The following is a 72089-nucleotide window of genomic DNA, read 5'->3' as shown; positions in this document are numbered from 1 at the left end:
TAACGCAACCTTTTGGTGGTAAACAGCGTCCATGTGCATATTTTTCCTCGACCTTGGACCCAGTAGCTAGAGCATTGCCGAGTTGCTTGAGAGCAACAGCGGCAGCTGCGGTCTCTATCCGACAATCAGCAGGACTGGTCATGGATAATATGCTTACGGTGATGGTTCCGCATGCAGTCGATACTCTTTTGAATCGTACGAAAACTCAGCACTTGACGAGTGCGAGATTGTCTGGGTACGAGCTGACGTTGCTGGCAAGTCATATTCAGATAAAACGTTGTAATGTTCTGAACCCGGCAACTTTGTTACCAATTAGCACAGAGTCAGATGAAGTAGTAGAACATGATTGTTACTTGAGGACCGAAGAAGAAACAAAAGGTCGAGTGGACCTTAAAAACACTCCATTAGAAGATCCATATGGTACATTGTATGTGGATGGGTCATGTTTTAAGTTGCCGAATGGCGATGTGACTACTGCCTATGCTGTTGTAACGTTGAATACTGTTGTTGAGACTGCAAGGTTGAATCAGAATTCTGCCCAAGCTGCAGAGTTGATCGCTCTCACTAGAGCATGCGTGTTAGCAAAAGGGAAACGTGTGAATGTGTTTACCGACAGCCAATATGCATTTGGCGTCGCACATAGTTTTGGACGATTGTGGAGAGAGAGAGGTTTCTTGACGTCGCACGGTACGAAGATACAGCATGGCCAACTTGTGAATGATCTTTTGGATGCACTGACGTTGCCTAAACAAGTGGCGATTGTTAAATGTAGTGCGCATCGTAAGGTGACGGATGATATTGGTCGTGGTAATGCGTTTGCAGACGAGATTGCTAAGGAGACTGCCCGGAACCTTAGTACTCAGATGTATGTGACGAGTTCGGTTAGGTGGCCTACAGAATCGAGCATGTGTGAGGACACTATCGAAAGTGTGAAAGAAATTCAGAACGAGGCCACCGAGACTGAAAAGGTGAAATGGAAAGAAAGCACGGGAAAGTTGGATGCGAGTGGTTGTTGGATTGATTTGTCAGATCAGAAAAGATGGTTGTTGCCTGATGCGTATGTGCTGGCCGTTGTGACAATGGCGCATGGTTTAGCACATATTAGCGCGAAAGGTATTTGTAAGTTGTTGTCCCCTGTGTGGAAGAACGATGGTATTACGAAATGTGCTGAACGCCTGGTCAAAAATTGTATGGTGTGTATGATGTACAATCCTGGCAAAGGAACCCCAACTCCTCCTGGCAGTTTTGCTCCCCCTTCATGTCCCTTTGAGGTGATCCAATTGGACTTCATCCATATGGAGAGATGCAATAACCTGAAATATGTTTTAGTTGTGGTTTGCGCATTCTCCCGATGGATCGAGGCCTATCCTCTCAAAGACAATACTGCTTTGTCTACTGCGAAAATCCTACTGAAGGAATATTTTCCTCGGTACGGAATGCCTAGAGTCGTGTGGTCAGATAACGGAAGTGAGTTTGTGGGTAGTGTGATGAAGAGTGTGTGTAAGGGCCTTGGAATTAATCAGAAATTCCACAGCGCCAATCATCCCCAGTCAGCTGGTTTGGTTGAAGGGTATAACGGCACCCTTAAACTGAAACTAGCGAAGATTCAGGCTACGACTGGTCTTTCGTGGCCTGACGCTTTACCTTTAGCATTGCTGTCAACTAGGGCGACTGTACACTCCCGAGTAGGGCTTAGTCCCTATGAAATAGTGTTCGGCCGTCCTGCGAATGTGTGGGGGGTTCCTAGGCCAGGAATGTTCTGTGATCTTGAGTACCCAATGTTGATCGATTACCTTCATGACTTGACTGCTAAACTGAGGTTAATTCACCAACAGGTTCACGACGCACTGCCGACGCAGACGGAGGGTCCAGGCCACCAGCTCCAGCCTGGAGATTGGGTGGTGACGCGGAACTTTTCGCGCAAGAAAAATTTGGATCCGAGGTTCACTGGACCCTATCAGGTTCTCCTCGCCACGAGGACTGCTGTTCGTCTCGAGGGGCGTAAGAATTGGGTGCATGCCACCCATACCAAAAAGGTTTCCCTTTGCCGGCAGACCCGTGGGTGAGGAGAGGCATTGCATCAACTGAAACTGAAGGATTGCCGGCGTTTGTGCCTTTCAGCGACGCACAGCTTGTTGGAGAATCCTCAGCGCAGCAGAAAGACTCTGTTGAACAATTGTCATCAAAAGACTCAAGACCAGAACACTCAACTGATCAGCAGGACACTGTCTCTTCAACGGATCCTTTGTTTGACGAGCAGACACGTCCTGGGAAAACTCGATACTTTTTCCGATCTCGTACTAAAGACTAATAAACGATCCTGTTTTGCTGTATTGACAACTGCATTATCCCGTTTTCCGTGATCAGTTTTGAACGTTTATATTATTGCAATTATCCCTGTGTATATACATTGAGCTTCATTCCTTATACCTTTTTGCTTCCACAGCCGAGAGACATTGTTTTTGCATATATATATATTGTGCATTTAAAGGCCGTAGGGCCGCGCGCGTACTTCCTTCTGGATAGTAGGTCTTGACGCTAGGTTAAAGACCGTCGGTTCCTGGGAACTCCTAGGGATTGACTATTGCTACACAGAACGAAGTGCGTCAAGAAACGTTGCGGACGGTCGTAGGGAATGGCATTTTCAAAGCTGATGGATTCAGAAGAAGCTCAAGCTCGAAGATTCAAGCTGCAGCAACTTAGCCGTACGAAATGTTTTATATTTCAAGTGTTTATGTTATTCTTGACTGTTTCTGCATTCTTGGCGGGTGGGGTGTATTATATGATATCTGGTTTTCTGTCTCCTGTGTTACCTACTCCTACACCTGACCCTAAACTTATCTCCACTGCATCCCCCCATTCTTTTCACATCCTACCTGAACACGAGCAGGCTAGACGTGCAGAATTCCGTAATAATTCCTTTATTCAGCTCCTTCATCAGCATCAGTTAGTGGTTAACACTACTAATTGTTGGGTATGTGGGTTGATGCCGCATACTACGGATAAGGGAATTCCATATCTGGTGTTACCATATAGTTCCCAAGGGTCTGCTCGAGCATTTCAAACAATGTTTCGAAGCGCACTGGGTTTCCACCCCATTCGAGAACCACGTTCCCCCTACTCTGGTCCTACCTCGTATCAAAAACCTTTGTCGATAGCAATAGAGGACTTAGACAGCGATATCTATGATCCCTCGCTTATTCCTGAAGAAGAGGTGCAAGCTTATAGGGTCCTGAGTAGAGGCGAGTATAGTGTGTTCACGAGTGAAAAGCAGCTTAAAAGCTCACCTCCGATATGGGTCGTACCCCACATTGGTAATTATTGTCTTATGGGTCGTGGCCGAAGATCGCAGGCCCGACTTGGAGCGAGTGCTTGCATTGAAAATTACATTCTGCCGATGTTCTCGTCCCCTGTGTTTCTGGCTGCCAAGGGTACATACTTCATCTGTCATGATCGTGCATATGCATGGTTGCCCGCTGACTTCATGGGCTCATGCTTCATTGCAAATTTGTTGCCTCCGACGTTTACTGTAGATGCCGATTATCACAAGACTAGAGTTGTGAGAGGCGTAATTAGCGAAGAGGATACTGCCGGTCAAGAGGCAGGAGACTTTTTCAAGGGTTTCCTCCCGTTTTGGGGACCTATGGTTAATAGTAGGAACCTGAGACAGTTGACTCGAGTGGTAGAATCGACAGCTAATATTACTGCCAGTGCCCTTGGTAATATCACCACAGAACTTCAGGCGGATAGACTTATGACGTTACAAAACCGTATGGTTTTAGATGTCATTTTAGCAGATCGAGGTGGGGTATGTAAGGTGATCCATTCGAGCTGCTGCATTTTCATTCCAGATAATGCTCCAACTGTTTATCAAGCCATCTCTAAGTTGCATAAGATCTCTGAATCCATACACGTGGATGTAGGGGATTGGACGCTGCTTGGATGGTTTTGGGGCCTGATGTCGACTTGGGGTTGGAAGATTCTGATGATTATCGGAGTTATTGTGGCGTTCCTGTTCACGTGTTGCCTTTGTGTGCAGTGCGGTCCTGCCTTATGTGGCCTCTGTGCTACAACGTGTATGAGACAGCCGCCTGTTACCAATGGGACTCGATTGGACAGAGCTATGCTACAACAACATCTAGATGGTCTGATGAATATCGAGTATGATTCCGACTAGTGCTTGCCTACATGAGGGCAAAAGGAGCGTCTGAGGTTCCGTGACAATTGTAAGTGGTGTTCTCGACTCGTACGAATATGGTCGAGTCTGGTATCTATGAACCGCAAATGACGAGTTTAGTAAGTGTGCGCAGTTTCGCTGTGCTAACCTAAACGATTCGTCTGTTACGTGGGTATTTTTATCTGTACCCACGGGTTCCATCTTAGATACGGCATCCATTTTGTCTCTTGCCCTCAAGTAGCCAGCGAACGGACGTTGTCCGCTTCACGACCCTGGGACTCCCAAGATATTTACGGAAGACACAAGTTCTTTGTAAGTGTCTTTATGATGAGGGAGATGCTACTGTAAAGCAGATGGCGCCGCTCGAGGCTCATTTTGCTGCACGGACTTATTGTCTCAGCCGTGCATCTCATTAGGCACGTCCCTTTGATGCCCGTATCTCGTGTTTCCTGATACCTCCCCTTTTACACCCTTTCCGATCTCCCCACTGTCTCCGTCTTCCTCTACACCTGTTCCTGTTCCTATTTCGATCTGTTTATTACCGATTGGAATGCACTAATGTTGGGAAGATGGGTTTTTACAGTTGGGAACCGCCAAATGTTTCCGCACTTATGTTCCGGACCTTATGTGTATCAAAGTGACCAAAGCGACCCCTCTGGGGGATGATTGTGGGAACCGGGTCATAAACTTTTGTGTTCAATGTAACCCTATGGGGAAATTGTGTATAAAAGGAGCGATTCACAGAACCAATTTGAAGCAGTCTCCCCAAGTTGCACGTGTGTTGCTTGTCGTGACTACTGTATTCCCTGCAGTAAATAAACCTTGAATCTTTGACGCCGAAGGAAGTGTCCCGTGTCTCTGTGATTCGTACGCCGGAGCAGGTTACCCACGAAGGTTTCAGGTGTTGTTCCCTGGCACCGCTGGGTCTTAAAGAACCCAGTCCTTCAGTATTGTCCATTTCAAACATTACTTATGGGGTTCAAAATTCACAGTGAGCGTGGATAACAAGTCTTTAGTTCATCTTTTTAACACAAAAGGCGGTAATAAGGCGACCCCCAGACGGATGAGGAAATCAAGAAAGTGATGAACCTGGTGCACGTCGGTTGGTCTGGAAGTCATTCAAGTGACAACTCTCTCAGTCGGTTCAAACACGTTTTTTTATGAGTTATCCATTGTTAATGGATTATTGTATCAAACTTATTTGCTTGTGGTCCCTGAAGCCATGTGCAATAACGTTCTTGCATTAGCTCACAAGGGTCACATTGGCATGTATGCCATGAAAAAGAGAATCAGGAAAAACGTCTGGTGGCCTGGTTGAGACCGGGAGGTAGACTACTTTGTGAGGGATTGCATGCCTTGTGATATTAGTGATAAGTCACAGGTAACAGTGCCCAGTTCTGAAGAAGCACTTGAGGTGCCCGCTAAAGCTCACTTTATTTTGTTGAAAGGATGCATTCCCTCTTCCAAAATGTTGAGGAGGTGGATGGGAGAGTTTAAATTACCTGAAGAAAAAAATAAAGGAGGTAGTTAGTAAGAGGGTTGAATCTCAGGACAAATATATTCAACCAAGAATCAGAGAGTTAAGGGTATGTGTTGGTGACCGAGTGAGAGTAAAATGTCCTAGGATTCCTCTACACCTGTTCCTGTTCCTATTTCGATCTGTTTATTACCGATTGGAATGCACTAATGTTGGGAAGATGGGTTTTTACAGTTGGGAACCGCCAAATGTTTCCGCACTTATGTTCCGGACCTTATGTGTATCAAAGTGACCAAAGCGACCCCTCTGGGGGATGATTGTGGGAACCGGGTCATAAACTTTTGTGTTCAATGTAACCCTATGGGGAAATTGTGTATAAAAGGAGCGATTCACAGAACCAATTTGAAGCAGTCTCCCCAAGTTGCACGTGTGTTGCTTGTCGTGACTACTGTATTCCCTGCAGTAAATAAACCTTGAATCTTTGACGCCGAAGGAAGTGTCCCGTGTCTCTGTGATTCGTACGCCGGAGCAGGTTACCCACGAAGGTTTCAGGTGTTGTTCCCTGGCACCGCTGGGTCTTAAAGAACCCAGTCCTTCAGTATTGTCCATTTCAAACATTACTTATGGGGTTCAAAATTCACAGTGAGCGTGGATAACAAGTCTTTAGTTCATCTTTTTAACACAAAAGGCGGTAATAAGGCGACCCCCAGACGGATGAGGAAATCAAGAAAGTGATGAACCTGGTGCACGTCGGTTGGTCTGGAAGTCATTCAAGTGACAACTCTCTCAGTCGGTTCAAACACGTTTTTTTATGAGTTATCCATTGTTAATGGATTATTGTATCAAACTTATTTGCTTGTGGTCCCTGAAGCCATGTGCAATAACGTTCTTGCATTAGCTCACAAGGGTCACATTGGCATGTATGCCATGAAAAAGAGAATCAGGAAAAACGTCTGGTGGCCTGGTTGAGACCGGGAGGTAGACTACTTTGTGAGGGATTGCATGCCTTGTGATATTAGTGATAAGTCACAGGTAACAGTGCCCAGTTCTGAAGAAGCACTTGAGGTGCCCGCTAAAGCTCACTTTATTTTGTTGAAAGGATGCATTCCCTCTTCCAAAATGTTGAGGAGGTGGATGGGAGAGTTTAAATTACCTGAAGAAAAAAATAAAGGAGGTAGTTAGTAAGAGGGTTGAATCTCAGGACAAATATATTCAACCAAGAATCAGAGAGTTAAGGGTATGTGTTGGTGACCGAGTGAGAGTAAAATGTCCTAGGATTCTTCCCGAGGTAGAATCTAAATTCGCTGAACTTAAGACTGTGGTGAGAACCAATAAAGGTGCAGTGAAATTAGAGGATGGCAGATGGTGGAACAAGAGTAAGATCTTGGTCCTATGTCACGTCAAAACAAGGTGTCCGGGGAGGAAGATGAGGCTCAGGGGGCTCAGGACGCTCAGGGGTCTCATGCCCGTGTACCTTCTTCCTGTGCCTGTGTACCTTCTTGAGGAACGGACCCTCAGAGGAAATGTCATCACAAACAACTGATGTTTAAGATATTCCAGTAGTGAATTGTTCTCTCTTTAGGCATTTGTAGGACCCCTCATAGGGTTGAATCTCTTCTTCTTTTAACTATGAATGAGAGTGTATGAGAGTACTGTCACTGGTGAGCGTAATTCTGTTGACATTTTTTTGTGGGGTGATACATATGTTTTCGTTAATGAATTATATACTGTAATATGCAAAAAAGCTTAAGCAATCAAATGTACAGATAATGCCATATGTATATATGTATGTATTTTCATAGTAAATATTTACACAAAAAAGAGAGAAAAATAACATATCAAAAAAGATATATATTTTTTATGTATATATGAAAGAAAAATTGATAAAAATGCAATAAAATGAATATTTGACAGAGATGCAATATAATGAATAATACAAGTTTCTCTGGTAATTCTCCATTTTTCGTATTGTCATGTTGGGTTGTTGGCATGTCAGAACCTAAGAGGTCATATTTAAGAAATATAGGTCAGATAAGAGGTTTTGTTGTTTGTTAGCTCTGGTTGTCCTCTTTCCTCTTGGACCTATAAGCAATTTAGGGGGGGGGGGGGTCCTTTTTGTCTCTTTAGAATTTACACTCTACAATGCCATGCTGAAGAGTTGTTATGTATTGACTCTGCAATGGTGTCAGTGTATGCTTCATTTTAACTTTACGATTTCCATTTTCGTTCTTGTAGTTCTACTTGTGATTTCCAACTTTTGTTGACCATTCATATATTTTGTAAATTTGAACTAGAACAGTTTTGTTTTTATGTTCTTTTGTCATTGTATGGAAGGAAGATGTGTTGCGTCATTGTCGCGTGCAGGTGCTCGAGGGGAATGTGTTGTGGGGGTTCTAGAATGGAGGTTGAGAGGGAGACGGTTGGCAGAGAGAGAGAGAGAGAAGGTGGCCACGCCGCTCCGGCTGGCACTAATAGAGGAAACTTTTTCTTCACCTTACCTGTGGAGTCCTTCTTTTCAGTACGCTCTTCCGCTCTAATGGAGGAGCCACTCCTGCTCCAAGTCCAGGTGAATATACATGAATATTTGAGGCTTGAACTCCTCTCAAGTATTTACTTGATCTCAGTAGAACATTGCGAGGATGTTGTGTTCAAGGCAGTATAAGGCCATAGTAGAGAAGACGAAATCCAGAGAAAAGGGATTTCTTTCAATTTTGATGAGAAGTACAATAAACCCACGAAGGGCAGGCAGGAGCCACTGGAGACACTGCTGACCAGTTAGAAATCCAGGTAAGAATGTCCAGCTGGACAACAGTGAACACCAAGGAAACAGAACGAGAACACTCAAGAGATCCAATAATATACACACATTTTATTAAAGGGATACAACAGAGGAGGTAGTCAGAATACATGGAAGCCGGTGTTCTGAGAATCATTGGGTCCCCGTGAGTGGCTGCCCCCCCCTACGTCACAGGGTACAATGATTCTCAGAACCAAGCTATTATCCGTCGCTCCCCCATGGCGGTTTGCCCCCCCTACGTCACGGGGGGCGGAGCCGTTCTGGCGCTTTAGTGTAGGGCGGAGCGGCCCCCGCGCGGTGTACTCCGCAGAGCGTTGCCTACATTGACTCCCCCCATGGCCTGCTTGCGTGGTGGAGTGCTCCGGGGAAGCGGCGTACTGGTGTTGCGCCTTCTCCCGCTGCAGTCTGTGGAAGGCTCGGTGCACGAGGCTTCATGGCGGAGCCAGACAAGTGCAGGCGTGAGTCGGCTTAATTCATGCACGCTTCAATAGCTCAGTCGGGAGAGCGTCTGACTGCAGAGCTGGAGGACCCGGGTTCAATCCCGGGTTCGGCATAGTTGCAATTTCCGCTTTTATTTTATTTTTTTTATTTTTATTTTATTTATGTATGTATTTAATTATTTATGCGATTTTATATAGCGCGGACTTTACCCGAAGGTGTCAGAGCGCTTCACTTTAGGACCAGTAATGATACAAGAGGAAACAATTGCAAATTAACAAATTACAAAAGCAAACGTTAACTTACATGATAAAAAATGACAATAGTGAGCAACCAAAATACATGAGGTAGCAATCGGTACATTACAGGAGAAACAAGCACTGGCGTTGCCAATAGGTTTCGCCTTTGGAAAGTTGGAGCTATTGGTTTTGTAAATGACATTTTATATTTATATATTGTTATTGACAATGCCAATAACGATATATAAATATAAAATGTCATTTACAAAACCAATAGCTCCAAATTTCCAAATGCGAAACCTATTGGCAACGCCAGCGCTTGTTTTAAATGACGCGGCATGGCACAGCTAAATTGGCCGCAACACCCCGCTGCGCCATTTCCTTGTAATTATAGCCCCCTGTTCCTTCCTTCCCTCCCAGGTGAGGGTCGTCCCCTGCTGATCCTGGCGAGTGCGCGGGGTCAAAGGTTGCGTTTCACTCAGTGAAAGGCAGTAAATAAACTGGAACAGCCTCTAAATCAGCTCCCACCAAGAGGTGAGTGACGGGGGGGAGGGGCTCAGAAGGAGGAGGCCAGCCCCGGCAGGGGGCCCACGGAGCGTGCAGGACAGGCCTTCCGGATGGAGGCCGGAGCCAGGTGAGCAGGGCGAAGATCGTGGTGTCAAGGTGCATTATGGTATATTTAGTGGATTGCATTGTTTGGTTCATATTTTGTAAACGGCCCGTGAGATCCCCGGGGCCAGTGTGGCGGGAGGAAGCCAGGCAGGACTTGCAGTTAAAGTTCACCATCAGGCATCCGATCTCTAAACAGAAACAGCAGGAAAGCCCGTCGGCATAGCTCAGTGGGTTAATGCGCCTGAAAGTGAGATGTATCTGCAACCTGCAGCTTACACGCTGGAGGAGCCACTTGGGCCTTTCATCCTTCTGAGGCTAATAAAATGCTGCGCTCCAAGTTTGTATTATAAGATGACTCGCTCTTTGCAGCATTTCAAAGATAAAACTTGTAGCTGCGAGCACTACATACAAAACCTTCCATGCTGCACCCAATTACCCCACAGAGGCCAATGTACAAGCAACAGGCTACGAATCCTGCACCACGAAAAGCGCCCAGGGGGTCAGTGAAAACGGTAGCGCTTCCGTGACCAGGACAGGGCCAGGAAGCGCTAGACATACACAGAGTAGCCACTTAAGAAGTGAGGAAGCGCTTCAGGCCACAAGGGGGTACGGGTAGCGCTATGTAAATAATATTAAAAATGCATCTGATGCTCTGACGAACGGGGCAGACTTGGGGGGCAGGTGGGGGATGACTCCGCCTCCTTAACGTGGCACTGGGGGCAGTCGGTAGGTAGGCGCCAAGGGATGTGCTGAGAGCCTCCCGGGCACTGTGGCCCTCACGTGGGCACCGGCTGCTGCATGGTGTTCGGGCACAACAGAACGGAAGCCACGCCAGTGCAGAGTCGACTCTAGTCTATTGTAGGCAGAAGGGGAGACTGGCCCTGCAGAGGGGGAGTGGGGGTACAGACAGGAGGATGCTCATGTACCGGCATGATGGGGGCGGGGTAAGAAGAGGGGTGACGGGCACGAGAGATGCAGGATAATCAAAATCAAAAGGAGCACCGCCAGCTGGACACAGGAGGAGAGGGTGACAACACCTGCAGACAGACAGCGGGACAGCCAGAGATAGGTGGGGTGAGAAGGGCACAGAGTAAAGCAGAGGGGTGAGAGGCACGGGCGCCCTCAGGGACCCAATCACTCACCACGTAGGAGGACCCGCCCTCCCCGCTGTGGGTCTCGGTCTCTGGGATGGAGAAGTGCATGTCCCCCGGTCTCGCGCACCACGCTCCTCTCTCCAGGCACGGCACGCGCCGTCTCGCGCCTGCCCCTCCCACACACCTTCCCCTCTCCTCACAGCATCACAGACAGTGGGTGGGAGGGCGGGAGGTGGCACGGACAGTGGGTGGGCGGGGGGTGGCACGGACAGCGGGCGGGAGGGAGAAGGCAGGACAACAGGAGGGAGGGGGATCTTATTTATGAAGGCATCGGAAACGGACAGTGGGCGGGCGGGAGGGAGGAGGCACGGACAGTGGGCGGGCGGGAGGGAGAAGGCAGGACAACGGGAGGGAGGGGGATTTTATTTATTTCTTTTATTTATGAAGGCATCGAACACGGACAGTGGGCGGGCGGGAGGGAGGAGGCACGGACAGTGGGCGGGCGGGAGAGAGACGGCTAAAAAAACAAGGCCAAGGGAGAGAGGAAAATCCCTGAACATCGTGAAAGAAACAGGAGCCAGTAGTTGATGTATCTAGGATGTTTCTGTTTTGCATGTACTACACTAAGGGGATACTCTCATCCATCACTCTGCCAGGTTTGTAGGAGGATATTGGGTGGTGGTGTATAAAACAACTGAGAGGGATAGGGAAGGTTCAAGGTTCTATAGATGAGTTATAGGGCCGAAGGGAATGGGATAATATGACTGGGAAACTACACAAAAAGTGCCTTTGAAAAATCATGTGCTGACTGGCTCAAAGTAGCGGGCAGAGCGGAGCAACAACGTGAGTGTGTACAGGAAACAATTCTCCAAAACGTAGTGTGCTGGCCGGCTCAGCTTGAGTACGTGAGCGGAGCAGCAAAACATACGATAAAAAGTAATGATGTGAACTCTGAGGAGTGACACCTATGACACGGCGTGCTGACCGGCTCAGGAATTAGGAGCGTAGCAGCAATGCGCGTGCAGGCAGAGCTCACGAGCAAAGAAATATGAGGCTGGGGGGGGTCGCGTGCTGGCCGGCTCCAAGTTCACAGGAGCGGAGCAGCAACTCGAATAAAGGCGAAAGGGAGATGCCAAAATTAAAGGTGTGGTGCACTGACCGGCTTAGAAGCGGGCGGAGCGGAACAGCGACGTGCACGCCAACAGGAATGTACCTCTCTTGAAAGGGGGCCAAGGAGGTCCGCAGGAGTCCGGGGCCAAGGCTGGATAAACCCATAATTAAAGACGGGACGGAGAGCTGGACAATACACCAAACGCGCAGCAACCAGGAACCAAAATGAAACAAGGGGGGCGTGGTCACGTGTCAAGAACAGTAAGCCAAGCAATGGCTTACGTAGGAGATGGCCTGTTACGAGCCTCAGGGACCATCTCAAAAGTACTCGCATCAGTGGATTTCACAATCCCTGGCCATGCATTAATGTTCTACCAGTTTGTAGTCCTCTGGAGGCATGGCGCTAAACCTAGTACCTAACACACTAGAGATGTGTCATAAGTGTAAGGTGGTCCTGCTTTGGTGAGGGGGCGAGATAATAAAACAAGTCAGGTCCCGGGCCGTGCTGTGATTGGCTGACGTCACGGGGGTGTCCCGGACCGGCAGCCAATCACAGCGCTGCCCGGGAAATGACGTCACGGGGGTGTCCCGGGCCGGCAGCCAATCACAGCGCGGCCCGGGACAAAGGGGCGGGACTTAAAAAAAGCCCGAGAAACGCCCCCGAATCGCGTTTTCCCGAGAAAGCGTGATTGACAGCCTCTGTCTCCCAATGGCTAGCCTCCATTTATGGAGCTAGCCAATGGGAAACAGAGGCGGTCCGAACATCCCTACTGTAGACAAAAGTTTTCGATCTGGGAGGGGCACTGTGTGCCCCTCGCCAGGTCAAGTCAAGTCAAGTCATAAAATTTGTATAGCGCACTACATACCCAGAGGGTTTCAAGGCGCTTAGGGAGGGGAGGATGATTATTTGTCAAATATCCACGTTTTAAGCTGCTTTCTGAACGCTAGGTGATTCTGGGTGAGGCGAAGGTAAGCGGGGAGTGAGTTCCATGTTTTGGCAGCCAGGTATGAAAAGGATCTGCCTCCCATGGTGGTCTTGTTGATGCGAGGTACAGTGGCAAAGGCTTGGCTGGAAGAGCGAAGTTGGCGGGAGGGGGTGTAGAAGGACAGACGAGAGTTGAGGCAATCTGGTCCGATGTCGTAGAGTGATTTGTGTGCGTGGGTAAGCAGTCGGAAAGTGATCCTCTTATTGACGGGTAGCCAGTGGAGGTCTTTAAGGTGACCAGAGATGTGTTCGTTGCGTGGGATGTCTAATATGAGCCTTGCTGAGGCGTTTTGGATTCGTTGTAGTTTCTTCTGGAGTTTAGCGGTGGTACCTGCATAGAGGGTGTTTCCGTAGTCCAGTCGGCTCGTGACTAGAGCGTGGGTGACTGTTTTCCTTGTTTCGGATGGGATCCAGCGAAATGTTTTTCTGAGCATGCGAAGAATGTTGAAGCAGGAAGAGGATACGGCGTTGACTTGTCTGGTCATTGAGAGTGAGGAGTCCAGGATGACGCCCAGGTTCCGTGCGTGGTCTGTCGGGATGGGTGCTTTTCCGAGGGCTTCCGGCCACCAGGAGTCGTCCCATGCAGAGGGGGATGTACCTAAGATGAGGACTTCTGTTTTGTCTGAGTTCAGTTTCAGACGGCTTTGTTTCATCCATTCGGCGACTTCTTTCATTCCTTCGTGTAAGTTAGTTTTGGCGGTGCTGGGGTCCTTGGTGAGAGAAAGGATCAGTTGAGTGTCATCCGCGTAAGAGATGATGTTGAGGTTGTGTTGGCGGGCGATGGCCGCGAGGGGGCTCATGTATACGTTGAAGAGGGTGGGACTGAGTGAGGATCCTTGAGGTACGCCGCAGATGATTTCAGAGGCCTCGGACTTGAATGGTGGGAGGCGGACTCTCTGGGTTCTTCCGGTGAGGAATGAGGTGATACATTCCAGTGCTTTTCCTTGGATTCCGATGTTTCTGAGGCGTTGTAAAAGGGTGCTGTGGCAGACTGTGTCGAAGGCTGCAGAGAGGTCGAGGAGGATGAGGGCGACTGTGTCTCCATTGTCCAGTAGAGTTCGAATGTCGTCTGTTGCTGCGATGAGGGCGGTCTCAGTGCTGTGTTTGGCTCGGAAGCCAGATTGTGAGGGGTCGAGTGATTTGTTGGCTTCGAGGAAGGCGGCGAGCTGGTTGTTGACGGCTTTCTCGATGACTTTGGCCGGGAATGGAAGAAGCGAGATGGGGCGGTAATTTTTGAGTTCGGTGGGGTCTGCTGTTGGTTTTTTCAGAAGGGCGGTGAGTTCAGCGTGTTTCCAGTCTTCTGGGAAGGTAGCGGAGTTGAAGGAGCAGTTGATGACGTCTCGGAGGTGCGGTGCTATGACGGAGTCTGCTTTGTTGAAGATGTGGTGAGGGCATGGGTCCGTGGGGGATCCAGAGTGGATGGAATTCATCAGGCGGATGGTGTCCTCAGTGGAGATTGGGTTCCAGACGTTAAGGGTGTTTACGGGGGGAAGATGGTCAGCAGATGGTAGGGTGGGTTGGCTTCCGGGTTGGTTGTCAAAGCTGTTGTGGATGTCAGCAATCTTGTTGTGGAAAAAAGAGGCTAGGGAGTCGCAGAGGGTTTGAGAGGGGGTGATGTCGTTGGAGTTGGCCGATGGGTTGGAAAATTCCTTGACGATGTTGAAAAGTTCCTTGCTGTTGTGGGCGTTGTTGTCAAGTCGATCCTTGAATGCTGTTTTCTTGGCTTTTCGGATCAGTTGGTGGTGAGTACGGGTGGCACTTTTGAAGGCGTCCTTGTTGCTGGTGGATGGGTCTTTTTTCCAGGCCTTTTCAAGGGAGCGGCACAGTTTCTTGGACTTCTTGAGATCATCGTTGAACCATGAGGCCTTCTTGTTGCCAAGTTTGTGTTGACGTTTTTTCAGTGGTGCTAAGGTGTTGGCGGTGTTGGATAACCAAAGGGTGAGGTTTGAGGCGGCTTCGTTGGCGTTAGAAGAGAGGGCTGGGGAGGTTCGAAGGAGCGATGTGGAGATCTGATCCGTGGTGATTTTGTTCCAGTTTCTTTGTAGAGTTGGTTGGAGGTGGATGATGGGTTTCGGCTTGTTGTAGGTGAAGTGAACGCAGCTGTGGTCAGTCCAGAGGAGATCCGTAGTGTGGCTGAAGGAGACGTGATTGCTGGAGGTGAAGATGGGGTCGAGTGTGTGACCTGCGATGTGGGTGGGGGAAGTGACCAGTTGTTTAAGTCCGAGGTTGGCGAGGTTGTCTAAGAGGGTGGCGGTGTTGCGGTCGTTGATCTTTTCAAGGTGAAAGTTGAGGTCTCCCAGAAGGATGTAGTCTTTGGAGGGGAGTGCGTGTGGAGTGATGAAGTCCGTAATGTCTTCACTGAATTTTGCGCGGGGTCCTGGTGGTCTGTAGAGGAGGGTGCCTCTAAGGGTTGTCTTGGGGTCGATGTGGATCTGGAAGTGAAGGTGTTCGGAGTTAGCGAGGTTGGCGTCGGAGCTGGTAGAGATGCGGATGGATTTCTTATGGACGATGGCGATTCCTCCTCCTGTGTGGTCGGTGCGGTCCTTGCGTGTGATCTTATAGTCATCAGGGATAGCGATGGCGGTGTCAGGGGCGGAGGAAGCGTTCATCCAAGTTTCCGTTAGGAAGGCGACGTCTGGAGAGATGGTGTCTAGTAGATTCCATAGGTCAATGGCGTGTCTGTGGATCGAGCGGGTGTTGAGGAGGATGCATTGTAGGAGGTTGGGGTCGGGAATCTGTGGTGTGGTCGTGGCGGAGATGTTGTCGGTGCCGCTAAATTTGCAGGAGAAGCAGGAGAACGGTCCATGAGTGCGTCCAGGAGCGGCTAGGACGCAGTTGGGGGCGCGACCGGGGTTAAGGGCTAGGAGGGTGGCGGCATCGTAAGTAATGCGGGAGGAGTGGGAGGGACGGGGGCCAGGGGGTCTGGCGCTGGGCGCGGTCCAGGCGCGGACGGGCGTAGACGGGCTTACCTTTGGCGCACCTTCGGCGCAAATGGGGCGCGATCGCTGCGCGTAAACGCTGCGCGCGGGAACTCCTGTCATAAATGGATGGTGGAGGGGGAGGGGCGAGGGCGCTTCAGCTGGGAGGCGGGGCGGGCTAAGGAGGACGACAACAACACCAAAATGGAGGTGGAGGGGTCAGGGCGGCAGGAGAGCTTGGGGGGGGAAACGCAAGTACTGCAACAGGGTCGCGCTGGTCAACAGAATGCAAATTAGCAAAAGCGGCGATATATAAATAAATTAAACAGCAGAGTCACGCTGGCAGTAACACACTGCGAGTGGGCAGATCGGCAAATTCAGCAGATAAAATAGGCAAAGCAGCAAACAGAATGGTCAGAGCGGCAGTTCCAACACGCAATTATTTCCAGCCAAGATTTGAGCAAAAGCGCTGCACAGACGATACCTTAGCAGCAGGGGAGCGACCACTCAGCTCGGAAGCGTAGAGCGAGTCACGGCGCTTCTAGGTGTGTGAGCGCTGTTTGTTGTCTGTGGGAGGGCGCTTCAGCTGGGAGGCGGGGCGGGCTAAGGAGGACGACAACAACACCAAAAGTGATATGTGTGCAGGCTACAAAAGCATACAAAGTACAAGTAGAGGTATAATACTGCAATAAATGGCAGACACTCCAGCACAAGAACAAACGTTACGTAGGCAATGGTGGCACTTGTGCAAGTATCTAAAGCATACAAAATGTGAGAGGTAGCAAACAGTGTGTTACAAGAGAAAAGTGACATGTGCAAGTTACAAAAGGGTACCATACACCGGTACAAGGATAATACTGGAAAAAATGGTAAACATTCAAACTACCAGAACACACTCGGAAGGAACTTCCATAGTCCAGGACAATAGACTTTTCGATAATGGGAGGTCTTCCTTCAGAAGATAGCGAGGGTGTGAATTAGATTTAGAGGTGTCTTTGGAGGAGCAGTCAGTCTTAAGTCAAAATCAAAATCAAATTAAGATCAAAATACGGCGGTCTATCCTCAACGCGGGTGGCCTTATTAGACTTAGTTTTTATACCCGTTTTACACCCCTTTTACAATAAAGGCCTGACGGATCTCTGTTTTATGTGTTCATATGTATTTCCACCTGTAATAGAAGGGACCATGCAGCTTTTCTGTGTTATTTACTGTCCCTTGGTTTCTCACGCTTACTAAGTGTTCCCGACAGGAATTGTTTTCGCCCACGGGCGGGATACTTGAAATGTTCCTTGACCGGTGGGGTTTTACCAATGTGCGCTTCTAGTTGCAATGCCTGTGCAATTTGCATTATAAGCTTCATGCCTCAACTGCCTAGACGATGTCTTTGTGTCATAACACGAAATGGTTAACACTTCCAGTCACGCAGCCTTAAGACGCTCACGTTGGTGTGGAGATGGCGTGCTCTCATGTTATAGATTGACTCTACATACGATGGCCCAACTGGACGCTAAATCCAGACGGGGCTGGGAGAGCTTGGCCCCGCTCTGGGGTTCCAGCGTTACTACTACACCACTGTCGGGTGATGGTAAGGTATCTTACTAATGCCAAGGGTTACGTATTCAGTGCAGGTAGGTACTATATATTGTCCCAAACTAGTACCTTCACAATGTACTTCCATGAGTACATCGGGGACTACTTCCTATCATGGCGCAGTTTCTCGCTTATCCGCGACAGGCCTTCCCAAGTGGCTGAGTGCGGATTAGAGACGATTACGAGCCGGGGGGCGTAACCCAATCAGGTTCCACTTATACCAGTTTGGATTACGCCCTTCGCTCGTGTTCCCAAATTGCTCCTAGGCTCCTAATGCTTCAAGTTCAGACGGAGCAATTTTTTGACTTACGCCTTACCGGCTGTAACAACAGGAGGGCCCTCGGAGTGCGCACACGCTCCTTATAACTAGACATGGCTCTTACGCCCTTGTGGGCTGCAATGATTTCGACTACAGCTCTGCTGAGGAGCCGGTTATATTATTAATTTCACTTCTGGTGTGCAAAGGGTTGTCTCCCCCTCTTACTCCTCCGTGATTGGTGCCTTGCACTACAATATTACATTCTGACACCCTTACACGGGCGTGATTGGTGCTTGGCACTACAATATTACATTCGGACACCCTTACAAGGCTGGGTGAGTTACAAGGAGGATGAAACGTACATTAAAGGAGCATTCGCCCCAGAATGCACTTGGTGCCAATCGGGATTTTTCCATCCCAGTGTCGGTCACCAGGGCCCCAGGTATACAGTCCTCAACACGGTGTGGTAAGCCCTATGACCGCCCATCATTATTATTTACGCATATCCTTTGGGCGTTGTTGTTTTGTCTTGTTTCTTATCCTTTTTCTTTTTTCCTATTTCATTTCTCCTACCGCCAAGGTCGGTCTTCTTCCTACCATTGACATCCACTCCCGCCTGATTCTAGATCTTAAATACGATGGATTTATCCAGCACTGTCGTACTAGATAGTTCGGTCTCTCTGGGGACTCCGCGGGTTGCAGGGTCCACGATACGGTTTTGGGTACGTTTTTCACCCCTTCTCCTCCAAGAGATGTAAATCCCTTTTCTGGGAAATGGATGATTTATCCATGCCACATGGGGGGTCGTTCACCATTAACTTTGTGGCAAGGTATCTGGAGTTTTTGGGGCAAGTTTAGCCTTCCCCTAGACCCCCGGGGATACGTCATAATAACGGTCCTTTATGTTTGCACCTTCTTATCGCCATTTTCGCCTATAACCCCTTATGCTTCAGGGTTTCTGCTTCCGGTCCCTTTTCGGGAATACACAATATCAGGGCCGGTTCCAGCTGCACTTCCGTTCCCCTATGCCTCAGGGGGTTCATCCATTATCTCGTTCTCTGGCATTGTCTGAGGGTGCAATCCTTCACATACTTCCCCTTGAAGCTCACTCTGGAGCTCTCCATGCAAGGGTTCCTTCAGGCGCTTTGGTGTGCTGGTATTATTACCTTCGTTCCCATTAGCCTCTTTGGCTCTTTCCAATATATTGTAAACGGAGCTACCGCCAACTTAGGAGGTTCCTGTTCCTCCTACTAAAGGAGGGGTTGACTCCTTTTCCCTTAGACACCCTTCTAAGGCCTTATATTGGAAAGGGGTGTGGCGTTAAGGCGACTGACGCTGGAATCTGGGGATCACGGTTCGATCCTCGGCGCCAGATTAGCCTGGCACCATGTGACTCTGGCAATAGCTTGCTTAATCTTCCTGACGACCCCTACAGTGGAGGGGTGGAGTGGAGAAGCGTGGCTCAGTGGTTAGAGGCAGCAGACCTAGAAGCTGAGATCAGCCGTGGACCAGGGTTCGATTCCCCGCCTCGGCGGGTCTCGGGCTCAAAAAAAAAAATTCCACGGAGTCGACAATTCTCTAAGCATGGGCGGAAAATCCGTTTCGCTCGCGGATTTTGTGGATTTTCGGTAAATTCGCAATCCGCGAGATTCGCGAATCTCCCGTAAAATCCGCGAGCAGCGGATTTTGCTCGCACTGTTCGCGTGAGTTCGCGGCTTCCCAGTACAACTTCGCGCCCCGCGAATAAGCGCTAAATTGCAGAAATACGATCTTAGCAAAACTGAAACTACTTACCAGGTTCAAAAGTTCAGGCTCATCATTAGTAGCCATTTCCTGTATTGCTTCCTGAGGGGCCCCTCCAGAGTTCAGTTGCCTACTTGCAACTATTATGTGACCCTGCTCTGAACCTCAGAATAGTTACACATATGCCACAAAGGTCCTAAATTACAGCTAAGGGAGACAAGCAGGAGCCAGGCTGGAAGTTCAAATCCATTAATCAGCCCCTAATTCATTATTGTCAGTTGTGGCAGGGCAGGTGTTGTAACTAATTTTGCAACAATGAAAGCACTTAGCAAGTGCAAAAGATCACTAATCAGGAAGCACTAAGGAAGCAGGTGCCAGCTAAAAAAATATTCTGTGACACATTAATCAGCCCCAAATTAATTCAGGTCACTTGAGGCAGGGAAGGTGTGCTTTGCTTTGCCACTATAATGTACACTGACTGGACAACCAGAGGGTGCTGTGATGAAACCGAGGGTGGCATGGGTGGGCCAGAGGGTGGCATGAGTAGTCAGAGAGTGGCAGTGGTGACAGAGAGTGGCAGTGATGAAGAAGAGTGTCCCAAACAGGCTGGACACGTAGAAACAACAAGTTCGCAAAACTTGCGAGCCGACAGGTAAGTTCGCGTTTGCGAAATTGTACAAAACCCTCACGAACTGGCAGAAACCCGCGCGAACACACAAAAAAAAATCCGCAAATTCGCGAGAATTCGCAGATTTTGCGAATTGCGAGTTCGCAAATCCGCAAAATTCGCCAACGCGAGATTCGCAAAATTCGCCCGTGCTTACAATTCTCGCTCTGGTGCCTACTCGACTCACGGGGTCACACTCTGCGACTCTGGGTAATAGCTTGCTTAATCTCCACTACGGCCCCTCGCGGCGGGATGCCTGGCTTTCACCTTGTGGATACCCGGCTGGGGTATCTCACAGGGGAATACCAGGACGGGTTCCCTAAGCAAGCGCCTTGAGGCCCCTGGGTTAAAGTGCGCTATATAAATCGAAACACATTTACATTTACATTTACAGCTCGAGACCCTTACGGGTGATCGTTTGCGCTTTGCCAATGTGAATTATTATTAAACCTTCACTGTCAGCAGAAACAGATCCTAGCATTTCTGATGTATGAAGACCTCCATGCCGACTTCAACACCCATGGCCAAGGGTTGTGTCCTGATTACCAAGGTTTCTGGCATGTCCGCCGTCAAGTAAGCAATCACCTTTTTTGGGTTCAGGGTTTCCGATAACAACTGAAAATTGTCAGGCGCTTAACTGCGTTGCTGGCGCTCCCCTATAACTCCAGGTTCTTCAGTCCCTTGCGATTCATTCAACGTGGGAGGGTCAGGTTAGCTGGTGGATATATGACACGGGACTCTGCTGTGGGGTTAATTTTCCCCACATGGCGGGCGCTCTTATACCAAATGTGTGCATATTGATTTTTCGCTCGGTTTTTCCAATGGACCGGGTTTTAGACTATTATTTTCCAACAGAGGGTGAATGGATAGGCTTGAGCCAATATTTCTCGTTAGGTATTCCGTTCACTCCCTCCCAAATCAGAATATTCCTCAGGGGAAGGCTTTTTCCCTACTTTCCCTTATTGATAATGGCCTTTTCATACATACTATCCAGTGATGATAGGCCTAATCTACTTTGCCAGTGTGCGTTGTGTACGGTTTGGCTGGCGTGGATGGGGAGCAGGTAGTATTTATGCTCCCCGTGGTTTTCTGTACCCCCTAAGTCAAAAGGGAGTTTATACATGCCTGTTTAAGTTGTTTGTTGTGCGTTGGCTAGGGTTCGGCTGGCGTTGATGGGGAGCAGGTAGTATTTCTGCTCCCCGTGGTTTTGTGTACCCCCTAACTCAAAAGGGAGCTTATACAGGCCTAATCTACTTTGCCAGTGTGTGTTGTCTAGGGTTTGGCTGGCGTAGTATTTCTGCTCACTGTTGTTTCCTGTACCCCCTAACTCAAAAGGGAGCTTATACAGGCCTGTTCTAGTTTGCCAGTGTGCGTTGACTAGGGTTTTGCTGGCGTTGATGGGTAGCAGGTAGTATTTCTGCTCCCCGTTGTTTTGTGTACTCCCTAAGTCAAAAGGGAACTTATACAGGCCTAATCTTGGTTGACAGTGTGTGTTGACTAGGGTGATGGTGTTTGTATACCCTCTTTGCAGCTCCTTAATCATTCTAACATATAATTTCTGCACTATCTTTTCAGTTTTGGACAAAAGAGTGTTACCCCAGTGTCTTCTCATCAGGTACGATATCTTTTTCACCTTTTTAGGGCTTGCAAGCGAAGCGAGCGAAAAGCACTTTTACTAGGGTTTCAAAAATGGACCTTGAAATTCCACATAGGTCGTGCATGTGCATTTCAAGGTCCATTGTGATTGGGCTTTGCATGCGTGCTGTTATATAACAAAACACGCAATAGGCCATAGGCGGTCGCTTAACTCCGCCTACGGCCTATTGGTGTTTGTTATGCGCACCAAAGCCCATGTGTCTTCAATTATGGCAGCCAGACACGGCGCCACTCAGGAGCTTATTTGTTTTGTTTGGGATCCATTTCACTGTCGAAGCAACTAAACGCTGGATGGTGCCTGGTTGCCCAGGGTGGTCACTCCTTGGCCACAAGGGAGAGTCTTCAGTCTTCAGCTCAGGTGAATGTCGAAGGGCAAGGGACTGAAGGGCAAGGGACTGTGGGAAGTAGTGCTGTCAGAACCATTCGGGAACATGAAATGCCCCGTGTAGATAATCCAACCCTCTACAGTGCGTGGGCACAAGATAACATTTTACCTGGTAGTACTCATGCCCACGCTCTGATACCCACAGATCAGCCTGATCCGATTTCAATATCTTCTGCCTCACATAATCAGGAACTAACACAATCACAAGGCTCCTCTGTTGCGCAAGTGGTCACTCATCACGCTAAAATTAGGTCATTGGCCTCCAAATCTAAAACTCTACCCCTGCCCCCACCACATCTTCAACAGAGCCGCCAACACCATCGCACCCATGCTCCGCCAAACCATCAACCGCTCCCTGGCGATCGTCTCGTTCCCCGACGACTGGAAACACGCCGAGGTCAACCCCCTCCTAAAGAAACCCTCAGCGGACCCCTCCGACCTCAAAAACTACAGACCCATCTCCCTGCTCCCGTTCCCAGCGAAAGTCATCGAGAAAGCCATCAACAGCCAACTTGCCACATTCATTGAAGAACACAACATCCTCGACTCCTCCCAATCCGGCTTCAGAAAAAACCACAGTACGGAAACCGCCCTCCTCGCCGCAACAGACGACATCCGCACCTTACTGGACAAAGGAGAAACAGTAGCCCTCATCCTCCTCGACCTATCAGCGGCGTTCGACACAGTCTCCCACCGCACCCTAATACGCAGACTCTACGTTGCAGGAATCCAGGACAAGGCCCTCGACTGGATCTGCTCCTTCCTCTCCGGCAGGACGCAGCGGGTCAGACTCCCCCCTTTCCTCTCGGACCCCACACCGATCACCTGCGGAGTCCCCCAGGGCTCCTCCCTCAGCCCGACGCTCTTCAACGTCTACATGGCTCCACTTGCTCCCATCATCAGAACCTACGGACTCAACATCGTGTCATATGCAGACTACACCCAGCTCATCCTCTCCCTATCCAACGAGCCCAACACCGCCAGACGCAACTTTCGAGAAGGCATGGAAGCCGTCGCCAAATGGATGAAAAACAGCTGCCTTCAACTAAACACCAACAAAACAGAAGTACTCATCATGGGCCCAAACCCCGACGCCTGGAGCGACACCTGGTGGCCCACCGCCCTCGGAAACCCGCCAACCCCCACAGACCACGCACGCAACCTGGGAATCATCCTGGACTCCGAGCTCAAAATGGACCGCCAGATCAACTTTGTCTCATCTTCCTGCTTCCACACCCTCCGTAAGACCTTCAAATGGATCCCCCTCGAACACCGAAAGACAGTCACTCACGCCCTGGTCACCAGCAGACTCGACTATGGAAACGCACTCTACGCCGGAATAAACAAAAACCTCATCCGCAAGCTACAGAACATCCAGAACGCCGCCGCAAGACTGGTCCTCAACCTGCCAAAACACTGCCACATCTCCCAGCACCTGCGCACACTCCACTGGCTCCCCGTTGAGGCGAGAATCACCTTTAAGATGCTCACCCACGCACACAAGGCCCTCCACGGCACCGGACCAGCATACCTGAACAGCAGACTCAAATTCCACGCACCACAAAGGACCCTACGATCAGCCCAGCTTTCCTACGCCGTGGTCCCCCGCACCAGAAAGACCAGATCGGGAGGCCGCTCCTTCTCCTTCCTCGCGGCCAAAGCATGGAACGCCCTTCCGCTCCACCTCAGACAGACAACATCGCTCCCCATCTTCGCAAGAAACCTCAAAACCTGGCTCTTCGACAGACCCCCTCCTTGATGGAATGGAACCTGCACCCCCCCCACCCACCCCTAGCGCCTTGAGACCCTTACGGGTGAGTAGTCGCGCTTTAACAAACTCCTGATTGATTGATATGGGTGGGACCAGGAAGGGCGGTGGTTACACCCCCTTTCCTTCGTCCAGTTTTGGCGCCAGAGCTGGGGCTATGCATGGAGCACCTAGTTTGCTCCAGGCAGTGTCTGTTTCTTGTCAACCCTCCTTGTCCCAATACAGAAAGTCCAGTCTGGGGTGGTGCTCCCACCTCTCCAGGCAGGAATCCTATTGTCCAGGCCTCCCTTGCACTCACCCCCTCACTTTGTTTCTCTCTGCCTCTCCCTAACGCTCATCTCTCTTGCTCTACTCCACTTTTCAGTTTCTCTGTCTTTGCTTATCTGGCTGTCTCTCTGCCTTCTCTCATGTTCTTGTTCTTTCTCTGCCCCTATCCCTCTACCTCGGTTATTGGCTACTTGACTTGATTTGTTCTGTATTGCAGAATTAATGTAGCACTTTATACCACTAGCGATGATGTAAGATGCCCTCTGATTGCCAACACGGTCTAGGGAGGCTCTTTCTGTGTGCATGGCTGAAAGAATGTGGGATGTAATCTGGCTTTTACGGGAAGTACTGAGCGTGATTTGTGTGAGAATCAGAGACATTGTAAAATCATTGTGCGGCAAATATGTACCTGCCCTTAAATCTGAAATTCTGGAGAAAGATGTGAGTACAGATAGGGTCGTGCATGCAACTGCACAGGGACGTACCTTCAGGAGGAGGGGTGTTTGTGGTGCTACAGCTCCCTAATAAATGCATTTTCTGGTAAATAGTTGGGTACAGATGCTTTAAGTCTGGTATGGTGAGGTGTCGGTCGGATTTCACCAGGAATGTTTGCATACATGCAGACAAACAATACACTGTCTCCCTCTCTGTTTTAAAAGTCTTCATAAATGTTGGTTATTTTACAAAATATTGTGTTTTCTCTCCCTTAGTACCGCTACCCATCCTCATTTGTCTCCCTTTCCACTGCCACTTTAGCCCCTCTCATGCACCCTGCTTGTTGTATAATGTATTATAACATTAAATGCCAGCGCAATTGTTGGGAAATCTGAAGCTCACACCCCCAATCTTACTGACCAAACTACACCTCTGTGACTGAAAACCCGTGCCCCCTGTGCTTCAGCAGCATGCTGTCTCACAGCTTCAAGGAACTTTAACACCATCGATGCTAGTGTTATTTTCCTCCTGTGCTGAGTTATATTGGATCCCATTGTTCATGACGAGCTCAGCTCGTCATGAGTGTATGGAGGTGTACACCATGACGAGCTGAGCTCGTCATGAGCGTCGAAGGAGATAAACAGCCAGGTTTGAAGGCTTTCACAATTTGAGGTGGTTGTCAATTCTTCTTGCAAGAATTGAGTTTCAGAGGTGCCGCCCTGGACTGAGGAGCTTGCAGCAGTGCAGGACATCCTGAAGGAAGTCATCCTGTGTGAAGTTTATACATTTGTGGGTGGGGGGTGTGAACTAGACCTGAAGGCATCAGAGCGCTTTACATGAGCACCAGTTGTGTTACAGACGAACACATTAATTGTTAGGTCTCGCTAAACCAATGCGTAAGCATTGTTCGGCGAGATTATAGTAAGGCTTCCGAAAAGTCTCCCCAAACTGCGGATTCAATTCAGTTCATGTGAGCCAGGCGCGTGCGCATCGCCAGCCACATCCCACACCATATCTCGGCATCAGACTTGAAAGGAAGCCGCTCCCCCGCCCCACTCCGCACAATGCCAGAGCTAGTTTTTCTCGCTTTTTTTTTGGTGTTCTTTGCGGCCCATGCTTCATTCCACCTACCACTTTACACCGACTTGTTCACTTTCCTCCCATTTCTATCTCCTTCTCTCAGTCTCCTCCTTCATGTATTCCTCTGTCAATCTCCCTGTCTCCCATTCTTCATCTTCGATGCATCTCTTATTTTCTTACATGCTTTGGTGTACTTTCTCCTTTCTTCCCCTTCCTCCATATTTTCTACAACTTCATCACCTGTATTCTCATATCTTCTTTATTACTGCCTTCCGTATTTGATTTCCTCTTCTTCATTCCACCTTCCTTGTTCTCGCTCCGGTTTTCTCTTTCTTACCTCATTCCTCGTTCTTTCCAACATTGCCCCATCCTCTTCAGTCTCTTTCTCTGTCCGTCTGCCTTTCTCCATCTCTACTTCTGCTCATTATTTCTTCTGTCCCCAATGTGCAGCTTCCAGTCTTTATTCCTTCCATTCTCTTATTTCTATCCTGTTGATCTTTCCCCAATACTCCTTCCACCCTGCATGCCCGCCTCTACTGCTTCCTTCGTTTTCGCGCTTTACTTCCGTAGTCTTTATTCTGTCAATCCACTTCTGTTCTCCTCCCTCATAACCCCCTCCTCCGTTTATCCCTGTCTTCGCCCCTCTTCCTTATCATATTATTTTCTTCCTCCTCTCCTTTCCTCCCTCGTCTTCCCCGCTCTTTCTTGCTTCCTTGGTTCCTCCGTTCCTGTGTGTCCAGCCCCCTCTCCCTGGCACCTCTGACCTTTCCTGCTGCTTCCCGACCTCCCTGACAGTCGGGAGCTGGTGCCTGTGGGTGCAGAGTCTGGCTCAGCGTGATTTATGCCATTGGTATAACAGCAGACACACTGCAGTCCATCACTGCAGTCCCCCCCTGATTAAAATTCAGCTCCGGCCCCGACTGCAGCACTCCACAAATGGAATATTCTACATAATTTCCGAAAATGCTTGTTTTTCTTGTTTAAAAAGTGACCTTGTGTGATGTAAGTAGTGTTCATTTAAAGCGTTGCAATACCTTCAGATAGAGTTCGCGCTAAATAAAAGTGCAGAAAAAACACAAGACAAATCGAACGCTTTAAAGCAAGAAAGGAACACCTCGGTGGGTGAATCACCCAGCTGGTGTCACAAGGCCCCCATAGGCAGAGCGGATGTTTCTTGCCATTCCCACCTCTGCTGATTATCTAGAGGCTACCAGGCCTTACAGTGACACCTCATCACCCAGAATACCCTCGGCACCCTCTCCAATCTCACACCTCAGCAAAGAGCCTTTGATCAGCATTAAACAGGCGAGTGCTCCCCCCTGGGGCGCTACCTCCGGGCATAAAACACCACCTTGAGTGTACCCGTTCTTTGAGGTAGACAGTACCATATAGGAGAGGTGCAAAATAAGTGTATAATCTTGTTGTAAGCCTTTATTACTGCAGGACATAATCAGGGTTTCTTTGCTACAACAGCTTGAATTATATACAACACTACATTGGGCGCTAAAAACTGGAAAAATTCACATTGGAATGTTTAGAACTCCAACTGCTCAAAATTACTCAAAACGTAACCATGAACAAATCAATTTACACTGGAAGAATACTGAAGCATTTGCTGTGCGTAATATACTAAAAAAACAAAACATAAAACCGGTTTGCCCATAGGCAATTAAAACAGAAGTGGAATGCATGCAGGGTGAACGAACTGCTCAACTTTGCGGAAAATTGTTCTTTAAGTCCACCAATGCAGTGTGCTAAAGTGTTTGGTCTTTCAGGGCAGTTTCTCAACTAGTTTTCATCAGTGGTGGTTAAGTCCCCAGAGTAATCATTTGGGTCAGCAGCATCATCCGCATCTGCACTTTCTGCCTCCACATTATCTGCTCCTCATTTTCATCGTTTTCACCATCAATGTCCTCCTTTTCGTTTTGCTCATTGTCTTCATCATTCGCATCAGTTGTTTCCTCAACTACCGATTCTCCTGTTTGTTCAACGATTTCAAAGGGATTCTCACCCTAAAAGTAAACACAAGTTTTAAACCATCTTTAGCAAAATTTTGCAGAACAAATGCACACTAACTATTACAAAAGTAACAGCAAAAGTCTTGTGTACAGTGCAAGTAAAGAACTCAGATTTCATATCACAAAAAAGCAGAAAGAATGTATTATTAGAAAAGGCATCTTACAACGGGGAGAACATATGCAGGACTTCTAAATTTTAGAGTATGTCCAGACAGGCCATAGGATGGAAAAATCCATGCCAGGTCTATGAACGCCCATGAGCTCCGAGGAGTCCTTGTACAGAGGGGGCGGTGACTGGAATATTGAGGGTGGGCATCACATTTCCAAGAAATTAATTTCCTGCGAAACTACAATTTTTTTGGGTGAAACTCAGTACGGAAGAAGTGTTATTTGCAAAGCTGAGGAAGGAGTAAACAGATCTGAACATTCAATATGCAGTGTGAGCCCTGGAGGCAGGAAGGGTGGAAGTGCATCCACAGCATTACAGGCTGCAAGCTAATTGTTGATGGTCATTAACTTATCAGTTTGCAGCATGTGTACCTGTTTGATTTAATTAATGATTTTATTTAATTTGTATAGCTCTTGAATCACCCCCAGGGGGGTATCTCAGCGCTTGGAAGCACAGCATAGGTCATGGGTACTCACAAACGTTCTCTCAGGGGCCAAATTTACACTGTGGTTTGTGTCCGAGGGCCGCACCAGTGGGGGCGGGGTCAGTGGGGGAGGTGGCAGGGCTAGAGCAACAAAAAAATACACAACTGACCATGAGGTTGATCACTGGTCCCTGCAGCGGACACCTTCGTCCACTCAGCCACCAGACCCGGGATACACACATCTCTTGCTCTCTATTTGTCTCCCTCCCTCACTCTCCCTACCTCTCCCATACTCTGTTCCCCTCCCTCTGTCTTCCTCCCCCTGTCTCCCTTTCCCTCTCTCACTCCCTCCCCCCTTTCCCTCTCACTCTGTCTCCCTTTCCCTCTCTCACTCCCTCACTCTGTCTCCCTTTCCCTCACTCACTTTCCCTCCCTTCCTTTCCCTCTCACTGTCTCCCTTTCCCCCTGTCACTCCCTCACTCTGTCACTCCTTTTCCCTCCTTTCCCTCCCTTTCCCTCTCACTCCCTCACTGTCTCCCTTTCCCACTCTCACTCCCTCACTCTGTCAGGGCAGTTTTCAGGAGTCTTCCGAATTTAAGATGGTCCAGACACTGTCTTAGGGCCAGCTGTAGTTGATTCCAGATGAAGGGTGCGAGAAGGACTTGCCTCCGGGTCTAGCCTTTTTTATGTTGGGGCTTTTGAGGAGCGATTGGGAGCTGGCGCGCAGAGTCCGAGCCGGGTAATAGCGGCGAAGTTTCTCTACTACATCGGGAGGGCCATTGCTCCAGATAGCTTTGTGTGTGAGACAGCAGATCTAGAATTTCACGCGCTGTCGTATGGGCAGCCAGTGTAGCTGATGAGGGAGGGGAGAGGAAGCTGATCTGGGGGGAGCATTCAGAACCGTGCAGGCAGCTGTGTTTGGTATCATTTGCAATTGGTTTAAGGAGGACTCATTTGCTGCAATCAATAGGGCGTTGCAATAGTCCAGCTTGCTTGGTATCAGGGCCTGTGTTAGGGTTTTCCTTGTTGTGTCGGGGACATAAGTAAAAGCTTTCCTTAGTAAGCCATGGGTGTGGAAGCAGGATCAGACTGTGTGAGTAACGTGTTTCTTCATGTTTAGGGACTGTTGAAGGTGAACACAGAGGTTTTTGACTGTGGTTGCCGGGGTCGGGGGTGTGCCTAGTTCTGGGGGCCACCAGGAAGGTGACCAGAGGAGGGGGCATCTCCAAAGAGCAGAACCTCAGTTTTTGCAGCGTTCAGCTGGAGGAAATTGCTTTCCATCCAGTGAGATTTCCAGCATTCCTAAAGAGAAGGTAGATTGGGCAGATTGAGAAGTTTTATTGAAAGAGAAGGTAAGCTGTTGATGCTTTTATGCCTGTGGCTGAAGGGTTACCCATGTGCGGTGTGAAATTCGCTTTTAAGTAGAACTGCAGAATGGCCATATTTCTGGTTGAATACAAGACTGCAACAGAAATATACTTACTAGAAATACCAATAAAGAATTTGCTGGATTACATTTATATTTAAAGCAGACATCTCCAACGGATAGCTCTGAATCTACTGGCAGCTCACCAATACCCTGGAAGATTGGGGGTTTGACAGTGTGAAAACACGAGTCAGGATACAGGTATCCTGAACCTATAGGACACATGGAGGGACCCCCTCATGGGCAATTGCTTTTTTTTAAAAACCTATTAAAATTTTAAGTGCTGACTTTTCTATGGTTGTGTGGGTAAAAATGAAACTAACGCCCCTGGAACCGTTGGCATTTTCAGTGGGTTGTAAAACTTTAATTGTGACAGACATCTGAGTAGTCAGAACAATAATTCTGGAAGGCATGGTCACTCACCATTGTGGTAACTCTCATAGAAAAAGTTGGACTGCCGATTTAACTGGCCAAGCAATTATTCAACTTGAGTCAATAGGTTCTATGTCTTCAGATATGGCTCCTAAAAATCTTACCGTTGCATACTGTTCGTACCGGGACTTGACTGTTGGGTTGTTTAGGATACTTGTAGCAGTGAGTACGCTCTCCCTTTTTATTTGTTCCTTGTAATCCTGGAAGTTTTTTTAGATAAATAAACGTTAATTTATACACATACTGCTAGTTCAACTACAATAACTTGGTTGGAACCTAGAAGAGAAGGCATTCAATGTGGACAGAAACCCTTTTGAAACTACTCTGCCACCAGGGTGTGCCAGATAAGCATTTAAAAAATACCAGGGACTCTTATTAGGGAATGACCCGCAATCTCGCTCCCTCCACAAGCAAGCAATCAAACCCCACCAAGCAGGCCGTGACCTGAAACCCCCAAGGGGAAAAGAGCACAGCCAAGAGACCAGGCGAGCAGATAATGTGCTTTAATGTAAGCTGGGACTCCGATGTCTGTGCTCTTTTCAGGACATGCCCTTTGAAGGACACAGATTGGTCAATGAGAGAGCCCAAGGATTTGGAAAAAAATGAAATAGGGAGAAGAGGCCATCCAATTTCAAAGACATGCCCTTCACATTGACAAAGCCTTTATTTGAGATACCCATAATTAATATTATAACCACCACACTGCCCAATTATTTCAACTATCAAACCAATGCCAAGGTGTTGGCGATGTGAAGGTCTGTAATTGTTAATGACGTGATGGGTTGCACTGACATTCATATAGAGCCACTCTCACACAGACAGAGCCACCCACACACAGAGCCGACAAAAGAAGCTATCCACACAGAGCGCTACACACAGAGCGCTATGCGCCACACACAGACAGAGAGCCACACACAGACAGACAGAGCGCCACACACACACAGACAGACAGAGCGCCACACACACACAGACAGACAGAGCGCCACACACACACACACAGACAGAGCGCCACACACACAGACAGAGCCACACACACAGACAGAGCCACACACACAGACAGAGCCACACACACAGACAGATCTTCTCACCTGCACAAAGGAAAGGACAAAAATGCACACAGGCTTCGATCAAACACCTTCCAGATTAACTGCCAAGAATGCAGCAGCACGCACAGCTTCAGACCCAGCACTTACCCACCAAATACACTTCCGCCACAGAAGCAGCACTGGCTGGTGAGACTAGCCAGCCACCAGGGTAAAACCAGACAGAGCAGATGTTCTGAAGAGGCAGCTACCCACAAGACAAGGGCGCCACCAATTTCCAGGACATGGCTCACCAAGACTAACTATTAGTCAGTCAAAGCTCTAGCCTGTAGAATGGGCAATCCAAAAACCACTTGTAACCCAACCATGTCCCCGTCCTCCCTCGCCCCAAAAGAATGTACAGTTAAATGAGATTGATAGGACACTTTGTAAGGCTGAAACAGGGCACATTAACTGTAATATCCAGACGCGGGTAGAAATCTAAGCTCGGAATCAGAAAAGGGGGCCCTGAATACTGCAGGGGGGCTGGGGAGTTCAGCAGTCAATTACTCTCTGCCTTGAAAATAGTACTGTGCCAAAATGGCCTCTTACCCAGAGTGACTAGTACATGTCGCAGCTCAGCGCCCATCACAGAGCCATTGGCTTCTTTGTCGAAGACCCTCAGCCCCTCCACAAAGTCATCGTAGGTACCCTGGTCCTTGTTCTTCGCAATTGTCTGCAGCATGGGCAAGAACTCGTCAAAGCCAAGCTTCTTGGTGTTAAGCTCTGGGAAGGAGAGAAGAGTTCAGAGGAGCAGTCACCGGCTGCAGCAGCGTGCCAGGCTGGAGAGTACACATTAACAGTGACAATGTGATCGTCCAAGTTCCCCAAAAAACCCCAACCACCTCCAGTCAGGTTTTTGTCCCATCCCAGACTGCCAATGAATATTACTGATATGGTCCATCTAGCAACTGTGAACGAGGCAGAGATCTCCAATTCAATGTGTGGCACAGGGCAGGGTCAGAGCTGAGGGCACAGGTGTAAGAGCTGAGGGCACAGGTGTAAGAGCTAAGGGCACAGGGGTAAGAGCTGAGGGCACAGGGGTAAGAGCTGAGGGCACAGGGGTAAGAGCTGAGGGCAAAGGGGTAAGAGCTGAGGGCAAAGGGGTAAGAGCTGAGGGTGAAAGGTGAGTAGAAATCTGGCGTGTTGGGAATGAGTAGAGCACAGGATACAGATTGCTTAGTGGGTGTGTGTGTGTATTCAAAGGATAAGAAGTATGTGCGGACTTCTGTGAGTTCCCCATTCCTATCGCAATACATAATGCCTTACATACTAGAGTCACATTTTCTACAGCGTGTTCCTCCTGTCACAAATCAATATTTCAACTATTTATTAAACAATTATTGCTTGAAATAGCCTGGAGGTAGGACAGCAAACGCGCATATATACCTAATTTACGAGACGGTTTCCAGTTTCCCTTTGTTGCTGGGGGGAAGAGTTGCATCATAAATACCAGAAATCATGTTTCCACAATTTAATCGCCAGTAACTCCTGAAATATTTAACAATGTTAATACCAGATCTGCCACGATTGTCACATTTTATGTAATATCCTAAATCAGATACAAGCAACCCGTCGCGTCCAAGTGAAAGAGGCCCATTAGACTCTAATGCAAGCCTAAGGTTTAGTAATAATAGCCAACGAGGATATAGTGAGCACTTCTGACTTGCCCCCTAGGTTCAATGCACCACAGACATAATGAGCCCCTGGGTCTCATCGTAACAGACTGTGCACTCTGAAATACACCTTAAAATGTAGCTCCTTCAGATTCACCCAAGTTAATTTTCAACTGGGGGTTGCTCTGGTCCACGGATGAGTGGCGTATGCTCAGATCCAGGGGTGAGTGGCGGGTGCTCTGGTCCAGGGGTGAGTAGCGGGTGCTCAGATCTAGGGGTGAGTAGGGGTGCTCTGGTCCAGGGGTGAGAGGCAGTTGCTCTGGTTTAGGGGTGAGTGGCGGGTGCTCTGGTCCAGGGGTGAGTAGCGGGTGCTCAGATCTAGGGGTGAGTAGGGGTACTCTGGTCCAGGGGTGAGAGGCAGGTGCTCTGGTCCAGGGGTGAGTGGCGGGTGCTCAGATCTAGGGGTGAGTAGGGGTACTCTGGTCCAGGGGTGAGAGGCAGGTGCTCTGGTCCAGGGGGTGAGTGGCGCGTGCTCTGGTCCAGGGGTAAGTGGTGGGTGTTCTGGTCCAGGGGTGAGTGGCGGGTGCTCTGGTCCAGGGGTGAGTGGCGGGTGCTCTGGTCCAGGGGTGAGTAGCAGGTGCTCAGATCCAGGGGTGAGTGGGGGTGTTCAGATCCAGTGTTTAGTGGCGGGAGGCAGACACGGTGTAGTTGTGAGTGATTCCTGCAGAGGTCCTGTGGTGATGGCAATGTCCAGTGTAGGGGTGAATGACTGGTGCCGAGGACCAGTGTGGGGGTGAATAACATGCGCGGGGTGCATAACGTGTGCGGGGGTGCATAACGTGTGCGGGGGTGAATGAGGGGTGCTCGGGTCCAGTGTGAGTGACGGGTGCCGTTATCCAGTGTGAGTGACGGGTGTGGAGGTCCAGTGCAGGGTGAGAGATTCAGGTTCATCCTAGCCACTCGTTCGTCTAAACCTCGCTCTCATCCAGCACCGACTCCGCTTCTCACCCGCCCAGTATTACAAAATAATCCAGCGCCCACCTGTTCGTGAGCCGAAGGGGTGGCAGCGAGGGGGTGAGCTCTCCGTCCGCCATATCCCGGCTCAGGACGCCTCCGACAGACACTCACTGAGTAATTACAACACCTGGCTGCTGCGCTCCATCACAACAAACTTCGCCCAACCAGAAGTTGCATTCTGAAGGAATCCGAGCTCGGAGCCGGCCCGGCCGGGTCTGGCTCCTCTGGAATGCGGCTCCACCGGCGCAGCCTCGGCCCAGGCCTCGGGGGGATGGATGCGGGCGGGCCACGGGCGCCTGCTCTGGGCACCAGGTTCAGGCAGAAAAGGGAATGGCTGGTTCCGTCTGAACTCATCAGGAGGCAGTTCAGAGAGCAGCCGCTGGGCGGCGTGCCTGGCGTTTACAAGAGAGCGCCAACCTGCCAACCACTCCCAAAAGACAATGAGGCATTGCCCTGGCTGCCGTAGCCTGCCAGGGAGAAGAGCGCAGAAGAGCATGGCAGGCAGGGGGTGCACAATAATCGAGTGAAAGCCACAGACGTATGCCAGCTGCACCCTGGCCATCAGACCCCATCTCTGCCCGCCAGCGACATAATCTTCGAACGTCGCCCTCTGGTAGCAGCGCACACACCCGGTCTACCCAGCCCGTCATCATCCCAGGCTGTGCGCCTCACCCATCGGTGCCATAGATAGAGGTAGGGCGATAGATAGAGGGAGGGAGGGCGATAGATAGATAGAGGGCGATAGATAGAGGCGATAGATAGATAGAGGGAGGGCGATGGATAGAGGGAGGGCGATGGATAGATAGAGGGAGGGCGATAGATAGAGGGAGGGAGATAGATAGATAGGAGGGCGATAGATAGAAGGAGGGCAATAACAGACAGATGTCCCTTCCAATGGCTAGCCTCCATTTATGGAGCTAGCCAATGGAAGAGCAGGCGGAACAAAGCACCCATACTGCTAAACAAAAGGTTTCGCCTGCGCGAACGCTGCTGCGCAGCAGATCGCCAGGCGAAACCTAAAAAACAGAAGCTGTCTATCTAGAAACATACCTTTTTTTGACCGCATTGCCATTTGATCCAGGTTTTCTCAATTTAGGTTTTTTGCCGACAAACGCCCCTCCAATGGGTTTATTAAGCGATTGCATCATCTTTCTTTTCATCCACCTTCCAGCAGGCCCACCAAATACTAGACTTTTCTGGTAGTCGACAACAATTCCAGGTCTCTGCATACCGCCATAATCCTGCAAATTGATAACATAAAATTAGCAGAGAGTATGCAGATAAGGCAAGTTACATGATGTCCAAAAATGTGTTAACAGTTTTATAATAATGGCAGGCATAATCCAAGAACCAATGTTGGGTGGTCAAGGAATTCGTAGGCTAAGCAGCAGTTGTTGCCATTCTGGTAGGTGTAGATACTTCTTGGCTACAATTATGAAAACTGCAGTAAGGACACTGCTGTACAGGTTTTCATTTGCATTAGTGAGTTGAGAAATAAAGAAGATAAAATGCTTATAAACATGTGTGTGGTTGGGTCTGGTAGCGCGTGTGGTTTGGTTGTGTGTGGTGTGGTTGTGTGTGAGAGAACAGGGAGTTAGAGAAGGAGGCGGGGTGAAAGAACAGCAGATCAGCACAGTAAAAGAACAGGGAGTTAAAGAAGGAGGTAGGGTGGAAGAGAGCAGCAGATCAGCACATGAGAAGACAAGAGAACAGGGAGTTAGAGGAGGAGGTAGGGTGGAAGAGAGCAGCAGATCAGCACGTGAGAAGACAAGAGAACAGGGAGTTAGAGAAGGAGGCAGGGTGGAAGAGAGCAGCAGATCAGCACGTGAGAAGAGAAGAGAACAGGGCGATAAATAGAGGGAGGGCGATAGATAGAGGGAGGGAGGGCGATAGATAGAGGGAGGGAGGGCGATAGATAGAGGGAGGGAGGGCGATAGAGTAAGGGAGGGGCGATAGAGTAAGGGAGGGCAATAGAGTAAGGGAGGGCAATAGAGTAAGGGAGGGCAATAGAGTAAGGGAGGGCAATAGATAGACAGATAGATAGATAGAGGGAGGGTGATAGATAGAGAGGGAGGGCGATAGATAGATACAGAGGGAGGGCGATAGATAGATACAGAGGGAGGGCGATAGATAGATAGAGTGAAGGAGGGCGATAGAGGGAGTGTGATAGATAGAGGGAGTGCGATAGATAGAGGGAGTGCGATAGATAGAGAGAGGGAGTGTGATAGATAGAGAGAGGGAGGGCGATAGATAGAGAGAGGGAGGGCGATAGATAGAGAGAGGGAGGGCGATAGATAGAGGGAGGGAAGGCGATAGATAGAGAGAGGGAAGGCGATAGATAGAGAGAGGGAAGGCGATAGATAGAGAGAGGGAGGGCGATAGATAGAGAGAGGGAGGGCGATAGATAGAGGGAGGGAAGGCGATAGATAGAGAGAGGGAAGGCGATAGATAGAGAGAGGGAAGGCGATAGATAGAGAGAGGGAGGGCGATAGATAGAGAGAGGGAGGGCGATAGATAGAGGGAGGGAAGGCGATAGATAGAGAGAGGGAAGGCGATAGATAGAGAGAGGGAAGGCGATAGATAGAGAGAGGGAAGGCGATAGATAGAGAGAAGGAAGGCGATAGATAGAGAGAGGGAAGGCGATAGATAGAGAGAGGGAGGGCGATAGATAGAGAGAGGGAGGGTGATAGATAGAGGGAGGGAAGGCGATAGATAGAGAGAGGGAAGGCGATAGATAGAGAGAGGGAGGGCGATAGATAGAGAGAGGGAGGGCGATAGATAGAGGGAGGGAAGGCGATAGATAGAGAGAGGGAAGGCGATAGATAGAGAGAGGGAAGGCGATAGATAGAGAGAGGGAGGGCGATAGATAGAGAGAGGGAGGGCGATAGATAGAGGGAGGGCGATAGATAGATAGAGGGAGGGTGATAGATAGAGGGAGGGAAGGCGATAGATAGAGGGAGGGAGTGCGATAGATAGAGGGAGTGCGATAGATAGAGGGAGTGCGATAGATAGATAGAGGGAGGGCGATAGATAGATAGAGGGAGGGTGATAGATAGAGGGAGGGAAGGCGATAGATAGAGGGAGGGAGTGCGATAGATAGACGGAGTGCGATAGATAGAGGGAGGGAGGGCAATAGATAGAGAGAGGGAGGGCGATAGATAGAGAGAGGGAGGGCGATAGATAGAGAGAGGGAGTGCAAGAGATTGAGGGAGGGAGTGCGAGAGATAGAGGGAGGGAGTGCGATAGATAGAGGGAGGGAAGGCGATAGATAGAGGGAGGGAAGGCGATAGATAGAGGGAGGGCGATAGATAGAGGGAGGGAAGGCGATAGATAGAGAGAGGGAAGGCGATAGATAGAGAGAGGGAAGGCGATAGATAGAGAGAGGGAGGGCGATAGATAGATAGAGGGAGGGTGATAGATAGAGGGAGGGCGATAGATAGATAGAGGGAGGGTGATAGATAGAGGGAGGGAAGGCGATAGATAGAGGGAGTGCGATAGATAGACGGAGTGCGATAGATAGAGGGAGTGCGATAGATAGAGGGAGGGAGGGCGATAGATAGAGAGAGGGAGGGCGATAGATAGAGAGAGGGAGGGCGATAGATAGAGAGAGGGAGGGCGATAGATAGAGAGAGGGAGGGCGAGAGATTGAGGGAGGGAGTGCGAGAGATTGAGGGAGGGAGTGCGAGAGATAGAGGGAGGGAGTGCGAGAGATTGAGGGAGGGAGTGCGAGAGATAGAGGGAGGGAAGGCGATAGATAGAGGGAGGGCGATAGATAGAGGGAGGGAAGGCGATAGATAGAGGGAGGGAGTGCGAGAGATAGAGGGAGGGAGTGCGAGAGATAGAGGGAGGGAGTGCGAGAGATAGAGGGAGGGAAGGCGAGAGATAGAGGGAGGGAAGGCGAGAGATAGAGGGAGGGAAGGCGATAGATAGAGGGAGGGCGATAGATAGAGGGAGGGAAAGCGATAGATAGAGAGAGGGAAGGCGATAGATAGAGAGAGGGAGGGCGATAGATAGAGGGAGGGAAGGCGATAGATAGAGGGAGGGAGTGCGATAGATAGAGGGAGTGCGATAGATAGAGGGAGTGCGATAGATAGATAGAGGGAGGGCGATAGATAGATAGAGGGAGGGTGATAGATAGAGGGAGGGAAGGCGATAGATAGAGGGAGGGAGTGCGATAGATAGACGGAGTGCGATAGATAGAGGGAGGGAGGGCAATAGATAGAGAGAGGGAGGGCGATAGATAGAGAGAGGGAGGGCGATAGAGTAAGGGAGGGCAATGGAGTAAGGGAGGGCAATAGAGTAAGGGAGGGCAATAGAGTAAGGGAGGGCAATAGATAGACAGATAGATAGATAGAGGGAGGGTGATAGATAGAGAGGGAGGGCGATAGATAGATACAGAGGGAGGGCGATAGATAGATACAGAGGGAGGGCGATAGATAGATAGAGTGAAGGAGGGCGATAGAGGGAGTGTGATAGATAGAGGGAGTGCGATAGATAGAGGGAGTGCGATAGATAGAGAGAGGGAGTGTGATAGATAGAGAGAGGGAGGGCGATAGATAGAGAGAGGGAGGGCGATAGATAGAGGGAGGGAAGGCGATAGATAGAGAGAGGGAGGGCGATAGAGTAAGGGAGGGCAATAGAGTAAGGGAGGGCAATAGAGTAAGGGAGGGCAATAGAGTAAGGGAGGGCAATAGAGTAAGGGAGGGCAATAGATAGACAGATAGATAGATAGAGGGAGGGTGATAGATAGAGAGGGAGGGCGATAGATAGATACAGAGGGAGGGCGATAGATAGATACAGAGGGAGGGCGATAGATAGAGGGAGGGAAGGCGAGAGATAGAGGGAGGGAAGGCGATAGATAGAGGGAGGGAAGGCGATAGATAGAGAGAGGGAGTGCGAGAGATAGAGGGAGGGAGTGCGAGAGATAGAGGGAGGGAGTGCGAGAGATAGAGGGAGGGAGTACGAGAGATAGAGGGAGGGAAGGCGATAGATAGAGGGAGGGCGATAGATAGAGGGAGGGAAGGCGATAGATAGAGGGAGGGAGTGCGAGAGATAGAGGGAGGGAGTGCGAGAGATAGAGGGAGGGAAGGCGAGAGATAGAGGGAGGGAAGGCGAGAGATAGAGGGAGGGAAGGCGATAGATAGAGGGAGGGCGATAGATAGAGGGAGGGAAAGCGATAGATAGAGAGAGGGAAGGCGATAGATAGAGAGAGGGAGGGCGATAGATAGAGAGAGGGAGGGCGATAGATAGAGAGAGGGAGGGCGATAGATAGAGGGAGGGCGATAGATAGAGGGAGTGCGATAGATAGAGGGAGTGCGATAGATAGAGGGAGTGCGATAGATAGAGGGAGTGCGATAGATGGAGGGAGGGCGATAGATAGAGAGAGGGAGGGCGATAGATAGAGAGAGGGAGGGCGATAGAGAGAGGGAGTGCGAGAGATTGAGGGAGGGAGTGCGAGAGATTGAGGGAGGGAGTGCGAGAGATAGAGGGAGGGAGTGCGAGAGATTGAGGGAGGGAGTGCGAGAGATAGAGGGAGGGAAGGCGATAGATAGAGGGAGGGCGATAGATAGAGGGAGGGAAGGCGATAGATAGAGGGAGGGAGTGCGAGAGATAGAGGGAGGGAGTGCGAGAGATAGAGGGAGGGAGTGCGAGAGATAGAGGGAGGGAAGGCGAGAGATAGAGGGAGGGAAGGCGAGAGATAGAGGGAGGGAAGGCGATAGATAGAGGGAGGGCGATAGATAGAGGGAGGGAAAGCGATAGATAGAGAGAGGGAAGGCGATAGATAGAGGGAGGGAGTGCGATAGATAGAGGGAGTGCGATAGATAGAGGGAGTGCGATAGATAGATAGAGGGAGGGCGATAGATAGATAGAGGGAGGGTGATAGATAGAGGGAGGGAAGGCGATAGATAGAGGGAGGGAGTGCGATAGATAGACGGAGTGCGATAGATAGAGGGAGGGAGGGCAATAGATAGAGAGAGGGAGGGCGATAGATAGAGAGAGGGAGGGCGATAGAGTAAGGGAGGGCAATAGAGTAAGGGAGGGCAATAGAGTAAGGGAGGGCAATAGAGTAAGGGAGGGCAATAGATAGACAGATAGATAGATAGAGGGAGGGTGATAGATAGAGAGGGAGGGCGATAGATAGATACAGAGGGAGGGCGATAGATAGATACAGAGGGAGGGCGATAGATAGATAGAGTGAAGGAGGGCGATAGAGGGAGTGTGATAGATAGAGGGAGTGCGATAGATAGAGGGAGTGCGATAGATAGAGAGAGGGAGTGTGATAGATAGAGAGAGGGAGGGCGATAGATAGAGAGAGGGAGGGCGATAGATAGAGGGAGGGAAGGCGATAGATAGAGAGAGGGAGGGCGATAGAGTAAGGGAGGGCAATAGAGTAAGGGAGGGCAATAGAGTAAGGGAGGGCAATAGAGTAAGGGAGGGCAATAGAGTAAGGGAGGGCAATAGATAGACAGATAGATAGATAGAGGGAGGGTGATAGATAGAGAGGGAGGGCGATAGATAGATACAGAGGGAGGGCGATAGATAGATACAGAGGGAGGGCGATAGATAGAGGGAGGGAAGGCGAGAGATAGAGGGAGGGAAGGCGATAGATAGAGGGAGGGAAGGCGATAGATAGAGAGAGGGAGTGCGAGAGATAGAGGGAGGGAGTGCGAGAGATAGAGGGAGGGAGTGCGAGAGATAGAGGGAGGGAGTGCGAGAGATAGAGGGAGGGAAGGCGATAGATAGAGGGAGGGCGATAGATAGAGGGAGGGAAGGCGATAGATAGAGGGAGGGAGTGCGAGAGATAGAGGGAGGGAGTGCGAGAGATAGAGGGAGGGAAGGCGAGAGATAGAGGGAGGGAAGGCGAGAGATAGAGGGAGGGAAGGCGATAGATAGAGGGAGGGCGATAGATAGAGGGAGGGAAAGCGATAGATAGAGAGAGGGAAGGCGATAGATAGAGAGAGGGAGGGCGATAGATAGAGAGAGGGAGGGCGATAGATAGAGAGAGGGAGGGCGATAGATAGAGAGAGGGAGGGCGATAGATAGAGGGAGGGCGATAGATAGAGGGAGTGCGATAGATAGAGGGAGTGCGATAGATAGAGGGAGTGCGATAGATAGAGGGAGTGCGATAGATAGAGGGAGGGAGGGCGATAGATAGAGAGAGGGAGGGCGATAGATAGAGAGAGGGAGGGCGATAGAGAGAGGGAGTGCGAGAGATTGAGGGAGGGAGTGCGAGAGATAGAGAGAGGGAGGGCGATAGAGAGAGGGAGTGCGAGAGATTGAGGGAGGGAGTGCGAGAGATAGAGGGAGGGAGTGCGAGAGATTGAGGGAGGGAGTGCGAGAGATAGAGGGAGGGAGTGCGAGAGAGAGGGAGGGAGTGCGAGAGATAGAGGGAGGGAGGGCGATAGATAGAGAGAGGGAGGGCGATAGATAGAGAGAGGGAGGGCGATAGATAGAGAGAGGGAGGGCGATAGATAGAGAGAGGGAGGGCGATAGATAGAGAGAGGGAGGGCGATAGAGAGAGGGAGTGCGAGAGATTGAGGGAGGGAGTGCGAGAGATAGAGGGAGGGAGTGCGAGAGATAGAGGGGGGGAAGGCGATAGAGGGAGGGCGATAGAGAGAGGAAGTGCGAGAGATTGAGGGAGGGAGTGCGAGAGATAGAGGGAGGGAGTGCGAGAGATAGAGGGAGGGAGTGCGAGAGATAGAGGGAGGGAGTGCGAGAGATAGAGGGAGGGAGGGCAATAGATAGAGAGAGGGAGGGCGATAGATAGAGAGAGGGAGGGCGATAGATAGAGAGAGGGAGGGCGATAGATAGAGAGAGGGAGGGCGATAGATAGAGAGAGGGAGGGCGATAGAGAGAGGGAGTGCGAGAGATTGAGGGAGGGAGTGCGAGAGATAGAGGGAGGGAGTGCGAGAGATAGAGGGAGGGAGTGCGATAGATAGAGGGAGGGCGATAGATAGAGGGAGGGAAGGCGATAGATAGAGGGAGGGAGTGCGAGAGATAGAGGGAGGGAGTGCGAGAGATAGAGGGAGGGAAGGCGAGAGATAGAGGGAGGGAAGGCGAGAGATAGAGGGAGGGAAGGCGATAGATAGAGGGAGGGCGATAGATAGAGGGAGGGAAAGCGATAGATAGAGAGAGGGAAGGCGATAGATAGAGAGAGGGAGGGCGATAGATAGAGAGAGGGAGGGCGATAGATAGAGAGAGGGAGGGCGATAGATAGAGAGAGGGAGGGCGATAGATAGAGAGAGGGAGGGCGATAGATAGAGGGAGGGCGATAGATAGAGGGAGGGCGATAGATAGAGGGAGGGCGATAGATAGAGGGAGTGCGATAGATAGAGGGAGTGCGATAGATAGAGGGAGGGAAGGCGATAGATAGAGGGAGGGAAGGCGATAGATAGAGGGAGGGCGATAGATAGAGGGAGGGAAGGCGATAGATAGAGGGAGGGAGTGCGATAGAGGGAGGGAGGGCGATAGATAGAGAGAGGGAGGGCGATAGATAGAGAGAGGGAGGGCGATAGATAGAGAGAGGGAGGGCGATAGAGAGAGGGAGTGCGAGAGATAGAGGGAGGGAGTGCGATAGATAGAGGGAGGGAGGGCGATAGATAGAGAGAGGGAGGGCGATAAATAGAGAGAGGGAGGGCGATAGATAGAGAGAGGGAGTGCGATAGATAGAGGGAGGGAGTGCGATAGATAGAGGGAGGGAGGGCGATAGATAGAGAGAGGGAGGGCGATAGATAGAGAGAGGGAGGGCGATAGATAGAGAGAGGGAGGGCGATAGAGAGAGGGAGTGCGAGAGATTGAGGGAGGGAGTGCGAGAGATAGAGGGAGGGAGTGCGAGAGATAGAGGGAGGGAAGGCGAGAGATAGAGGGAGGGAAGGCGATAGATAGAGGGAGGGCGATAGATAGAGGGAGGGCGATAGATAGAGGGAGGGAGTGCGATAGATAGAGGGAGTGCGATAGATAGAGGGAGTGCGATAGATAGAGGGAGTGCGATAGATAGATAGAGGGAGGGCGATAGATAGATAGAGGGAGGGTGATAGATAGAGGGAGGGAAGGCGATAGATAGAGGGAGGGAGTGCGATAGATAGACGGAGTGCGATAGATAGAGGGAGTGCGATAGATAGAGGGAGGGCAATAGATAGAGAGAGGGAGGGCGATAGATAGAGAGAGGGAGGGCGATAGATAGAGAGAGGGAGGGCGATAGATAGAGAGAGGGAGGGTGATAGATAGAGAGAGGGAGGGCGATAGATAGAGAGAGGGAGGGCGATAGAGAGAGGGAGTGCGAGAGATTGAGGGAGGGAGTGCGAGAGATAGAGGGAGGGAAGGCGATAGATAGAGGTAGGGAAGGCGATAGATAGAGGGAGGGCGATAGATAGAGGGAGGGAAGGCGATAGATAGAGGGAGGGAGTGCGATAGATAGAGGGAGTGCGATAGATAGAGGGAGTGCGATAGATAGAGGGAGTGAGGGCGATAGATAGAGAGAGGGAGGGCAATAGATAGAGAGAGGGAGGGCGATAGATAGAGAGAGGGAGGGCGATAGATAGAGAGAGGGAGGGCGATAGATAGAGAGAGGGAGGGCGATAGATAGAGAGAGGGAGGGCGATAGATAGAGAGAGGGAGGGCGATAGATAGATAGATAGAGGGCGATAGATAGAGGGAGGGCGATAGATAGAGGGAGGGCGATAGATAGAGGGAGGGCGATAGATAGAGAGAGGGAGGGCGATAGATAGAGAGAGGGAGGGTGATAGATAGATAGATAGAGGGCGATAGATAGAGGGAGGGCGATAGATAGAGGGAGGGCGATAGATAGAGGGAGGGCGATAGATAGAGGGAGGGCGATAGATAGAGGGAGGGCGATAGATAGAGGGAGGGAGTGCGAGAGATAGATTGAGGGAGTGCGAGAGATAGAGGGAGGGAGTGCGAGAGATAGATTGGAGGGCAATAACAGACAGATGTCCCTTTCAATGGCTAGCCTCCATTTATGGAGCTAGCCAATGGAAGAGCAGGCGGGACAAAGCACCCATACTGCTAAACAAAAGTTTTCGCCTGCGCAAACACTGCTATGCAGCGGATCGCCAGGCGAAACCTAAAAAACAGAAGCTGTCTATCTAGAAACATACCTTCTTTGACCGCATTGCCATTTGATCCAGGTTTTCTCAATTTAGGTTTTTTGCCGACAAACGCCCCTCCAATGGGTTTATTAAGCGATTGCATCATCTTTCTTTTCATCCACCTTCCAGCAGGCCCACCAAATACCAGACTTTTCTGGTAGTCGACAACAATTCCAGGTCTCTGAATCCCGCCATAATCCTGCAAATTGATAACATAAAATTAGCAGAGAGTATGCAGATAAGGCAAGTTACATGGTGTCCAAAAATGTGTTAACAGTTTTATAATAATGGCAGGCATAATCCAAGAACCAATGTTGGGTGGTCAAGGAATTCGTAGGCTAAGCAGCAGTTGTTGCCATTCTGGTAGGTGTAGATACTTCTTGGGTACAATTATGAAAACTGCAGCAAGGACACTGCTGTACAGGTTTTCATTTGCATTAGTGAGTTGAGAAATAAAGAAGATAAAATGCTTATAAACATGTGTGTGGTTGGGTCTGGTTGTGCGTGTGGTTTGGTTGTGTGTGGTGTGGTTGTGTGTGAGAGAACAGGGAGTTAGAGAAGGAGGCGGGGTGAAAGAACAGCAGATCAGCACAGTAAAAGAACAGGGAGTTAAAGAAGGAGGTGGGGTGGAAGAGAGCAGCAGATCAGCACGTGAGAAGAGAAGAGAACAGGGCGATAAATAGAGGGAGGGCGATAGATAGAGTGAGGGCGATAGATAAGATAGGGAAGGAGGGCGATAGAGTAAGGGAGGACTTTATTTTTCTGACACCGAATCCGACATTGAATTTCCTGCCACCCCTGGGGACGGGAGCGATTAAGGTACACATGAAAACACCCAGCGAGCGGACCGTTCTGTTCCTTCATCCAGACCTGCAGGCGCAAGGCGCAGACTACCTGTCGTTCCAACCCATGACGGGGCGAGACCGGTGGACATTAGCAGGACCGGCAGACTGTTAGGACCGCCAGCTAAACTTAAGGACTACATTTGTGGATAGTGGAACCTTATGTTCTCTATCTGTTTCTACTGTTCCCATCACCCCCAAAGGAGGGGGATGTGTTGTGTTTATAATACTTGTGTCCCTCCTAGGACACCTTACTAGACGTGCTTCCCAGTGTCCCTGCGAGGACACCGTTTAGCAGTGAGGTCACCAGCTGATAACTGTCACATATGACAGTTACCAGCTGATCGCCGAGCTGACTGCCGCTTCGCTCCATGTTAGGAGCAAACGTGTTGGTCGGAATAAAGAAGTTAAGAACACTCAATAGTTTTGTATTCTTAACACACTTTGCCAGGGCCGGTTCTGGTTCCCAGTCCGGCCCTGCAAGAGCATCGCCAATACCTGCTTAAAATATGCACTAGATGCAGTGGAAACATCAGACCGACATTATGATAGGAATCACTGAGAGAGCTATGCCTCGTTAAGAATTTCAGGTTTTAAGTTCTTAGGCGCTAGGTGGTACACTGGTGAATGGCCGCCATTAAGTTAGGCTCTCACCGTCCGGAGATCTAAATCCAGCATTTATCCTTTCAAATCGGAGTATGCTTGCTTTGTCATGGGCAGGAGAGCATCAGAGCAGTACCACCGTTGAGGAGTATGTATCCTCCTGGGCGCGAGAATGTCTGGGCAATAGTACTATCGAAGAGTATGCAGCCTGCTAGTGGGAGAACATCTGGTACTACTGCTATTGACGAGTGTGCAATTTAATGGGCAGGGGCATGTTCTCGCAGTACCACCATTGAAGAGTATACATCTGTTAAGGTGGGACAGCATCTGAGCAGTATAAATCCTCATGGACACGAGAGCAGTAACAGGGTACCACGGGTGGTTATGCGTGTGTCCCTCCCCAATCCCACTTGCATCGCTACTATTTTCTTGAATGTCTCCCCAATTCCTAGGTATTATAAGTTGAGAGCAGTAGAGGTGGGATCAAATGCCTCCTTTAAAAAACAGAGCAAATGCTCATTAACCACATCAGATGAGACTTGCCTTTTTAATACGCAAATCTTTACCCATGTGGACAGCAGACTCCTTAATCCAAGTATATGCAGGGACAGATGGACAGTGACCTGGGCATGACCTGGGCAGCCCTCTGGGCCTGGTAGATGGACCAAGGGCTGAGTGGAGCATTATCGGGGAGTGTTTATATCAGGGAGGGATGTAAGAAATGGCGACAGGCTCAGTGGTTCTCGCAAGGTACTAAAATGGACGGCCTTGCAACCGACCGAGCAAAGAGACTTATGATTGACTGAGGAGCAGAGTGTGGACCCTAATACCCTGGTCTTCATTGCTTGAATTTGCTCGCGAGAAAGAGTGGCCGAATCGTGTCACTCATAATTACACTGAAATTTAAAAAAATTCACACATAAGCATTCTGAAACTTGGCATCTATCTGATGTAAATATTATTTCTCTCTGGTCTCACAGTCGTCCCTGGCATCCCAAATTCGAAGGCGAATTGCGACGCGATATCACAGAGAAGAAGGTGGTGGCCTCTGTCTGATGTCGTCGTAGGTATTGTGTTTCACCACTGCGGCGCACGCACGGTCTCCGCGACCTCAGTCCACTCCCTGGAGGGCGCGTGACCGCGCTGTGATGAGTCAGAGAGCAGGTGCCTTTCTCTTGAGCTTCAATTGCAACACCGTTCACCGCTCAGATTCCATATCATTTACCGCCCGCCTTGTAGCAGTAGCTCTTCGTTTATAGAAGATCTCAAAGACTTCATCAGCGACCAATACTCTCAAAGTGACAATCAGACCATCGTGGGTGACTTCAATCTCCACTGGGGCGCACCACAAGACTCCTCTGCGAACTCACTGGCCACCTTCCTCTCGGCAAATGATCTTATCCAACACTGCACTGAACCAACCCACTCTAAGGGCGCAATCCTGGACCTTGTTATTTCTAAAGCAGGCATGCTTTCTACTACTACCCCTATTCATGTAGATTGGTCTGACCACCACCTCATCCCATTCTCTCTTCAACTTTCACACTCTATAACTCTTGGCCAACCCAAGAGGGCCATCTCCTGGTTCTGTGATGCCAAAAACATTGATGTCGGTCCCCTCTGTGAATCAGCTTTGCTTTCACTTCCAAGGCTAGACCCGAACATAGCTGTTGACGATCTCACCTCCCAATGCCTCACAGTTCTTGAAGCTGAAATTAATAACGTCGCTCCACTCAAAAGCAAAAGGATAAGGCCCACTCCCTCAGCACCTTGGTTCAACAAATCCCTTTATGAGGAAAGGAAGCAGCTAAGATTCCTGGAGAAGCAATGGAGGCAATTGCCTTCCACTGACAATTTAGCCTTGCTTCGCACAGCAAGATCCAAATACCACAAGCACATCTTCCTTGAGAAAGCGACGCACTTCAAAACCCTCCTTGATTCCGCCAAAAATAGACCCAAAAAACTATTCGATCTCATCAAGACTCCGAGCTGCTCTCCCCCAACCTCCAAGGTGGAGGATTCTACAAAGAGAGCAGCGGATTTCGCTACTTTCTTCGATGGAAAGGTGAAATCACTTGTGGATCAGGTTGCTCATCCTACACCTCCAGAGGAGCGCAAATCCTTAGCCATTTGGCAGAGCTTTGACCCCATATCTGAAGATGCCCTTCTCAAATGCATACGCGAAACAAAGCCCTCCAACCACTCGCTTGACCCTATCCCCAGTGCCATTGCCTTTGACTTCTATGCCCATTCCCTCCCCTGTTGGACCACTCTGATCAACCTCTCCCTCTGGCAAGGCTCCCTTCCTGTCCCCTTCAAAACTGGGCAGGTCACCCCTCTGCTGAAAAAGCCCACTGCTGATGCGAATGACCTTTACTACCTCATGTATTGGTTGCATCATTCTTAAAATGCGTAATCAAATGAAGAAAAGCTATTTGTATATGAATTGTGTAAAGTAAACTGGTCGTAACTGTCTTAATAGCCTTTTTTAACCTAAATTTGTATAATTGAACATCTTATAATTAATATTAACTATGTACTGTATATGTGTTTTTAACTGTACACTTTTATGTTTTTTTCATGCAAAAATCGAATAAAGCTTAATTGAGTTGAATACACTTTGTACAAAAGATTACCAATTGTGGGGCAGATATGGAGATTTGCTAAATGATAGAAAGATTCACATTTGTAAGATGCAGATGATTTGCCAGCTTGTTATTTGAAACAATACCTGGATTTGGTGTTTTGCCCTACAGGCATTTTCATTTTTTAGCAAGAGTTATTGGCCCCAATTCATAAACTGCATTTTGTTAAAAGTAAAGTAGTACTACTTACTACAATGCAATTCTCAAACCTGCGAGTAGAGATCTTCACCTCTTCCGGCTTTTTCTGTGGAGAGATCTCCACACATGTAAGATTACTACTTGGTAGTAAATGTGGGAGGGATGGGGTGGGTGGGAAGATGGGGATTAACTACCGCAAAAATGTAAATAAGGGGTTTGGGGGCAGGCTACTTCAAACAGTCACCCACATAAGAGTAAACCCACTGCTGTTCAGAAACGACACATCTAAAGTTACTACTAAATAGTATTAAATGTACTCTGACACAGCCTTGTAGCAAGTCAAATACCACACATGCCATTCACAGGTATTGTTTCACACTCCCTTAGAAAATAACAGGCTGGGACTTAAAATAACACCCAATAGAAATAATGTTAACTAGATAAAATTTATTTGATTTTTAAAATGTATGTATATTTTGTTTAACGTTAAACAACTCTAGCCTAAATCTGTGGCCATCAAGAGAGCCAGATATGCATTAAAGGTTGCAAACCCTGGTGGGAGGATTACAGGTGGATATGTTGCTTTAAGTCCATTAGTAATGCCAAGTGTACTATATAATTCACCACACATTATGTCAAAGACTATCTGATATCTGCAAAATAAAAAACAAATGTTGTGGAATATTCCACTTTAAAGGCTTATATACAGATCTGACAAAGGGAAATGCTGAATGGAGCAATTAGCTTTGTGAAGGAAGTCTGGGAATCACTGCCCATGTGTGTGTAGAATAGTTTCCTCTCTTAGTGTGCGGGGAACTACAGAAGAGTTGTAGTTGTGAGAGTAGATATTGTCACTGTAGGCCGAACACAAGTGGCACTATGGAGAATTCAACAATAGGTAATACAGACAAAAAGGTGGCGTTGTCTGTCAGACGTAAATAATCACAAGGTTAGTGAATATCAGGAGGCAGCAGGTGGCACTGCCGGAAGTGAAAGTGTGCATACATACGCACTTAAGGCCACCAGAGAAGATAACAGGTGGTTGCTAGAGGCGTGCCTTATACAGGTTCCTTTAACTTAAGGATTACTAATTGAATGTCAAATTGCAAAATATGGTATAGCTAACCGTAACTATTAATTGATGTCCATACTCTGACGTGTAATTGGGAATGTTTCAAAGCATGATAGATTGGCCCCAGACATAAACTACTCGTCTCTTCTGTACCACCTAGGGACGCATTTTAATGCTCTGGTCCAAATCTAATATTTACAAACCCAGGGATCCCATGAAGGCACAAGACAGTAGTTTGTTAGTTGAAATCTGTAATTTTAATGAGGCACAACAGGTTTACAAAGCATACCGCCATCAGCCGGGGAACCCAGTGACTACAAAACCTGTATCTGCCAATCCCAAAATAGTGATCTGCGCTGATGCAGCGGAGTTCTCTGATGTGTGAGCCTCACATAACACAATTCACCACAAAATGTGGCAAGCACAAATGGGGTGGAGGTATATCCAGCAGAAAAAAAGTTGTTTTTGCACAGTGCGTTGTTCGCATGACTTGTAAGGGCTGACCACAGTATCTTCCCCAGTTCATTGGCCTCACCTGTTTTGTAAAGTCCGCGCTATATAAAAATGCATAAATAAATTTAGGACATCTAAGTAACTAGCTCCGCACCCCCGCACCACCCTAGTCACGCCACTGTGGCGTCTTCCCACGGAGCGCGACCTGCGAGCCTGTCGGATCTGCCACCCACGAGAGGCACCCCCGCACCACCCTAGTGACGCCACTGTGGCGTCTTCCCACGGAGCGCGACCTGCGAGCCTGTCGGATCTGCCACCCACGAGAGGCACCCCCGCACCACCCTAGTGACGCCACTGTGGCGTCTTCCCACGGAGCGCGACCTGCGAGCCTGTTGGATCTGCCACCCACGAGAGGCCGCGGCACTGCCTAGGGAAACGGGCCGCATAAGTACAAGGCCTGGAGGGGAGACCATCCTTACCTAGGCTGCCGCATTCACGGAGGAACGTCCACCTCCTGGCAACGTAGAAAATGAATGTGCGCATGCGCATGTGCGCACAAACCTTAATGTGCGCATGCGCATGTGCGCACAAACCGGGGGTGCAGTCCCTGATGGGCGGGGTATTGAAACGTCATGAAACGTCATAAAAATTAATGTGCGCATGCGCACCATTGGTGCGCATGCGCACAATGACAGGGGGGGCGCTCAGTCATGGGAGCAGCGGATTATAGAACACCGGCAGTATATGTAAAAAAAAAAACTATTTATTTGTAACATAACTTGTCACTGTAACAAGAACAGCCAGGAGATATTGTCTGTAATAAGATTTTGCAGCTGGGTTGTGACATCACAATGCCTGCTACCAGAGCCAGCACACAGCAAAGGTGAAAGAGTTGGATTGAACAAAATTGCTATTGCTGTTTATAAAACGCAATGGGAACTTGCTTTTAGGCTTTTCCGAACCATTTTCCCTGAAAATGAATAACTCTTAGCACAGAGAAGACATTTATGGACGTGCGTCTATTTATTTAACTGCTACAGTTCATTTCTCAAAGGCAGAAATCTATCTGCAAGTTAGAACACGTCAAACGACAGCCATTTTTTAAATGACTTACGTTGCACGACTTATTTTATGTTGTGCAAAAAATTATGAAGAGTACATTAGTGAGGTTATGTGTGCACTGCATATTCACTTTTATTCGAAATGTCAGCAACAGTGCAATCTCTATCATGTGAAGCTGTAGGAGATGACATTTGTAGGCTTATCAGCAAAATCTCACCATGCATCTAAAAGGAATAAAATACCCTCTGTTGTATGTTAAAATAATATTGCAAATCACGTCAGAATTGCGTGACATGAAGAAGCAACTCAGCGTTTTGCCTTGTATCTCTATATGATTACAGAACTCCATGGTGATGTTCCGTATTTATAGTTTACAGGACATTATTGTATACCACATATGATCTCGAGACCAGTAATTACAAGCACAGTCAAATATTATATGGAGATGTGCATTGAATGGCAGGTGGGTAGAATATTGCATAGAGTTATTCACAGCTTCGTAGAACAATGTGTGGAAATGGAAAATTGTTGTTATGAGTTCAGGAGGATATTGTGTGGATATGTGTTAATTCGAACTGCCACATATTGTGTGAGGATGCTAAATTATTATTCTGACCAAAATATATTAATGACTGGAGATGCTTAGTAATGCTAAGCAATTCAGAGCATCATACAACATTGTATGTAAACAGTCATTTTTCAGATCGTTGTATACTACTGTTTTGAACTTATTAAAATAGTGCATGTAGATTAAAAATCCATAAACTGAACTCAATCGATCATCACATGAAAATACTGAGTAATTAGCCATTTTATAGAATGTTATATGAAGATGCTCAGTTATCTAGTTCTCGGTATACCATCCCACCCCCATTATACGTAGATCATGGCATGTTACACAGAGGTATTACTCTCAGATCATTAGAGCACACCTTTTAAGTTATTGTGAGCTGAAAATATTATTGCTTGCAGATGATCAGTAGTTTGGAGCTGAGTAAACTATTGAGTGCCTGTGCTTAATTTTCTGACACTCGGAATTTGGAATGTAGATACTCAGCGCCAGATTCACAAAGGTAAACTTACACTTTGCTGTAAGTTCACTACTTGTAGGTATTGACAAAGGTAAACTTAGACCAAAAGCCTACCTTTATTACTTTTCGGTATTCAAAAAGGTAAATTTAGATCAAAAGTCCAACTTTGTTACTTTTTGGTATTCGCAAAGCTAAACTTAGACCAAAACTCGAAATGTACTATTTTTCAGTATTCCCAAAGGAATACTTAGACTGACAAGTCTGGCTTCACATATAGTAACTTACCTTTGTGAATTCCGAAAAGTAGTAAAGTTAGAATTTTGGTCTAAGTTATCTTTGTGAATAACGACAAGTAGAAAAATTGCACAAAAGTGAAGGTTTACCTTTGTGAATCGGTCTCGCAGTGTTTACTAAGAACAGAAAAATATGGAGTGGAGATACTCAGCCATTCTGCATTAGCTAGAATATCGAATGTAGATATTCATCGACCAATAGACTATTATATGGGTGCACTAAGCTGTACCGAGGCTACTAAATAATTGTGTGAAATGCTCCACCATTAGGCATGCATAGTGAATCTGAGTTATTTGGAGATGAGTAACTTAAGAAATAATTGATTCACTAACCATTATTTCATAGTACATTTTGGGGACATTGCACTAGCAGATCCTTTCACAATTTATGATATACAAAGAGCAGGATGTGTCACCCCTCTGTCCTCATCTGTTGGATATTGGAAATTCAGTTTATATTATTATGCATTTTTTTGGCATATATATTTTGATTATGTGTTTCTATGACTAAACATTTAATGTTGATAAGGCACAGATAACACACTGCACGGTGTTCAACATTAATTGTAGAGCGTACAAGGGAGATGCCATCAAAAGAAATCAGGAAATATTGGTTGCACAAACATCTGTTTCTTAACATCCTATTGATGGTGGTCGATCCCCACACAAAATATCCTCTTAGCTTATTTGGTGAAGAGGATAATATTGTGTGCATATACTTAGTTCACCGCTCAATGTAATATGTTGTGAAAATGCTCATGTTTTTGGAGCTCAGAAAAAATGATGTGGAGACACCCAGACATCCTGAATACGGTAATTATTTACATAAGGTTTACCATTCATTATAGTTTTCTTCTCTACCATTTGCTTCATGCTATCCTATGTTATATTTTGCTCCTCTTAATTTTTTAGAAGAACGTAGGCATTATGTATCACCTTACAGCAGGACAATTCAGGGCCCTCTTTGAAGCCGATTCTTTGGATATCCCCCATGGCCTGTTTGTCTTTCACCTTACTGCGGAGCACTCTCTTGCCTTATTCTTAGACCATGGTCTGAATATCCCCCATTACTTTACTGTTTCGGCGAACAGTCCAGCCCAAACTGCCACCAGGTTCTGTCTGCACCGGAAGCAAGCATCCTGGAACCAGCTTCGGGGTATCATCCCTCATCAGCCAGGCTATCTTGAATCCAGTGGCACAGCGAGCAAGGGACCCATGTCTGGGCATACCCTTGGCCACTTAGGGCAAACAAAGCAAACACAACAAGATGATGGACAGAGTGCTGAATCTTTTCAAACACTCACCCCAGTCATGAGATCTGGGTTTAATCCATCATACTTTTGCTCACTACGCCACCCCAGTTTGGACCCAGCCATATGCAAATCAGTCTTGACCCTGCTCCTCATTTGAACAGTCCAGCCCAAACTGCCAGGCCAGGTTCTCTCTGGACTGGAAGCAAGTATCCGGGGACCAGTTTAAGGGCATCATCCCTCATCAGCCAGACTACCTTGAATCCAGTTGCACAGCGAGCAAGGGATCTATGTCTGGCATAACCTTGGCCACTTAGGGCAAACATGGCAAGGACAACAAGATGGACCGAGTGCTAAAACCTTTCAAAAACTCACCCCTAGTCAAGAGATCTGTGTTTAATCCACTGTTGTTTTGCTCAGTATGACACCCCAGTTTGGACCCAGCCACATACAAATCAGTATGCTCCTCGTGCAAACAGTCCAGCACAAACTGCCTGACCAGGTTCTCGCTGGACCGGAAACAAGCATCCTGGGACTGGTTTTGTAGTATCACCCTCAACAGCAAGGCTAACTTGAATCCATTGGCACTGCGAGCAAGGGACCCACGTCTGGGCATACTCTTGCCACTTACTGCGAACATAACAAACACAACAAGATGATGGACCGAGTGCTGAAACTTTTCAAACACTCACCCCAGTCAAGAGACCTGAATTTAATCCATTGTTCTTTTGCTCACTATACCAGTCCAGTTTGCACCCAGCTACATACATATCGGTCATGACTGTGCTCCCCATGGGAACAGTCCAGTGCGAACTACTAGACCAGCTTCTCTCTGGACCGGAAACAAGCATCCTGGGACCGATTTGGGGGTATCACCTCTCATCAGCCAGGCTAGCTTGATTCTAGAGGCACAGCGAGCAAGGGACTCAAGTCTGGGCATAACCTTGGCCTTGGTCATGGGGAGCAGGGTCAAGCCTGATTTGCATATGGCTGGGTCTAGACCGGAATGGCGTGGTGTGCAAAATAACAATAGATTTAACCCAGATCTGTGACTGGGGGTGAATGTTTGATTTGTTCAGCATTCCGTCCATCATCTGATTTTTTTGCATTTGTCTTCCTCATTGGGAAGAGTATGCCTAGACGTGGGATACTATACTCACTACACCACCAGATTCAGGCTAGCCTGGCTGATATGTGGTGATACCTTGAAACTGGTCCCAGGATGCTTTTGTCTGGTCCAGAGAGGACTTGCCCTGACAGTTCGAACTGGACTGTTCCCATGGGGAGCAGGATCAAGAAAGAGTTGCATATGGCTTGGTCTAAACTGGAATGGTTTGGATTAAAAAAACGATGGATTTAACCCAGATGTGTGAGTGGGAGTGAATGTTTGATTTGTTCAGCATTCCGTCCATCATCTGCTCTCTATGCATTTATCTTAATGTGGGACACTGCAAGGCCATCTTCTTAGGGGAGTGTATGGATATTTAGCCCCTTTTTCAACTACGGTGAAGCTGCCAGGGACACTATTCCTCACCAACAGTAAGGACTGTGTTTTGCATGCAGCCTCTCCATGCTGGAGAAACATCCTGCTGCTGCATGCTTCCTGCACAGCACCTACATGTCACTTTTTCTAGTGATAAACAGGATGGTATTTCAATTCTAATGTATGCAAGTGCAGTGCATTGTTTAAACTCTGCTGCCTGGCAAGATCAGCAACTATCCCAGAGACTATAGTCATTTTGTCTGCTGCAGTGTTTAACATATAAAAATAAATATGGTTAACTAGGAGTCCACTGAACACTTTTACCATTGACACGGGCTACTTCCATCACTGGCATAACCCTCTGTCAGCTTGGACACCGTCCAAACACTTCTGTGGTCTCTCTAACCCTTAAGCAAGATGTTCCACTGGGGGCGGGGCCTGTGACTGACGCTTGAGAATAAGCACACACTGAAAGTAGCTGCATAGAGAAATCTGCATAGGCTGTCCCCTTTACCACGTGCTGCACTGCTTGGAAAATGAGTACTATTAGCAACACACTCTGGGCCCGATTCACAAAGGGACTTATGACTCAAAAGTTACATTCTAGGTCCAGTTCAGAACTCTCAGGCCAGTGAGTGCTGGATGGCCCCCGTCCCCGCACCATAGGGACTGCGAGGTCTTTTGTTACGCCACTGCTTGTAACCTTACGAGTCGTAAGCCCCTTTGTGAAACCAGTCCACGGTACTCGATTCATCAATATCAGTGACAAATGTGCCATCACCTTAAATCTTCACTCCTGACTCTCAAGTTTTCCCTCTCACTCCTCTATACACATAAGGGTTTCTTTACGAGCCCCTTGCACTGCCGGTGCGTCACTTTTACCCATATAAAAGTGAGACACCAGTGGCACAATAAGCCTCATAGTGCACAAAAACTATCTAGAAGGTCTAGGCACTTAAAGTTTGGAACAAAGGCCACTCAGTTCATATCACAGCCTACAGTCACTTTTACAGCCTCTACACTAGTGCAACCTCGCGCCCCACAGCACATGGCAAACATTCTAGTATTCCCAGCCCCCAGGGACTGCCTCCCATGTAAGTTGGAGTCATAGGTCAGCTTGGTTGGATTCACCATTTTGGTCTAGTACAGATGGCGCGCGAGAGGAGGTAATTTTCCTAGAAACACAAAAACTCAACCACTCACAATCACAGATGTAAGTGCTATAAGCTGTAGCTCTGTTGGAATATTACACTTCAGATCAATAAGCATGTATATAATTGGACTCTTGCACAAAATAAGGCACCTTAACAAACAAACATTAGACTGGGTGGTGTCCAGGTGAAGTTAAGAACATAATTAATGTTGTGTCTTTCTATATACACAAAGCTGATATTTTAAAAGAATGCCCACCACTATTTAAAGACACTGAAGAAACAAGAAAGCATGACGTGTATTCTTTGATCAGAATATTAAAGTTGAAAACTGACCGCTATATGGCCATAGATGAAACAAAATGTCCTCCTTGTACCCTGTAGTGCTCAGTTCAAAGAGGATGTCTTTTCCGCGCTTAAATTTGTGTTTTTTATTTACAGTGTACAGGTTATTGGCCTGGCACACGATCTGTTCCACTTCATTAGTCAACCTCACAAATGTGTCTTTGAAATATTTTGTATAATTAGGGTATGAAAAACATACTTGCCAAATGGCACTATGTCATGTGTGACACCTTCAGCCAGTCATGGTGTTTAGCCAACAACATATTGCATCCAGAATTTGTTTTTTCACTTATTAACTTTGGAAGCATGAGCTACAAATCCAGTTTCTAAAGTACTTGTGCTAAAAAGCCAAAGCTGTCTGACTGTGTCCCACATAGCCTGGAGGTATTTGGCATCGCTGTAACAAAAATGTATCCAAAGCTCTGTTTCAAAAACCTTTAAATGCATTCCTTCACCTCTTTTCATCTGCACTTCTAAAGACATATTATTAATTTAAAAAATACCTCCTGACACGTTCTCTGGGGTAAGCATCCCCTCTTGTGCCTAACATTTCACAATCCAGACAAAAACACCATGCTCCATGTGCTCCAGCTACTACAATGTGCGGGTTGTAGGAAGAGGTCGAATGTACATTTACTGAGCCCAAGCACACGGTGGGCAGTGAAAAAGATGCCCTTCCCTTTCAAGGTCATTCTCCTCTGTCTACTCCAGTGGCGTCGTATGAACATCTTGAACCTGGAGAACAACAACGACCGCAACACCACCACCCTGCTGGACAACCTCGCCAACCTGGGACTCAAGCAACTGGTGACCACCCCCACCCACTACGCCGGACACACACTCGACCCCGTCTTCTCATCCAGCAAGGACATCGCCTTCAGCCACGCCACCGGACTCCACTGGACGGACCACAGCTGCGTCCACTTCAGCTCCGCAAGGACCACGATCCACCACCACCAGCAACAGGCTCCACGCAGGAACTGGAACAAGATCACAGCCGACCAGCTCGAGTCCTCCCTGAGCATGAACCCTCCCACCAGCACAGCGAACCCTAGCCAGGCGGCCACCAACCTCACAAAGTGGATCAGCGACTGCGCAGACGAGCTCGCCCCCCTGAGGACCCCGCCCAGCAGACCCGGCAGCAAGAAAGCCCCATGGTTCACCGACGAACTCAAGAGCTCCAAGAAGAACTGCCGAGCCCTCGAGAGAACCTGGCGCAGAGACCCAACACCAGACAACATGACTGCCCTCAAGCTCGCCACCCGGAAACACCACCAACTCATCCGCGCCACCAAGAAAACTGCATTCAAGTAACGACTGGACAACAACGCACACAACAGCAAAGAACTCTTCAACATCGTCAAAGAGCTCTCCAACCCCAACGCCGGAAACAACGACATCACCCCTTCGCAAGACCTCTACAACTCCCTCGCCTCCTACTTCCACAACAAGATCGCGGACATACACAACAGCTTTAGCACTCAACCGACGAGCACCACGACCGAACCACCGCCCCCACCACCACCCTCCACACCTGGACTCCGATCAGCACTGAAGACACCGTCCGCACGATGAACTCCATCCACTCCGGATCTCCGACCGACCCCTGCCCTCACCACGTCTTCAACAAGGCCGACGCTATCATCGCACCCCACCTGCGGGACATCATCAACACCTCCTTCGACACCGCTACCTTCCCGGAGAGCTGGAAGCACGCCGAACTCAGCGCTCTACTCAAGAAGCCATCGGCTGACCCCACCGACCTCAAGAACTACCGCCCCATCTCGCTGCTCCCGTTTCCTGCAAAAGTCATCGAGAAGACCGTCAACAAGCAGCTGGCCGCCTTCCTCGAGACGAACGGATCCCTCGACCCCTCGCAGTCTGGCTTCCGGGCCAACCACAGCACCGAGACCGCCCTGATCGCAGTCACCAATGACATCCGAGCGCTGCTCGACAACGGAGAAACAGCGGCCCTCATCCTCCTCGACCTCGCCGCAGCCTTCGACACTGTCTGCCATCGTACCCTAGTACAACGCCTCAGCAACGTCGGAGTCCAGGAGAAGGCACTGGAGTGGATCATCTCCTTCCTCGCCAGAAGAACACAGAGAGTCCGCCTCCCCCCGTTCATATCTGAAGCCACCGAAGCCATCTGCGGCGTCCCTCAAGGCTCCTCGCTCAGTCCAACCCTCTTCAACATCTACATGAGCCCCCTCGCAGACATCGCACGCCAGCACAACCTCAACATCATCTCCTACGCCGATGACACCCAGCTGATCCTCTCCCTTACCAATGACCCCGCCACCGCTAGAGCCAACCTTCACGAAGGGATGAAAGAGGTAGCCGAATGGATGAAGAACAGCCTCCTGAAACTGAACTCGGACAAGACAGAAGTCCTCATCCTGGGATCCTCACCCTCCGCCTGGGACGACTCCTGGTGGCCCCCCGCCCTAGGCAGCGCACCCAAACCAACAGACCACGCACGCAACCTGGGCTTCATCCTGGACTCCTCCCTCTCCATGACCAGACAAGTCAACGCCGTCTCCTCGTCGTGCTTCAATATCCTGCGCATGCTACGTAAGATCTTCCGGTGGATCCCCACCGAGACCCGGAAGACGGTCACCCAGGCCCTCGTCACCAGCCGTCTGGACTACGGCAACACCCTGTACGCCGGAACCACCGCCAAACTCCAGAAGAGACTCCAGCGGATCCAGAATGCCTCAGCACGACTCATCCTGGACATCCCCCGTCGCAGCCACATCTCCGGACACCTGAGAGATCTGCATTGGCTCCCGGTCAACAAGAGAATCACCTTCCGTCTCCTCACCCACGCACACAAAGCCCTACACAGCCAAGGCCCAGGATACCTCAACAGCCACCTCAACTTCTACGCTCCCAAACCCCAGCTTCGTTCGACCAGCCATGCCCTCGCCGCTGTCCCCCGCATCCGCAGAGCCACCACAGGGGGACGGTCCTTCTCCTACCTCGCCGCCAAGACATGGAACTCCCTCCCCACCCACCACCGCCTGACCCAGGACCACCTCGCCTTCAGGAAGCAACTCAAGACCTGGTTGTTCGAGCAGTAGCAGATCCCCCCCCTCAGCGCCTTGAGACCCTCTGGGTAAGTAGTGCGCTATATAAATACGATGATTGATTGATTGATTGAACCCTAATGCAAGAATGGACAATTGATCCCTCTTTCCCGCAGATTGGTAGTAAAAGACAGTCACAACAGCCGGGAAGTGGGCCCCTCACACCTCTGGGCATGTGCTACTGCACCTGCTGCACCAATTATAGCTACTCACTGCTCTACTCATATTATCTGTACATGTCTTTCTTCTGTGCAGCCATGAACTCATTTGAAGTTTTGGGATCTCTAAGTCAACACTCCTTGTCAGAAAATTGTTTTGAGAAGGAAGGGCATTGCGTTTCATGAACAACTTCTCCTAGAAGGGGCTATGCTGTTGAAAATGGTGGAAGAGGTTACCTGGGCATGGCGGTGTCACTTCAGTTGGGTGAAAGCAGCAGCGGCTCCTCCACTATGGCAGAGGAGCATTGCCCCACAGCTTCACAGCAGTGCCAACTTAAGAGACATAAAATTATAACTTAGTTATTATCATTTTATTGTTTGTGTCCACCTGCGTATAGGGCGGCCAGGTGGGCGGTGTTGCTATGTTCTGGGATTGACTGTTTGGTCGGCCCTCTCGGGCCGCCCAAAACAGTCATGCGCACTTCACTGTTCTCCATGCAGCCTGCATGGACAACAAGCCCACCCCTCCAGCCCCTGGCCGAGCACCATGTCACAGCGCTCAGACCAATCACAACGCTGCATTGCAGCGTTGTGAGGGGCTTAGGGGAGGGAACATGGCTTCCAGCTTCCTGTCAGAGGCAGGAGAGCAGGAGCAGAGAAGACTCGGGACCTGGCATCAAGGTAAGTTGTTTTTATTTTATTGCCTCCACGTGTGACACCCCCATGACAACCAAGAAGCCTTCCCTACGACCCCTACGCCCACCCGCCAGCCATGCCACCCGTCGCTGGGGGAAGGTGGGTTTTTAAGGAGCTACTGCCGCATGGCGCCCCATGCCCTGCTGCTTCAAGGGGGCATGGAGCAGGGCACTCCTAGGTGCGACCAAGTCTGTGCTTCAGGCAGGTGCGAGGAAGCAAGAGTTCGGGTAATTAAACTCAGCAGGACATGGCCCGGGAACTCACGAGCAGAGAAAGTCAGCATGCCTGGCCAGTCAACCGGCTGAACCAGGCCGCCGGCGAAGCATGAACTCAGAGAGGAATCACCCACAGAGAGTTATCCAAACAGTGCACAAAAAGGCAATATCCCGAACATGACATCTGTGTCACTACAGCTTGCATTTTACTCCATTTGATTTGCGAACATTAAAAGCAGAAACATTTCTAAAGGGAACATAAAATACAGCTCATGTGACTGAACATGGTACTCAAAAGCAGCATTTTGAAAAGTCACACCTACTTTCTCTATAAAAAAAAACGGTAAAGTGCTTTACCTCATGGGCTTTATCCCACAGGATCTTACCACGCAGGCCTTTATCCCAGAGGATGTTAACACGCAGGTAAGTAGTACCACAAGGCCTTTTTTGGGACTTTTTTAAATGACATAAATATTATGTCATTTAAATACAAGGTGGGTTTAAGGGTTCTGGTTGGTAAGGGTTTTAAGGGGGTTTTAGGGTTCCGGGTTGGGTAATTGTATGGGGTAATAAGGGTTTTAAAGGGTTTTAGGGTGCCAGGATGGGTACGGGAATTGGCAGTGGGTAAAAGTATGGGGTAGTAGGGGGGCGGAGCTTGCCGGCGTCCATGAAAGACGTGTGAGCGCTGAGCTCCTCGCCTGAGCCCCATTAAACTCTGTCAAAACTATCCTTTTGGCGCCTAACTAGCTCTGAAAGTTGAGGCAATCTCTCTATCTACGCTCCGGCCTCGCGGGGGGCCTTTCCCCGGTCGAAATCTGGTGTGGTGTCGCTTTTGCTGCTTGGAAGACGGTGCTGTGGCGGACCAGGCCGTAATCCACGGTCTATCCTGAGTGGCTGCCCGGGCTGCGTCACGCTACGTGCGGCCTGCGGTACTAGAGTGGTGCCGGTCTCCCTCTCCTGCGACTAAACAACTGGTCCTGCTTGTCGATAACACGCCCTGTCTCCGAGCGAAGGTGTGGTGAACTGGCCTTTGATTGTGCATTAGGAGGGAACAGAGGTGCTGGTGTTTTTGAGGTACTACTGCATTCCGGAGGAAGTTTCTAGCTGGCCGCCACCCTTCTTGGAGATCGACCTATCGGCCTGTGCCTGGTCCCTGCGCGCCCCACGGATGGCTGTGGGACTGTGGATGTGAAGTGTTCTAGAGTGGTGGTGACCCAACTGCCCGGCTTTGGTGTGGTCTGGTTACGGGGGAGTGCTCGGTGGTGCACCTCTCTGGTGACTGGGCCTACTCGTACTGCCGTGTGATTAGCTGCCATCTTGGACGCATTTCTTGCTGCGCATCACCTTGTCCTTTGGAGCCTGCTGCCCCGGTGTTTCCTTTCTACTCCCCTAACATTTGCTGGTGGTTTATTGCTGGCGGTTGGGCACCTCGACTGAATGTCCACCAGGAACGCTATGGGGAAGGGCGACAAAACCCAGCCCAAACTGTCGTTTGATCAGCGGAAACCGAAGGGTGCAGAGGGACCGGCCTCGGATGCCTCGCCGCGGCCTACGGGCTCCGACAGCTCAATGTGTGCGGACATTCGTGAAATGCTGGTTACTATGGAGAAAGGCTTGCAAGACAGCATGGCGGCGATTGGCACTAAAATTGATGCATTGTCATACAGGATGGACCGCATGTCCGAGAGAGTCGATAAGCATGCCGAACGGCTGGATATGGCAGAAAGGCGGCTGACGGAGGCGGAGGAGGCCCAAACGGAATGGGATAAAGACCGCAAGCAGTTCGGAAGGCTACTTCAAGTCATTCAAGACAAGACGGAGGACTTGGAGGCACGCTCACGGCGCTCCAACGTTCGCATTACCGGGGTGGCGGAGTCTACCAACACTGGTAAAATGGAGCTGTTCGTGGAGAAGCTGCTTCGGACCCTGTTAGGGGAGGAGGTCTTCTCCCCTATGTTCATTGTCGAGAGGGCTCATCGTACTCGGGGGCCGAAACCGCAACCAGGACTCCCACCGCGGCCGATTATTGCGAAGCTCTTGAACTACAGAGACAGGGATCTGGCGCTTCGGCTGGCAAGGGAGTAAGGAGATTTGCAATTCGAGGGCATGAATATCTCCCTCTATCCAGATTTCACGGCGAGAGTGCAGGAGGAAAGGAAGCGCTTTGCCCCATATAAGAAACAAATGAGAGACCTTGGGCTGGACTATGCCATGTTGTACCCTGCGAGACTCCGAATCAACAGGCAGGGGCACTCACACTTCTTCACCGACCCTGCGGAATTGAAAAAATCCCTGAAGGAGTGGGCTAAGGAACAACGCAACAGTCCGAGGAGTCAACGAGAGGGCGCGGATGCCGCTGCTGACATGGACGGCCAGGGGTAACCGAGTGTGTGGACTCCTTTCTGGGTCGACTGTGCCCTACCGAACTTTTTGACTCTTATACAGACGCTGTGAGCCTACTGTGTCGCAATTGTGGGGTGAGATCTTGCTAGTTACTCATTGAACTAATAAGAATGTACTGGGGGTCTGGTGGCAGCACGCTTTGCTGTCTGCCGGTTGCTTTGGGGAGGGCCCTCCCGCGCGCGGGAGCTTAGTTCTTTGATGGTGAGGTTTTGAGCTGGTGAGGGTGCCGAATGCTAGTGGGGGGCGGGGTGGTGGAGTAACCGAGGTTTAAGGTCCTAGACCCAATCGTACTGTTGTCTGGCTGGGAACCTCTGCCCCTGTGCTTTTGGCTTTTGGCTCTCCTGAGGGCCCCTTGGGTCTGTAGAGTCACCTGGTGGTTTCGGGGGGGGGGATGGTGGGTGGTGGTGGCACCTGTCTGACCGGGTTGGGGTTGGTCGGCTGTGGGTGGGTGGGTGGTTGTTCTATTCTTCTTTTGTTGACCATGTTACATACGCCAATTGGGGACTGTTGGGGGGAGGGGTTTTTTCGGCCTACTACAGGACTGTGTCTGCTGTGCCACCTGTGCGAAGCTGATTCGCTCACTGTTCTGCAATGGTGGACGTTGAGATTTTAGGGCCGGAGAGTGGCCCCAACTCTATCAGAATGCTAACTTGGAATGTGAGGGGACTGAATGATTTCCGTAAACTCCGGAAGGTACAAGCATACTTACAGCGTCACCGGGTTGACCTTGCACTGCTCCAGGAAACCCACCTGCCTCTAACTAGTCCTATGCTGTTGACCAGGAGTCTTGGGAGAGCTTGTGTTGCTGCAGGGTTCACTACACATGCAAGGGGTGTGCTTATGTGGGCTAATCCCAAATCGCAATTGAAACTACAGAAGGTTGTTGTGGACCCGGAGGGTCGATATACCGTTGCCCGTTGTGTGGGGAAAGGCCACGACTTGTTAGTTGTGAATGTGTATGGCCCCAATTACGACACCCCTACCTTTTACACCTCGCTAGCGGACATATGCAGGCAGTATGAGGGCTCCAGGTTGCTGTGGGGGGGCGATTTCAATTTTGTATTGGATCCAGAGCTGGACAGGTCGGCTGGTGCTTCCAGAAGCCCGGCGGCCTCGGCATTACTCATGCAGGCGGAATTGGTGAAGCTTGATTTGTTGGATGTGTGGCGTCATAGGCACCCGGGGAAGGGTGGTTTCACTCATTACTCAGCCTACCATGATATGCACACGAGAATTGATTATTGGTTTGCCTCCCACTCCCTCCTTAATTCAGTGAAGGGATGTGCAGTATTGCCCCGCACGTTATCTGACCATTCACCACTGCTTTTGCTACTAGAGGCACCGGCTAGAATGATACCCCCGTTCACCTGGAGGTTCCCCCCATATTCACTCCTGAATGAGGCCTTCAGAGGGGAATTAGCTGAGGATATAGACACTTACTTCTCGACTAATGTGGGGTCGGTGGATAGTGTCCAGGTACTTTGGGATGCGTTCAAGGTGTACATACGTGGGATGACAATGGCCAAACACTCAGGGGTGCTCAAAGCTGTCAGGCAGCGATTGAAATACTTGGAAACACAACTATCTGATCTGGAGCGACAAGCGGGGGGTGCAGAGGATACCGACACGAATGAGAGGCTTAAATCCCTGCTGGCGGAATTCCATGATGAGGCAGATAGGGAGATACAACATATGGGGAAGTATGCCACGGCACGCACATACGGGGAACGGGACCGCCCTGGCTCCCTGTTGGCTAAACTGATGCGTAATAGCCGACCGCCATTGGTGATTGAGGAGTTGCTAACATCTAGTGGTGAGGTGGTTACGGAGGAAAGGGATGTACTGGCGGAATTCCATGCTTATTATACCGAACTGTATAAATCACGGTCAGGTCACCTGGAGGAGGAAATAGATGAATACCTGAGCTATATCCAGATGCCCTTCCTGGCCAATTGGCAGCGAGAATTTCTTATGGCACCGTTCCAGAAAGAGGAGATTACGGAGGCGCTGGAGGGGATGAGATCAGGCAGCGCTCCGGGGGCTGATGGACTGACGGTGGCCTTCTATAAGGCTTTCCAAGACAAACTTATACCTTACTTGATGCTGCTCTTTGATGACATTTGTCAACAGGGTAGTATGCCGAAATCTATGAGGGAGGCACTTCTCATTACCATCCCGAAGCCGGGGAAATCCCCCAACGAGTGTGGCTCGTATAGGCCGCTCTCCCTGATTAACGTAGACGCCAAATTATACGCAAAAGTTCTGGCTGCGCGTTTGGCTCTACTTGTCCCAGACCTGGTTGCCCCGGAGCAGGCTGGGTTTGTCCCCGCCCGGAACTTGACCTACAACATTCGTACGGTGCTAGGCACCATTCAACATGTCCGGCAAGAGAATAAGGCTGTTGCTATCTTCCTGGACATTGAAAAGGCCTTTGATTCAGTTGAGTGGCCGTTTATGCTCAGGGTTCTGCGTAAGTATGGGCTGGGTGAACCTTTTTTGCAGATGCTGGGGGCCCTGTACTATAAGCCGACTGCACGATTGAAGATAGGGAACTCGGTCACTGCCCCGATTGAGATCAGCAGGGGCACCCGACAGGGTTGCCCCCTCTCCCCGCTTCTGTATGCTTTAGTGGCAGAACCCCTGGCGTGCGCTATTAGGGAATACCATGGGTTTGAAGGGATCAACTTCCCTACCTATCAGATTGGCATTTCGACGTACGCTGACGATACCCTGTTGTATGTTCGAGAACCGGAGGAGAACTTGTCGTCTGTCTTGCGGGAAGTGGTGAGGTCTGGAGCCCTGTCTGGATTGCGGGTCAACTGGAACAAGTCTGTGGCGCTTCCTCTGACTCCGGTGACCCTCCCGTTTGACTCAGAGTACACGCTGCAATGGACCACGGATTCTATCCACTACTTGGGGATCCGTGTTCACACTGATCCTGAGATACTGGTGCGCGAGAACTATGGTGTTGCGTACTCTAGACTGGTGGATGATGTGGAGGTGTGGTGCAGGCTCCCGCTGTCCCTGATGGGCAGAATAGCGATAATAAAGATGGTGGTCCTCCCCAGGTTCCTCTTTCTCTTTGCTAATATCCCCGTGGTGCTTTCAAAGGCTTTTTTCCGGCAGCTCACGCAGACGCTCATCAGGCTTGCGTGGGGGGGCAAACAACCGAGGGTTCAATGGCAAACTTTAATGCTCCCCTATGAACAAGGGGGCCTGGGGGCTCCAGATTTAGAACGCTACTACAGAATAGCGCAGGGGGCACATCTACACACTTGGATCCATGGGGACCCTGGCATCCCACACGTGAAGCTTGAGCGCCTCTTCGCGGATCCCACCCCGCTCCCAGCCACAATATGCTGCCCTGTTGACCGCAGGGTTGGAAATTTAGACTCCATTGCAGCCACAAACCACGCTTGGCATGAGCTAGTCCGCTCCCGGGATAGCGAGCTGCTGTATTCCCCTCTCATGCGGGTGGAATGGGCGGTATGGTTGGCCCCGCTGACAGAGAAGGGGGTCCTTAAGGCGTTACGGGACTTGGGCATAGAAAAGATGGGGGATTTCTTCTTGAACGGCACGGTAAAGACGTTGCAACAGGTCCTGCAATCCCATTCTGGGAAGACGCTGTTGCACAGTTTCCAATATCATCGGGTCCGTAGGGCGCTGCAGGTGTTGCTGGGCCCGAAAATGTCGGAGCCGCAGGAGGTGCTGGAGCTCACATATGTTATTAAGAACCCATCGTCCAGTAAGTTGGTTACGAATCTTTAAAAATTGGGGGACCGGCACAGGCAGTACCCACTCTCCAAGGCCATATTGGCTTGGCAGTGTGATCTCCAGTTGACGATCTCGGATGAGATGTGGCACTACTGTTGTACGAACACTAGAAAGATTTCACTTAATAGTAGACATCGTTTGATACATTTTAAGTATTTGCAGCGGGTCTACTACACACCGGAAAGATTGCACAGGTACGGATTGCGGGAGTCGGCGGAGTGCGAGCGGTGCCACTTTCCCTCGGCTGATTTCTTACACATGTTCTGGGCTTTCCCTAGTATTCATACATTCTGGCAGGGGGTATTCTCGGAACTTAGTGTGATGTTGGGACCGGAGGTCCTGCCGTGCCCGGCTCTGGCGCTGCTGGGCTTTTCCAAGCCGCTGCCGGTGGCTGTGCGGCACTTGGCGGATATTGCGTTGCTGACTGCCAAGCGCCTGGTTGCGTTGTGCTGGATGAGGGGACCAGTTCCCACTAAAAGGCGCTGGGAGACGGATTTGCTGTATTGCTGTACACAGTCTGAGGTGTATAACGAACTGCTTCCCCCGAAGAGTCGTCCTAAGAATTTCTGGGGGCTATATAGGGAATATCAGTGTGCCAAGGGGGGCGGTGAGTCAGACCCTGAGGGGGAGGAGTTGGATGAGTTGCAGGAGGGTGGTGTGGAGGCGTCCGAGATTGACATGCTACACGTTTGACTGTTCTTTTTCGTGAGGTGGTCACCTGGTTCCTTGTTGCTGTTGGCTGTGATGTTGGGGGTGAGAGTCCCCGGGGCGGTTACACAGGGAGGGTGGTACTCGGTGGCTCCCTTAGAGTGCTCCCTTGCACCCTTGGGCCTGTGGGTCCTTGGCTATAGGTGCATTGTTAATTTTAGATTCAGAAGACATAGCAGGTGGGTGGGTGGACACAGGTACGGGTAGGCTGGTTGTTTGGGGGGTAGGAGGTTTGTTAGGATGTGGGTTTATTGCACTTTCCTTTTTTTTTTTCTTTTTTTTTAGGTAACTTGTTTACATGGTTTCGAGACTTCATCTGCACAGTCACGCTAGCTGCATTGTATTGGCACATGATTCCGTGGTCATGGGCGTCGCTGCCCGGATTATCTACTTCATTCCTGATACACGGCAAAGTTATTCATGTAGAACGCTTTTTCTGTCTGCGCCACCAGGCCTCCAGGATGCTGGCACTACGGCTGTGTATGATGCTACTGACCACTGTGCTGGATGCTATTTATTGTTGCCGCCGGCCTCCGGGTTGTAGGCGATGAGTGCTGTGTGCTTACGTCAAAGGTGCAATAAAGTACAAATTTAATTTTAAAAAAAGTATGGGGTAGTAAGGGTTTTAAGGTGCTTTTTATTTTTAAAGATGGGTAAGGGTACGGGTAGTAAGTTGTTTTTAGGGTGTTGAGATGGTTGAGAGAAAGGGATAGTAAGGAGTTTTGAGAAATGTGTTTGTGTTCAGGATGGTTAAGGGTATGGGGTGGTAGGGGTCTTTAGGGCTCAGGGATGGGACAGAGTGTAGATAGGGAGGGTTTTACATGGTTTTTAGGTTTTAGGGAGGAATAAGGGTATGGGGCTGTCGGTAAAGGTATGGGGTAGTAAAGGTTCTAAAGGGTTTTAAAGGTTCAGAGATGGGTAAGGCTATGGGTAGTAAATGAGTTTAAGGGTGTACGGATAGTTAAGGGTAAGGAGTAGTAAGGGTTTTTAGGGTTTAGGGATGGGTATTGGGAGGGGCTAGTAAGGGATTTACAAGGGTTTTTAGGGTTCAGGAATGGTAAGCGGATGGGTTAAAAAAGCTTTTAAGGGATATGGAATGTGTGAGGGTACGAGGTAGTAAGGGTTATAAAGGGTGTTTTAGGGTTCAGGGATGGGTAAGGGCATGAGGTAAAAAGTTTTTTCATATAGTTTAAGGATTGGTAACGATACCGGGTAGTAAGAGCTTTAAAGGGGTTTTTAGAGATCAGGGATGGGTAGGGGTAGTAAGGGGCTTTTAGGGTTCAGGGATGGGTAAGGTACAGGGCAATAAAGGGTTTTAAGGTGTAGGGATACATAAGCATTAGAGTTATTAAAGGGTAAATGTAGCAAATGGGAAGTGGAGAGAGAAAAATATATGTATTTAAAAAGAATTATATATATATATATATATATATATATATATATATATATATATATATATATATATATATATATATATATATATATATATATATATATATATATATATATATATATATATATGTGTGTGTGTGTATATATATATATATATGTGTGTGTGTGTATATATATATATATGTATGTATGTATATATATATATATATATAGGGATACATAAGCATTAGAGTTATTAAAGGGTAAATGTAGCAAATGGGAAGTGGAGAGAGAAAAATATATGTATTTAAAAAGAATTATATATATATATATATATATATATATATATATATATATATATATATATATATATATATATGTGTATATATATATATATATATATATATATATATGTATATATATATATATATATATATATATATATATATATATATATATATATATATATATATATATACTAGCAGCCCGCCCCAGCGTTGCCTGGGGTAGAAGGGGGCTGGGGGCTGCATTTCAGGTTTGCGTGCTCTCCCACTCAGGCCCCCGCCCGCCACGACATTGTCTGTGTCCCGGACAATGTTGTGGCGGGCGGGGGCCGGGGCGGGAGAGCACGCAGACCTGAAATGCTGGCTTCCCCTACCCCCGCCTGCCCTGACATTCCCCAGCAGCCCATGCCCAGCCCGCCCGCCCGCCCCGACCCTGGCTGCCCCGGATTCTTACCTTGCCTCTGCTGCTCACTCCGCCGGTCCATATTTCTCCGCTCCGCCGCTCTGCCACTCACCACCTGTCCGCCGCCGCTCCTCCCCGCGCCATATCAGCCTCTCCGCTCCGCCGCTGGCCTCACTTCACCGCTCCTCCCCTGCGGGCCATGTCCGCCACTCCTGGGACGCTGCTCTTCCCCTGCTCCTGACGTGACGATGCACAGTCGCGGCGGGCGCTACTTTGGGGGAACTGCTTTTTGTAAAAATGTAACATTTTATATAACATTTATTTAAAAAAATTTTAAAGCCTATGACCATCTACACACCCTGCCGATTTCAACGGTGTATCGGTTGTGTAGATTGGCGCTGTGGTTCCCGACTTTACCTTGCCTAAAGGTGCAAATTCTCTCTTTACATTAGTAGTATAGATATATATATATATATATATAAAATCCTTCCGAAAAAAGATCAGAGGCCACAAGGGATTTGGGAGCAGGCAAGCCGTTTATTTCATATGTCCAAGCAGCGGCGGATGCATTTCAGCGTATAGCCTTCCTCAGCGCCTTACACTGTGATGAGCCTCTCCCTGATTAGCTCCTCCGATGTGAAAATACCTGCAGGCACTTGAATCCCCTCCCCCTGATGCAGTCCGCACACCAATAGCAACCGTGTCGAATCTGACGGACTCCAAGTCCCAGACGGCACGATTTTGGCGTTTGTTGGGTAGGTGGTGTGGGGGAGTGGGGAAGAACGGTGAGTAAGTGTCCGCTTTAGGAGGGTAGGGTGGTCGTAGATCAATGAAACTCTCGGTGCCTTCCCTGGGTCCCCTGTAACTGCTGCAACCAAACCTCCCAGGTCAGATGACGAGCAGGGGCATATATATATATATATTTTTTTTCATAGAAGGTTTTGGGGATTCACCCAAATAAAAAGATTTATATATATGTATATATATATATATATATATATATATATATATATATATATATATTTGCCACACGTTGTTTGTTCGCAAGGGCGAGGACACAATTGCAGGCGGCCAGGTCGCTGGGGGCGAACAACCTCCAAATAGTATTTCCACACACCTTCTGTTCACTGACAAGAAGTACGCCTGGCCAGACATCCAGTTGACAGGTATTTATTAATTAAACTGCAGCCAATAACAGTCTTTTTCTTTCCTGACGCGTTTCGACTATGAAGTAGTCTTGTTCACAGGTTGCGCTGCAAATGGGTTACTGCGGCGTGACATTCACCTTAAACGCCATTATAGGCCACTCCCTCATAATGTGGCTCAGCATACTACAGTTCCCATGATGCACCTCAAGGATGAAAACGTCTCCCATTATTTCAATGTTCAAAAGCAACTCCTCGTTGTATTTTCATTCGTATTCGTGATACTGGTTGCAATTGAGGGGCCAAGACGATTCCAACCAGAAGTAAGTATTCTCGCTGGTATTCAAGGGTAGCAGTTCGAGTTTCAAATTGTAAAACCAATACCTGTCAAAGGCGTCCGAACGTGTTGCACGGTTGTGCTTCACCTTCCCTCGCTCGCATTAGTTCTTTAGAGGCTAATCTTCGCTGGACCATCCATGCTTGCCGGTACCCCGTGCTGCCTCAAAGAGATGCGGGCGGGTCCCGCTCTTCACATTAATTTGCCACACGTTGTTTGTTCGCAAGGGCGAGGACACAATTGCAGGCGGCCAGGTTGCTGGGGGCGAACAACCTCCAAATAGTATTTCCACACACCTTCTGTTCACTGACAAGAAGTACGCCTGGCCAGACATCCAGTTGACAGGTATTTATTAATTAAACTGCAGCCAATAACAGTCTTTTTCTTTCCTGACGCGTTTCGACTATGAAGTAGTCTTGTTCACAGGTTGCGCTGCAAATGGGTTACTGCGGCGTGACATTCACCTTAAACGCCATTATAGGCCACTCCCTCATAATGTGGCTCAGCATACTACAGTTCCCATGATGCACCTCAAGGATGAAAACGTCTCCCATTATTTCAATGTTCAAAAGCAACTCCTCGTTGTATTTTCATTCGTATTCGTGATACTGGTTGCAATTGAGGGGCCAAGACGATTCCAACCAGAAGTAAGTATTCTCGCTGGTATTCAAGGGTAGCAGTTCGAGTTTCAAATTGTAAAACCAATACCTGTCAAAGGCGTCCGAACGTGTTGCACGGTTGTGCTTCACCTTCCCTCGCTCGCATTAGTTCTTTAGAGGCTAATCTTCGCTGGACCATCCATGCTTGCCGGTACCCCGTGCTGCCTCAAAGAGATGCGGGCGGGTCCCGCTCTTCACATTAATTTGCCACACGTTGTTTGTTCGCAAGGGCGAGGACACAATTGCAGGCGGCCAGGTCGCTGGGGGCGAACAACCTCCAAATAGTATTTCCACACACCTTCTGTTCACTGACAAGAAGTACGCCTGGCCAGACATCCAGTTGACAGGTATTTATTAATTAAACTGCAGCCAATAACAGTCTTTTTCTTTCCTGACGCGTTTCGACTATGAAGTAGTCTTGTTCACAGGTTGCGCTGCAAATGGGTTACTGCGGCGTGACATTCACCTTAAACGCCATTATAGGCCACT

The 72089-nt window shown here is 49.1% G+C and overlaps 1 protein-coding gene across 1 annotated transcript; it reads right to left on the bottom strand.

Annotated features, from left to right (window-relative positions):
* Positions 1 to 27102: 27102 nt before the first annotated feature.
* Positions 27103 to 44195, bottom strand: LOC147679529 (myosin light chain 3, skeletal muscle isoform-like; the record flags this gene model as incomplete). Its single annotated transcript, XM_086943115.1, has 3 exons — positions 27103 to 27709; positions 31801 to 31974; positions 44000 to 44195. Coding segments are annotated over 3 exons (375 nt in total), but the record flags the coding sequence as incomplete, so codon positions are not given.
* Positions 44196 to 72089: the final 27894 nt, after the last annotated feature.

This window comes from Lissotriton vulgaris, chromosome 11 (genome assembly GCF_964263255.1).
Source record: "Lissotriton vulgaris chromosome 11, aLisVul1.2, whole genome shotgun sequence".
NCBI lineage: Eukaryota > Metazoa > Chordata > Amphibia > Caudata > Salamandridae > Lissotriton > Lissotriton vulgaris.
The sequence above is the reverse complement of the archived record's forward strand: the minus strand, read 5'-3'. Positions and strand labels throughout refer to the sequence as shown.